At 37.4% G+C, this 72,089-nt stretch overlaps 1 protein-coding gene across 1 annotated transcript; it reads left to right on the top strand.

Moving 5' to 3' along the window:
• The first annotated feature begins 25,807 nt into the window (after positions 1–25,807).
• On the top strand, positions 25,808–71,734 carry FRMD1 (FERM domain containing 1). The gene is made up of 13 exons (XM_051998136.1): positions 25,808–26,000; positions 40,896–40,986; positions 50,140–50,219; positions 51,342–51,418; positions 54,932–55,118; positions 56,004–56,159; positions 59,176–59,241; positions 59,473–59,541; positions 60,637–60,811; positions 63,780–64,106; positions 64,246–64,353; positions 65,427–65,506; positions 68,207–71,734. The coding sequence occupies exons 1-13, from the start codon at positions 25,887–25,889 to the stop codon at positions 68,492–68,494; spliced, it is 1,818 nt and encodes a 605-aa protein (XP_051854096.1). The 5' UTR covers positions 25,808–25,886; the 3' UTR covers positions 68,495–71,734.
• The last annotated feature ends 355 nt before the right edge of the window (positions 71,735–72,089 follow it).

Here is a 72,089-nt window from a genome sequence, read left to right as displayed (position 1 = left end):
TCCCAAGGGTCTTTCTTCTCTTGTGAAATAGACAAAAAAGAATAGCTTCTGTAAGGATTGTCTAGTTCTCAGTATAAACATTTCAATAACAATGAAGGGCTATTTGTGCAATAGGAAGAGTTCTGGATTTGAAGTCTAGGGACTTTTGGTTTCAAATCTTAGCCCTGCTTGCTTACTTGGTATCTTGGTGAATTTGGGTAAGATACTTACCTCTTTGGGCTCAATTTCCTTCCTTGTAAAATTAGGAGATTGAACTAAATGTCTTTTTTTCCTCAAGTCTTTTAGCTTCAAATCTGGTATCCTTTTCATCAGTGGTTGCCAATTTTTTATGTTACTTGAACCTCTTTCAGCAACAACAAAAAAAATTCAAATTCCCTGAGTAATTTAGTATAGTACTCATAATGTTCAATAAGTGCTTATAATAACTAATATGAAAATTTGCACCCAAATCTTCAAATTAAAATTTATATTAGTCTACAATTCTATTTTATGAATATAAAACAATGGCTATTATATGTGGGACATTTAAAAAAGAATAACAATCTCATGTTTATTAATTTGTAAAACAATATAAAAATTTCTCTTAAAATTTTATAAATCATGAACAAGATTTTAATGAATTAAGTTGCACTTGGAAGATATTTTAAGCACCTAACTGGTGAAAAATGAGTAATTTTAAAATTTTTAAGTTTTAAATTTTTAAAAAATATTTACAGTTTTAAATATTTAAACTTTTAAATTTTTACAGTTTTAAAATATTTACATTTCTTCTGGCTAATAAGTATTAATATTAAATGATCAGTGTACTTAAACTTTAATTGCATATGTTGCTCTGTTTTATATAATTTTTATACGTAAACTAACCTTTGTAAAGAAAAAAATCTTAAGATAGGGTTTTCTGCACTTCTAAAGCTAGCATACTAACTGCATTCTCACAGAAATTATTCTTGACTGACCAGTGTTGCCAACTACCACAGTTAGAATTTTGACAGATATGAAAAGAATAACAAAAGTGGAGAGAGGATAAGTTAGAAAATAGCTTTAATACTGCAGTGAAAGGGAGTATTAGGACTGCTGTCTGCAGAGCAAATTATGTTCTTCAGAAAGAAATGGTTTATTTCTGCAGATCTGTGATGGTTTCAAGATGTTTGATGGCTGGGCACGCCCAGCAATCATGTTTTTCAAACAGCCTAACATTTGTATGTAACATTTTGATTATATGATTGCACAGCTGATGTGGTACCATTATAGGGTAACAGAAGGGAATAAGGGAGCTACTATGATGCCATGTATAAAACACAAAAGAGGTATGGAAATGTATCTGACCATCTGTTGGGTTTTGTGCTGGAACATCCAGACCCTTCTGGTGGTTTGGAAACAATTTGATAGGTTTAGAAACTTGAAGGACATATTACATTCAGAATTTGATGTAATCACTACACAAATACTAAAAATTGTGTATACAATCACGATCATTTTGAATAACTATAGAAACAAGCCTGTATTTCTTCAAATACACATTTTGTTGCTACAGAGGGGGAAAAAAAACAAAACAAAACATTTTTAATTGAAGTGGTCATTTATTCCTTAAGACACCATTAAAGAATTATTAGCTCAAACCCTTTGAACCATCTTCACAAATCCCTTGGGAATCATTGCTGTACCATAAATATTATAGGTGTTCAGGATAATGAGAGTATTTGGAGAAGGCTTTATGAATGAGGTAAGATTGAAGCTTGCTTCCTCATTGTTGGGTAGTCCGGAGGAAAAGTAATGGTTGTTAGAAGAAGGTTCTTCAGTCAAGGTTACTTAGTACTTAATCAAAGGCTTAAATTGAGTCTCAATCATAGGTTGTTGAGATTAAGATATGCTTGGATAGAACAGAAGTTTCATGTAAGGCATAGTATGATGATGAGCTTGGCTGGTTAGGATGGAAGAGCTTAAAAGTCAGGTTAACCTTAAGGTTTAACCTTAAGCCTATGGGGAATGGGACTTTCAGAGAAAAAGGGTGGCAAGAAGTAATATTTGAAAATATTGGTGATAATTTAGTCCTGTCTTACAAAGATCTTCCTATTGAGAGTTAGAATCAAGATTTGTTCTCTATTCAAGATAATGATATGTTTATTTATAGAGCACCTTCTCAGAGCTTAAGGAGTTCAAAGATTGAAGAAACTCATTCATTTCCAGACATACTGGAGAGAGATGGCAGAGCATTTCAAAGCAACTTCTTCTAGTAGGAATTTGTCTGGCTGGCCAAATGTCTCTTTAGCAAAAAGTGTCTGGGATCTAGAGGCAAAATATTATAGGAACAAAAAGAATGGAACTAGAATTTAGAGTACTTGAGTATGCCACAAAGGAACTGTGACTGTGACTGAATTACTCAAATTCTCCATCAGAACTGCTTCCAAAGGCACAAAGGGCTCTCCAAACATACTAGGAAAAAAAGCCATTTAAAAAAAAAATGTATAGCAATTCTTTTTGTAGTAGCCCCAAATTGGAAACCAACTGAAATGTCTATATAATCAGGAATAGCTACAAGAAATGATGAAATGGGTGGTTTCAGAGGAAATTGAAAATGCCTGTGAAATGATGAAGCATTAAGTGAGTGTGACTGGGAGAACAATTTATATAAGATATGGAGAAAAACAGTTTTGAAAAACTTTTTATTCTGATCACTGCAATGTAAACTTAGATATCAGAAAACCAAAACATTGTACCCACTTCTTGCCAGAAAAATTAGGGCTTAAAATGCAGAATGAGATGCACATTTTTGGACGTGAGCATTGTCTGGGAGTTTGTTTTACTAGACTCTACATATAGTTTTTCTTTGTTCAATTGAGGTTGAGGATGGAAAGCAGAGATATTAAGTACTTGTGTGGGGTGGGGGGAGGAGAAAGGGAAGGGAAGAGAGAATGAACAACACAGAAATCTGGGAGCAGTGTCTCAACTGTCTCAACTTCATCCTTTGAGGCTTCTCACCAGCTTGGGGGAATGGCAGAAAATTTCATAAGAGCTGCCCCCAGGAGACTATTCGAGATAACAAAAGTAAATAAAGGAGACTGCAAACTTAGTGATGCCTTCTAAAAGTTATTGGGACAAAAAAAAAAAATATTTCCCTTAGAATCAAAATGGATCAGATGGACAATATCACATATACAGTGTTTGGGTCAGACTGGACTATGTGCCATTCTCTTCCTGGCATAAACAGCACTTAGAAAACCAGGAAGGCCCCAGCGTCTGACTGCTGCTCATGGCCTAGGCATCCGAGACAGTAACATAAACCAAACCATGTGGTATTGCCAGTTTGTATTTGGCGAGGCAAGTGACACTAATGAGCTTTATGAGAATAAGCATACTTATTAGGGTAGCTTCTTCCTGACGGGGAGTTACTTTAGTAGGCTGGAACAGCCCTGTAGAATTGGAATGTCATGGGAATTAGGGAATTGGTTCATGTTTTATTTTTTTAGAACACCATTCCCTCCCCAGAGAGTGGTATTTTGATACAGCAGAAGCCTCACACTGAGCATTTGAGGATGAAACTTAAAACTGAATTCAATGTGTTATCCATGCTTTAGTAGTTCTTAGAACATACTGACTAGCTTGAATCTCTTTAAGACATTTTTAATTTCTAGTCAACCAATCCATAGAATAGAGAACACTTCCTAATCTTTTTCCCCTTTAGTCATTAAATGGTTGGGGTGTGTGTGTGTTTTCTCTAATTGAAAAGGTGCATTTGTTTAAGTATTAAAATATATTTTATATGTTAAAATATATTAAATATTTTGAATGTTGAATATAAAACATAGGCATACCTTATATAAACATTGCCTCCTTAAGATAATTCCAAATTTATATATTAAATGTAAAATTTTCTATCATTTCCACCCTTTTTATAACCAAAACATCCTTTTTATATCCCATTTAAAACATTGTCCTATTTAAGGAGTATGGCTAAATGTAAATCATCTCATCGGTTGGCATTAAAAAGTTCTTAAGAATTACCAATTTAGGGGCATAAACATGCTAATTACACATCATACTTAGGTATTCATTAAAGCTGGTCCTCTAGGGGACTACATTATTCTTTATTAAGTTAGTCTAGTTTGAAGTACCATGTATGTATCATTTTGGTTTGGATCAGGAACTATGATCCTGGTGTGGGGATTACCCCACCTTTTATAACAGAGGTATCATGCTCTCTTCCCATAGGCCTCTCCTGGCCACCAAAATGCCAACTGTGGGCTTGAACTAGATTAAATATAATTGGAAAACGTTTAACAAAATAGACAAAAATATAATGCAACATAGGTAACAGTAATCCATGGTTTTCTGTTGGAATCTTTACAAACTGCTAACTCATTAGAGTTGATAGATTAGTGATCTGATCTTACAAGAAGATGTTTTGGGCAGAACCTGAAACAAGGTACTAAGTAGAACTAATTGTACAATGCTTGTGTTCACACCTTTACTCATCGGAGTTCACAAGTATGCTAGCTTCACAAAGTAAACTTTGTAACTTGGTGAATTCACACCTCCCTTGAAGCTCTTAGGCCAAAGAGCACTATGGGAGAAAACCCATAATCCTTCTCTCTCGTATCCCACAATTCCTCCCTCTTGTATAAAAGAAACAGACAGAGGCTCTTAGGCAGATTTCAGCTGAATTACGCCAGAAGCCCTCTCTCCGAGGCAAGAGAGAGTCACTAGAATATTTTTCCACTTGGCTGGCTGGTGGAGGAAGAAGCTACGAGTGGAGAGTTCAGCGGACAACCAGATTTATCTTCATCTCACACCACTGTGGTAGGTGGCTGGGCTCCTGCATGCCCCCCACTGAGACCAAGCTGGTCTGAAAGACTCACCAGAAAGCTAGCCGAGCTCCAAGAGAAGGAAACAAGAGATTCATTCCATCTTTGTGCTGGCTGGAGGCTGAAGAAAGCAGAGGCAGAGGCTGAAGGACAAAACCTTTGGATTTGGAGACATTCGGAGGGTTCTAAGCTAACCGGGCTATATTAGAGATAATAAAAGATCTGAACTTTTATCACCTGGCTGCATTTGGGAAGAAGATCACCACATTTTGGCGCCCTGAACGTGGGACTAACAGACCCCTCAGTGGATTTCAGTGGAAAAGCTACGATCCTGATCCAGTGGAAAAGACTCTTCTACCCAGAAATTAGGGTGAGTGCAACAAAGAAATTTTGTTAGAAGAGTTAAAAGTAGAATTTCAGCTAAGATGGGACAGATATTTAGAAAACAGCCTGTTTCTGTTCAAGGAAAATGTTTAGAGAGCATTGTCAAAATTATGGAAAGCCAAGGTTTAATTATAATTTTGGAGCAGATCACTGAACTTTTAGAAATCGTTAAGTACATATGTCCTTGGTTTTCTACAGAAAAGGAATTAGATTTAGACGAGTGGAAATTAATAGGAGAAAAACTGGGTGAACACTACAGATCTAATTCAAACTCAATGCAGTGGACATTAGAAAGAGAAGATCTTTTTTATAATAGAAATGGACCTGACTCAATTTCCAAAGACATAATTAATACATATAATTTAATACAATTGGCGATAAGAAGTTATTTAAGTGTTAGAATGAAGAAAAGGAAAGTGCAGGAGGAAGAAGTGCCAACTTTACTAGGTGAAAAGAAGGATGAGTCAGATGAGAATGGAGTTAAGTACAATTCTGAGTATGGTACTTCACAGCAGGAGGAATTAGGTGATTCCACATCTCATGACCCTCCCCCCTCAATTAACCCTTCATGGGTAGAGGAAGAAAGGGGGGAGAAGAGAGGCAGAAACACAGTCAGCTTCTCCTGTAAAGCAGAATTTGACAAGATTAGAAAAAGCATTAATTAAGGCAAAAAATGAAGGAGAAGATATATCTGATTTTATAAATGCATATCCTGTGATTGAAGAGTTCAACTCCTCAGGTTAAAAAGGGAGAAGATACACTCCTTTTAATTTGGAAAAAATTAAAGATTTGAAAAAGGGTTGCACTCTTTATGGGGCTACATCATCTTATGTGAAGATGTTACTGGATAATTTGTCTTATGAAATCTTAACCCCGAATGACTGGAAATCCATAGCCAGAACATGTCTAGAACCTGGATAAAATTTATTGTGGCTTTCAGAGTTTCATGAATTATGTAGGATTCAAGCCCAACGCAACAGACAAACAGGAGCTATTGGACAAATCACTTTTGACCAACTAGCTGGTCAAGGTCAGTATGCAGAGAGTTCAGAACAGATTTTTTATCCCATAACAATGTATGAGCAAATTTCTAAAGCGGCAATAGTTTTCTAAGACAGTATGAGGCCCACAGAAATCCATTATTATATATGTTTGATGCTATATGATCGTTTTAGTGGCAGAAAAAAACCATGTAAACAACTGTGCGATTTATTTTGTGTCTCTGTATATATACACACACATACATATACAGGACAAATCTGAAATAATCGACAGAGGAATGGCCCTAGGATTAAGGATGACAAAGCTTTAGGGGGACATTTATGTTTGGTAGATGTTAGACTTGGGTGAAGATCCATTCTCAGTCTGTAGAGAGGTCAAGAAGGATGAAACTGAAGAAAAGTCCATAAGATTGGGCAGTTAAGCAATCAGTTGAATGATTAAGGTTGAAATCCAGAGTGGAGAGACTTTAAAAGAAAGTGAAAGAGAGGAAGTAGAGTCACTGCATGAATTGCTTTCTTGAAGAATTTGTCCAAGTAAAGAAGGAGACATATTAAGGGATGGGCATCTCATGGGACTTCATGGAGCAATTGGCATGTACGTAAGGTCCTATGGAAAATGTAAGGAAGTGGTCTCCTCCTTTCACAGAATTTGAGAGTTAGAAAGTTCCTCAGAAGCCATCTAATCCAACCCATTCATGAAAGAAATTCCCATCGTAAAATACTTGACAAGAGGTCAACCATTTGGTCTCTACTTGAAGACCTCCAAGAGGGGGACTCCCATCCCCTTTAGGCAGTTTTTCCTGACATCAAGGCTAACTTGATTTCTTTAATACCCACTATTCCTCTGCCCTCTGGGGACAGACAGAACAAGTTTAATCCCTCCACATGCCAACCCTTCGTATCCTTAAAGACAGTTATTATATCTTCCTGAGTTTTTTTTCCCTCTAGGATAAACCTATAGCTGATCCCTTCTGTCATCAATTCAAGGTCCTCCCTATACTATCATAGTTGATCTCCTGGATACTCTTTAGTTTATTAATCCTCTTTAAGCCATGGTACCACACTCCTACAGAGGTTTGATGAGGGTGTAAGATAGTGAAACAGTCCTCCCTATACTCCCTACTTGATATTTTAGACCAAAATCACACAAGTTTTGGGGGAGCTCATTGCTGACTTATTCAAGTCTATTCCACTAAAATCCCCAGATACTTATTTTCCAAATAACTGTCTAATCATGTCTCCCCCATCTTATACTTGTAAAGATAATTTTTAGGAACTAAGTACAAGATTTTATAAATGTAATCATTGAATTTTATCTTATTTAATCTAGTGAGTCAATCCTTTAAGATCCTCATTCTGTTTTCCACTGAGTTAACTCTTCCAGTGTTAGAATCCCTTTCATCTGTAAATTTCGTTTGTGCCTTTTTTCAAATCACTGAGACAAATGTGAATCTGATTTTAAAACTCTCAATTCATCTCTATCTTCTCTACAAGAGATGTGTAAGATCACATGATGTATCAAATCTTAATTAAGAGTTTGGAGCTTAATCTGGTTGGGGTCGGTATATTGAGTATATGAAATGGTAACTAATAGAACAAGACAATTTATGTGGTACACAATGTGCTGGATAAGCAAGAAATGCCAAAGAAGTATAGAGGATGGAAGAATTACGGTGGGTAGGAGTTTTCTGAGAAGACCCAGTGATGGAACAAGTAGATTGTTGGAAAATGAGTAGATTTAGAATATTTTGGGGGAAAAGAAAGGAATGTATATAGCTCCCAGTGTGTGCATGTCATTGTGCTTAAAACACTTTACAAATAGTATCTCTTTTGGTTCTCTAAATAGCCCTGCTAGGTAATGGCTGTTGTCAATTTTATAGACGAGAAAAGAAGCAAATGGAAGATAGTTATATTTGACCTCAGGTCTTCATGACTGCAGGCTTATTTCCTCAAAAGGCAGCAAAGAGTATGATGGAAAGAGTGTCAACTTTGGTTTAGGGTTCTGATATCAGTTCTGATATTGCCCTTCATCCTTTTTGTCTCTTTAACTTCTTTGGGTCTCAGTTTCCTTAATTCTAAAATGAGGGGATTGAAGTAGGGGAACTAAGGTCCTTTGTACCTTTCAGTCTTATGAGAGGAAAATACTGTTTCTTTAGGGTAGAATAAGCCTTGGGAATATAAGGAGCCAAGGCATAAAGAAGTCATAAGCAAGTGCTGTCTTGGGAAGACTACTTGAGTCTGCCTTAGAATGGAAGAGTTGAGTAGAGGGAATAAAGCACATGTGAAGCTGCAGTTATTTTATTTTATTTTATTTTATTTTTTTAATTTTTATTTAATGATTACTTTATATTGACAACATTATCCCTTGCACTCGTTTCTTTTCTGATTTTTTTTCCCCTCCCTCCCTCCACCCCCTCCCCTAGATGGCAAGCAGTCCTTTATATGTTGGATATGTTGCAGTATATCCTAGATACAATATATGTTTGCAGAACCGAACAGTTCTCTTATTGCACAGGGAGAATTGGATTCAGAAGGTAAAAATAACCCGGGAAGAAAAACAAAAATGCAGATAGTTCATATTTGTTTCCCAGTGTTCTTTCTTTGGGTGTAGCTGCTTTTGTCCATCATTTATCAATTGAAACTGAGTTAGGTCTCTTTGTCAAAGAAATCCACTTCCATCAAAATATGTCCTCATACAATATCGTTGTCGAAGTGTATAATGATCTCCTGGTTCTGCTCATTTCACTTAGCATCAGTTCATGTAAGTCTCTCCAGTCCTCTCTGTATTCATCCTGCTGGTCATTTCTTACAGAACAATAATATTCCATAACATTCATATACCACAATTTACCCAGCCATTCTCCAATTGATGGGCATCCATTCATTTTCCAGCTTCTAGCCACTACAAATAGGGCTGCTACAAACATTTTGGCACATACAGGTCCCTTTCCCTTCTTTAGTATTTCTTTGGGATATAAGCCTAATAGAAACACTGCTGGATCAAAGGGTATGCACAATTTGATAATTTTTTGGGCATAATTCCAGATTGCTCTCCAGAATGGTTGGATTCATTCACAACTCCACCAACAATGCATTAGTGTCCCAGTTTTCCCACATCCCCTCCAACATTCATCATTTTTTCCTGTCATCTTAGCCAATCTGACAGGTGTGTAGTGGTATCTCAGAGTTATCTTAATTTGCATTTCTCTGATCAATAATGATTTGGAACACTCTTTCATATGAATAGTAATAGCTTCAATTTCATCCTCTGAAAATTGTCTGTTCATATCCTTTGACCATTTATCAATTGGAGAATGGCTTGATTTCTTATAAATTTGAGTCAGTTCTCTATATATTTTAGAAATGAGGCCTTTATCAGAACCTTTAACTGTGAAAATGTTTTCCCAGTTTGTTGCTTCCCTTCTAATCTTGTTTGCATTAGTTTTGTTTGTATAAAGGCATTTTAATTTGATGTAATCAAAATTTTCTATTTTGTGATCAGTAATGGTCTCTAGTTCATCTTTGGTCACAAATTTCTTTCTCCTCCACAAGTCTGAGAGATAAACTATCCTATGTTCCTCTAATTTATTTATAATCTCGTTCTTTATGCCTAGGTCATGGACTCGTTTTGATCTTATCTTGGTATATGGTGTTAAGTGTGGGTCCATGCCTAATTTCTAGCTGCAGTTATTTTACAGAAAAACACAAATCATTGAAGGGTCTCTGGGAAAGAGATGGTCCACATGGGTAACCAGTCCCATCAAGGAACCTAGAGCATTAGCAATATCTGTGGGCTTGAACTTAGAAGAGTTTGGATCAAGTCCTTGTTTTTAACTTTTACTAACTTTTGTGATTTGGCACAATTTAACTCTTGTGTACTTCATTGCCTCGGTTTTCTCATCTGTAAAAAAAATGTGTTTGGTAATTTTTAGTACTAAACAATCTTTACAGATTTGTGAAGAATGTGCCTTGTAAAAGGTGTAAAATGCTATAAAAATGGGAGCTACTATTAGGTTCTCTAGCCACAAATGGCCTTTGTGCCATTAATTATCTCCTTCCCACCTCCCTTTCCCCCATCAAAAACTTCACTGCTCATTAACTTACGTGCAAAACATGCTTGGGTCTCTATCTTTAAAAACAAACCCTTTCCCTTGATTCTGCCAACTACTTGACCTATATCCTTTTCTTTTTATTGCCAATCTTCTCAAGTACTCTGCTCTTATTGCCTCACTGTCCTCCTTAACTCTTACTCACAAAATCTAAGCTTCTAAGGGTCTCAGAGGCACCTTGTCTAAACAAGAATCCCCAATGTTTCAAATCCAAGTATCACCCAACCTTTGCTTGAAGACCTTTAGGGAGAGAGAAGCTCACTCAGCCCATTCCAAGGTTGGAAAACTAATTATCAGAAAGATAATCTTTCTGTCATATCTAAAACTGTCTCTTTACAACTCTCCTTCATTGTTCTTGGTTCTGTTCACCAAGGTCTAGGACAACTAGGAATACTTCCTGTTGCATGTTATATCCCCTTGCATGAATCTTGCAGATGGTCACCAATGATCTCATGAAGTCACCAAATTCAGTTGGTTTTAGCTCTGGTCATTGGCCTCCAGCATCTGATGCTGTCAACCACACCATAGCTACTCCTTTAGCTTATGATTCAAGCTTTTTGAGGGTGAGGAACTGGTTCTTTTTTTTTTTTTTTTTTTTTTGGCAGTACTTTACATATATAGTAAGTGCTTAACAAATATATTGATTAGTTCCACAAAACTTTGATCACTTCCCATTTTTAGAAAATTGCCACAGCCATATGCCTAAACTTGCTGTTTCTAGAGCTGCAGTTCATAATTTTGCTTACTGTTATCTTTGTTCATGTTTTCTTCCTGCCTGACCCACAATTTTCACCTACTGAAAATTTTCCCTTCCTTTTAGGGTCCTGCCTGAAGTCTATCTTTGATTACCCCAGGGGGAATAATTGATTTCTCATCTATACTTCTGAGTTTTCTTTGTATCTTGTTTCTCATAGGGTCTTTATTTGGTTGTCTTGTAAATTTTTTGTAAAAGGACTCCTCCCTACTGATCCTGTTGGTTGATTAAACAACTTGCTATGTCCCCTGTAGTACCTAACACTAACATATACTCTATTCAAGAGGCCCTTAGGAATATTGGTTATTTCAGCAAAAGAAAATCAGTCTGAAGGTACTGATAGCGCCATCAATATTTTACCATGTCTTACTTTCTCCCTTTTCTTCCTTCCTTATCATGGAAGGAAAAGGCAGGCTTGTATATTAACCACCTCAAAAACAAGCGGGAATTAATTAATTGTAATGCACTTTTTAAGCCTATTGAAGACCTATCTAGTAAGACAGAACTCTATCTCCCAAATAAAGGCAAGAAGAATTTAGCATTTCTGACTACCTCTGCAGATTGCCTAGAATTTTGGCATTTATCCTGAGGCATGAAATGAAACCCTAATCCTCCTGTACTTCCGTATCTATCCTGGTCTCATTGCAAGCCTTCTCACAAAGTCCCAATGAATGAAGATGACTCTCAGCTTTCTTCTCATGTGCTTCCTTATTTCCAAAGGTTAGGAAGTGACTGTAGTCTTTCTGTCTATGTTTTAATAACCATGTGGTTCTAGTATCTGATTATGAAAATAACTCACTGTTGGGTTTCAATCTATAGTGTGGATAGGGAGCCTGGAGGCCTTGTCTCTCGGTAATAATAGTAGTAATAATAAATAATAATATAGTGTTTCCTACTTTAAAAGTACCTTTCATCTAAAGATCTCAAAACACTTTATAGGCGTGAGCTCATTTGTTCTTATAACACCCTGATGATATAGGAAGGTGGTATTATCTATCTTTCTTATTCTCCCAGGGGAAACTGAAGTATGGGATTAAGGAAAGAGGATCTGATGCTTTAATACTTGTGATTTCGTTCCCTGATCAGCTTCATACCCATGACTCTATACAATTAAATATTGGAAGGACTGTCCTTAAAACTGGCCATTTTCTTGGTTCTAAAGAGCAATGAGTTAATGATTTCTTGTAAGATAAGGAACTACCTTGTCCTAGTGTCCAGTCATATGCCCCACAGAATCACACCATCTAGTCCAACTCAAATTTGAACAAGAATCTCCTCATTCCCTAACATACTAAGAAGTAGTCATCCAACTTTACTTGAAGACTTCTGTGTAAAGGGCATTCCTTTTTTTCCTAAGACAGCCCCTTCGGCTTTTTTAGGTAATACTAATGTCAAGGGATATTTACATAATGCTTTGTTTTGCAAAACACTTTATAAATGCTGTCAGTTGATGCTCACAGCAGTACTGGGAGATATACCTGCTGTGGTTGTCCCTATTCTACAGATGGAGAATATAAGAGAAGTGTCTAAATGTCTCAGATTGGGTTTGAACTTGGGTCTTCCTTACTTGAGGTTCTGCACTCTTTTTTCTGTATTCCTCAACTGCCTTCCAATCAAGTCCCTCTTTGCAGATTCCACTCATTGTCCCTGTTTCTGCTTTTCTGGATCCAAGAACACATTATCTCATTTTCCCTAAGCATCCAGATTTTTTCAATTTATCTCACATGGCATAAGCTCAGTGCCATATTGATTGACCAACATTCTTGCTCAAGTATGGTATACATACTTTGAGCATGGTGTTCTTAACATGCAACCTAATTAGAATACAGTGCTTTTCTCTCTCCTTAGTTTTGGACATGAACTCTCATCAAAGCCCCTGGATCAGCTTTCTTGACCACAATGTAGCCCCACTTTTCACATTGAGTTTGTGGTCTGCTAAAACTCCCTATACCAGCCATAGGTGCAAGGAGCCCTTTTTGATTCTGTGTGTTTTATACCCATGGTGCCTTGCATATAGGCAAATTTAATACATGCTCCTTAAATTGAATTTTCTATTTCCTATGAGTTGTTCTTAGAAGAACAAGGGAGTAAAAGATGCAGGTAAAGTTCTTTGTAGAAGAAAGGATTTAAATATTAAATCAAAATCAGAGCTCTCGGTGAATGAATTCTGAAAAGGATTGATTTTTCTTTTAATCTGAGCAGTCCAAATAAGCACTGTTCTGTTTTGGAGATGAAGCTGGGAACTTCTGTGGAATATCAATGGGCATTTGTTTTGGGGTGGCTCAGGCAACCAAGGGGAAAGCTGGCCATTGTAGGGGACAAAAATTGTGTCTCCAAATCTTCCATTTGAGCTGGAGAAGGACTTTGCTGTGGGAATGCTCTTGGATATAAGGTTGGTTGGTTTTTTTTTTAACTTATATTTTCTGTTGCATTTAAATGAATTTTAGACCTGAGTGACACTCTCTCCTTTTGGGAGGAAATACTATCTTCCCTCTCCTTCTAATATGTATCAATATATTCCTGTAGTGTTTGGTCTCCTGATTTCCTCTCCCCAAAAATTCCTTTAAAGCTCATTTCTAAACATTTCCTTGTTGACCTTCCCCTTATTAACCTCACATAGTCCTTGGTTTTGTATCTCCCTGATGCATTTATCTATTGTGTATGATAGTTGGGCCAAATCTCTCTACTAGACTGTGAGTTCTAAGTGGAGAGTATCTACCTACCTAGCTAATTTGTGTTCACTACAATATCTAGCACAGTTTACAGATTTTAAATTTTTTTTGTTAAATTGATTTTGATGTGCACCAAAACGTTAATTAAGCCCATGGTTTTGGGATGATAGATTTGCAAGATTATTAGTTAAAACAATCAACCCTCTCAGGAACAGCTAGATGATGCAGTAACACAGTAAGTTACTGAGTGATCTTGGGCAAGGAACTTCATCGTGTTTGGCTGAAACAACTGAAAACATGGTGGCAAGAACCTGGAAACTGAGTGGATGTCCATCAGTTGGAGAATGGCTGAATAAATTGTGGTATATGAATAGTATGGAATATTATTGTTCGGTAAGAAACAACCAGTAGGATGATTTTAGAGAGGCCTGGAGAGACTTAAATGAACTGATGCTGAGTGAAATGAGCAGGACCAGAAGATATTGTACACAGCAACATTATATGATGATCAATTCTGATGAATGTGACTCTTTCCAACAATGAGGTGATTCAGACTAGTTTCAGTGATCTTGTGATGAAGAGAGTCATCTACATCCAGAGAAAGGATTGTGGGAACTGAGTGTGGATCACAACATAACATTCTCACTCTTTTTGTTCTCTTGCATTTCATTTTCTTTCTCGTTTACTTTCTTTTTTTTTAATCTGATTTCTCTTGTGCAGCAAGAGAATTGTATAAATATGTTTATACATATTGGATTTAACATATGTTAACATGTTTAACATGTACTGAATTACTTGCTATCCAGGGAAGGGGGTCAGGGGAAGGAGAGGAAAATTTGGAACACAAGGCTATGCAAGGGTCAATGTTGTAAAATTATCCATGCATGTGTTTTGAAAATTTTAAAAAAATTTTTTTTAATCTGAAACAATTCAATAACAGTCCTTGTGGAGCATAACATCTGGTTGAAGCTCATTGACCAGTAGATGATAAATGGATATAAGTATAAAGAACACCAGTGCTTTCTTTATGTCCAAAGAAACTTTCCTTTTCCAAATCCACTGGGAGGGTTATTGGAGGGCACAGAGCTTTTGTAAGCAAAGTAAATATGACTTAAAATAGAAATGTAACAGTAATGTTTACATAGTACCTGAGTGTTTTATAGGTGTTTGTTTCCCTCTGTTCTTTGGAAATCTAATCTTATAAACATATGTGTGTTGATTTAGTTGGTTATGGGGGTGGAATATTTCTTCTGTGGTGAGGAATTTGAGCGATCAGAGGTTTACCTTAGGACATATTATAATTAGGTAAGTGTGGGCAATTAAAAATGAAAACCTAATATGTATCCAATTTTGAAGTTCTCATGGACTTTTGGAAGGTTCTTTGTCAGCCAAATAGTATATCAATCATTTTTGTTAGCCAGTAGTCTTTAACCACAAATGGGGTCACTGATTCCCAAGTAGTCAGCGTGGTGGGATGAGATGCTCTGAGTATGGTGCTTGGAAAGTCTGCCACTTTGAAATGTCCTGGACATCTGGAAGTTGCCAATCTTACATCACTTAAAAAAACATTTTGTTGGTGCCATTTGCTTTTACATTACAGTCATTTTTTGAAATAACACCTCTATCCCATTTTAGTCCTCTTGTAATTAAAAAAAATATAGTTAAAACTAACCAACATATAAGCCACAATCGACAGTGTATATAATATTCCACACCATTAGTACTTCACCTTTCCAAAAGAAGAGAGGTGCTTTTCCTCAAATCACCTCAAGGACCAAGATTGTTCAAAAACAGTAATTTAGTTTCAGGTTTGTTTTATTCTTTTGCATTGTAGTCATAATGTATATTATTTTTCTGCCAATCTTTACATTGTTCAGACACACATCTTCTCTTTCTCCAGTTAGTGAACTTGTTCCCTTGAAACTATATTATGAATTTAGCGATTACTAATGCTCATGCCCCTTATAGAATGTAAGTTTCTCAGCTTTATGTTTATTAAAGATCTACTATGTCTTGTACATAGTAGATGCTTAATAACTATTTGAACTGAGGTCTATATCTCTTCCCAAATATGTTCTTCCCTCTACCAGTGTCTACCCTATGTATTTAACACTTAGCAAGATAGATATACAAGGATAAGTAAGACATAATTCTTGCTTTTTTGAAATGTACTTTTTAAAGTTTTTTTAATTAAAGCTTTTTTAATTTTCAAAAGATACATGGATAATTTTTCAACAGTAGCCCTTGCAAAACCCTGTGTTCCAATTCCCCCCTTCCTTCTCCCCTAAAGAGCAAGTAATGCAATGTATGTTAAATGTGGTAAAAATATTAAGTCCAATATATGCATACGTATTTATACAATTATCTTGTTGCACAAGAAAAATCAAATCAAAAAGGAAAAAATGAGAAAGAAAATAAATGCAAGCAAACAACAAAAAGAGTAGGAATGCTAGGTGAAACATACATTCTTATGATTGTTTAGTCATTTCAATTGTCTCCTAATCTTCTTAACCACATTTGGGGTTTTCTTGGCATCTAGCTCCAGCTTATTACTGAGGCAAGTAAAGTTAAGTGATTTGCTCAGGTTCACTCAGCTGATAAGTATCTAAGGCTAAATTTGGACTCAGGAAGATGAGTGTGCTCCAGACCTGGCACTTTGTACCCTCACCTAGCTACATTCTAGTAGAGGGATTTAGAGACATACACACATACACACTATTTCTCTGCACACTTTAATTTTTCGGATACATAAAATAGTTTAGGACAGGTTGAAAGGCTAAGTGTTGAAGCTGGCAGAGAGAAGACTTGAAGGATTCGTATCTTGCCTCTGATACTTAATCTATATGATATTATTAATTTTTTAAACTAAGTTTCAGTTGGCTCAACTAAATGAGGGTTTTGGATTGGGTAGTTTCTAATATCCGGTCCATCTCTAAATGAATGGTTTCTAAGCTATTAGAAAGTAAAAAAAGTATTGTGTAAGGTATGTAAATAAATCGTAATCTGGTTATAGATAAATCCATTTGTACTACAAAGTCAGCAAGGAAAAAACAATGGATTCTCAGCATTTCTAAGCTTGTTCCAAATAGATTCTGACCACCTGGTACCTGATCAAGAGCTCTAGAGAATGCTTTTGTTTCATAATTATTCTCCAGATTTATAGTTATAAGAAGTATCTTATCACTGTCACTAATTTTTTTAAGTATGGTGTTTTCATAGTTTCACACTAATTATTCTTTGATATACAGTTTTTTTTTTTTTAATAACTTTTTATTGACAGAATCCATGCCAGGGTAATTTTTTACAGCATTATCCCTTGCACTCACTTCTGTTCCTATTTCCCCTCCCCCAGATGGCAAGCAGTCCTTTACATGTTGAATAGGTTATAGTATGATAGTTTTTAAAAGGGACATGTACATTTTTAAGTTTAATTTTTCCTTTTGATGGTTTAATTTACCCCACCTCACCTCAGTTCTTCTATCTCATTTCTCTCCCTTTTGAATCACCCTTTCAACCCTGAAAGGCAGGTTTAAAATGTTGTACAAAACAATCCTTAATTTTACAGATGAGAAAAACCAAGATCCAACAAAAGCAATTTATCTAAGGTCACATATCTAGTTAAGAGAGGAACCGAATCCTAGAATTAGGCTTCTGATTACCTTCTAACCTTAGGACTTCCCTTTTCTGTCTGTTGCTGATATTTACCCCTTTTCATAGGATCATAGATTTAGAGCTAAACTAGGGAATTCACAGGTAATCTAGCCTAATTCCCCCATTTTACAGATGACAAAATAGTGGCAACCTACCCATATTTAACCAACTAGTGGAAAAGTGGCATTTAAATCCAGATTGTCCTGATAATCACTCACTGTGCACGTAACCATATTATATTACTGGACCTGAACCTGGACCCTTCTTGTATAAAATATTTAGTATTCCTTCCATTCCCCCACACTGATTGTTCTGAGGTGCTCTTGCCCAAATGCACAAAGTGGTGATTCCTCATCCCCATACTGCATTACCCTGAGGCAATCCAAAAACAGATGCATGTTTATATTCTGAGAAGGATCACAGATACATTTCTAAAACAGACCCAGTCAGTTTAGTAAAACACACTACCTTGGGAATCTCTCACTCTTGCTCTCTGTTTCTATTTTATTTTTCCAAATACATGTAAAGATCATTTTCCATTTTTGTCATATCCTTCCTTTTTTTTTTTCTTTATTTCTTTCTTCCTTTTTTATTCTATCATTATTTTTGTTTCGTAGTTTCCATTCATGATTTCTTGAAATACAGCTCTGGTAAACTATGTTTTGATAAAGCCCATTGGGATTCAAATGGAGCTACTTGAATATGTACTGATTGGCCAGTAATAAGTTCCAGTCCCAGCCTCACTAGATCATTATTTGAGTTTTATTGGCTGTGAGCGTGAATAGCAAGTGTTTCTTTTCTGACTAGGAAGCTTGAGGATCTCTCCTTCTCAAAATGATTCTTTTTAGAAGGCAAACTAGGCTGTCTTTTTGCCTTAATTCCTGGGACAAACTGAGACCTGGGAAAGACTGTAGCTTTAAAAGGTCGAGGAATTCCCCAACATCCAGGGCTAGCACCTGTTGTACTATTCTATGCTTTGCCAGTGGACGCAGATGGTTCTACAGGAAAAGAGTAAGGCTGATGATTTTGCAGTCCTCTCTCCCTTAAATCCAGTTCACCTACAATTTTTTTTTTTTTTTTTTTGTGTCAGAGATCCCATGTGGTTTAATATCAGTAGGTCTATGGGATGGGGAGCAGGACAATATCAAGAGTAACACTTTTACCAAGTGGGTGTAAGAATGAAACAGGATCCAAACATGATTCTTTACACTGACAATTACATTGAAATTTTCAAAATTCAAGCAGCAGTTTGAATTAAATCTCTCAAAAAAAAAAAAAGACAAAAAACATTAATTAAAAAAAGAGAGAAAACGAAACAGTGCCCCAGCCACGATCCACAGAGGGGATGGTGCTAGCAGCCAAGTACAGGCTCAGAACCAGCCTCCAAGGAGGCCCCCCTGCCAGAGGAAAAACAAAGGGGGCCCCTGTGGGGGAGGTGGTATCACCTACAATTTTTAAGACATCATCCTTCTGTTAGCACGGGTCCTCTTTCAGAATGAAAGCTGAACCACAATTTTGGTCAATCATATTTCAAAAATCATCTGGAAAATGCTTAGAAAGAAAAGGGTCAACTGAATTAAGAATTGTCTCCTTAATTACTTGGTTTAATATTTATTTCATGCAGTTGATGGTATAAGACCAAAAGTTGATATAGTACTCAGTCAGGATGTTTAACTTTAAAGTTTTATCTCGCCTTTCCCCATATCATCTGTTGTGCATTTGGGACACCTGCCACCTGTCCTCATTTATTATTTTTTGATTAAATTAGTAGCCCAGAAACGGCATAAAATGAATTGTTCCATTAGAATGCACAAGAGCATATTTAGATTTCAATACATATTTAAAATAGAGAAATTATAATAAAACATCTAAATTTTTCTGCCCCTTTTCTAGAAGATATGGATGGACAAGCTGCTTTTTTTTTTTTTTTTTTTTTTGAGAATTTTTATTTGAGTCTTTAACTTGGAAAATTTGCATCATCATTCACTCCCAAAGCAGTCTGGACTTGAAGAGTAAAAGGCTCTCATTTACTTAAGGTCACTGACCTTATAGTCTCCCACCAGTTCTAGTCATCAAATCAGATTGGTGTGACTAAGGTTCAAAGTCTAGGACAATGAGAAGAATGTGTTTCATGGGTTGCTCTGAGGGCAGAAGTCCACCTAGAGGTTATTTAAACAGGTATATTGCTTCTGCATCATATTTTTATGGTTTTACTCTAAGCAGAAAGTTTATGTCTCTTTTTAGGAGCAACCCAGGTATGTGTGCTTATCTCTGCTTTTTTTAAGTTGTTGTGGTGTCTATGTATGTGTCTGCTTTTAACAGAAGAAATTTAGATTACCTAAGTTACCTACCTTTCACAAGACCTCCCATTTTATCCAAGATTATAAGTTTGGTTTGGAGTTTCTGACTCTGCTCCATTAAAACAAAGCAATTACTTGAACTATATGCTATTTTGGAAGCTAAAACCTTAAGTCACTTAGAGGAGGACAAAAAGTCAGCACCCCGAAGACTGATGATTGACTAGACCTTTTATTAATCCTGCTATGCTCTGTTTGTTGGGCACTTAGAGCTTTAATTGAAGCTAAAAAACTGGAACTGATGGTAAACAAAAGCATGGCATTTGGACTGGAGCTCTGTGGGTATATAATCTTGCAGAAGAACATTCCTCCTAGCTGTTTGGTTTTCTTGGCAAGCTGTCCAGGGTGCCCAATGTAAACAGACAACTGGACACTTAAGCTAATGAAGCTAATGATTTCTGTTTTGTTGTTGTTTTTTTTTTTTTTTTTTTTAGGCTCCATATCACTTTGGAGCATGGGGTTGTATTTCTCAACTTTTTTACTGTTCCATGTATATCTATCAAACATTGATTTTGCAAATTTTAGTGAGCACCTGGAGGGTTTAAAATACCAAAGGACCCCCCTCTGCTCTGTGTAAAATTACTTAACCTTATGAATATCTCAAGCAGGATCTTTGTTTCATGCCCTATCATAGGATCAAAAGTTGATTAAGGTACTCAGAAAAGATGTTTAACTTTGAAGGGTCTCCCTTCACCCCCAAGTCATCTGATATGTGTTTGGGACACTTTTTATCATCTGTCCTCATTTAGAATTTTTTTAAAAAATTGTATGAGTAATCTAGAAATCACATAAAACAAAACTTCTGTTGGAATGCATAAGAGCATATTTAGATTTTGGGATATTTAAAATCAAGTAATTATATTTTTTTTTCCCCAAATAGAACCATACCTAATGTGGAACAACTAGAACTTTATTCTAGGGCCTCCAGCATAGAGGATGTTTCTCCACATAGTATTTTTGAGAGTTCCAAGCTATCTTTTGTGCCCTGTACTTGCGGCCTCCCTTTCCACCGTACTTAAGAACCCTAAGGATAGACTGTTCTCTGGCCACACTCTTCAAAATGAATTTGTCCTGGTGGCAGAAGGTGATAGATTTCATGTTCCACTTCTCCCCAGTAATTAAATGTGACAATAAATTATCTAATGCCTCAGTGTTCTTGCCTATTTATGGGTACAGTGCTATACTCTTGTTCACTCTGTGAAGCACTTTGAGAAAATCAATAAATAACTCAGGTATTTTTTTAATATGTCATGGATCTTTTTAGAATGATATTTTAACTGTTCTGCATAAAATACAAATGAAGTTGATCAAATTAAAACACAATTAACAAAATATTTTAGAACATAAATCTATTAAGGAAACAGCTATATATTTTAAAATTTATAATTAAAACAAGCATTTCCATTTCACCGTATAATAAAAAAGATGAATGCATATGAAAATCTGTTGTGCCAATTTGCTATTCCTTCTAAATATATAATAACATTAGGTACATTTCTTTTTTTTCCTTTCCCTGAGGTGTGTGTGTATATATGCATGTATATATGTATGTAAACTTATTCTATACTTTTCATTCTTCATGTATGTATATATGTATGTATGCATGTAAACTTATTCTATACTTTTCATTCTTCTGTTGTATTAGTAATACATTCTTCTAAAAAGGGCTCCAAAGTCTTCACAATAACTTCCAAGTTCTCCACAACCAAAAAAAAAAAAAAAAAGCTAACTCCTGGTCACTACATAATGAGTTGTAAGAAGCCTGAATTTTGGCATTTGAACTGTGTTTTCATCTGAGCTCTGTTGGTTACTACCCTTGTGACTTTGGGTGAATCACTTAACTTCATTTAAGTGGAAGCTTCAGCTCAGAATCTTAAAATGGAGACAAATTCCAAGTGAGAAGTGATAACTGGATAGGGGGGAAAATGTGCCACAAGGTTGGCTAACCTTTAAAATGTCAGTTAAGCCCATTTTCTTTGGCATGAAAACTGTTCTGCCCCACCTCACCTTTTGAGCTTAAATTCTCCCACCTTACCTGTCACCAGCAAGTCGATCAACAGTTTCCTATATAGATGCCACAAAGGAGGGGCACTGATCTGGTCACACTCCTTTTAAAAGGCAACCAACAATTGATATGGCTCATCTTATTTACTAAATACTGCATATATTTAAACAAAGAGGAATGGGAGAGGGAAGAACAAAGAAAGGAAGAATGATCCATCTAGCTTCGAGGGCTGTGAGAGTACAGAATTGTCCTGATAGAAGCTTTAAATATGGTAAATATTAAGCATTTAATATCACATAGGAGCAGTTGTGACTACACTACAGCAAATTTCCCTGAAAGAAAAAAATGAATACTATAGAGATTTTGCCAAACATCGTGATAAAAATTACCATCAGGATTTGGAAAAATTTTAAACCATGCTTTTCTTACCAGGAGAATATAGGGGAAATGAGTTAAATTGTATTTCCTGCATAAGAGAATTATCTATAGATATGAAGGGAATCTTTTAGAGGTATTCAATTCACTTCAACAGACATGTTAATTGCTATGTCATTATGCTAGCTGAAAACAGGTGAAAAATGACAGTTTCTAGCCTTGAGGAGGTTGCATTTTTGGAGAAGATGGGAATTCCATATATGTAAAACTAATGGCTCATGTGGGATAGGAGAAAAGTATGATAGAAATGTTTGAGGAAGGAGATTACACGTTTAAGTAACAAGGGACTTAGAATTGGGGAAAGCTCCATAGAAGGAGAAATGGAACTTGTATTAATTGAAGCTTGAAGAAAGAGAAGAATTTTAGGTATTTTAACTTAACCCTAAACACAAATATTACTATACACAAAGATTAAAGAAGTTTATTGTATGTGAAATTATGAATCTCTGTACAACTTTTTTTTTTAGAAGTATAGTCAATTTACAATTCTTTTTTCGTGTCCTTTGATACCTTAAAAAATTATTGCCTTCTTCATGTCTCTTCATATCCTCTCATATCATAACTAACCCTCTCTTCCTCCTAATTTATCTCTCCATTAAAAAAAAAATCAGTTCAAACTAGAATTATCAAAGTTTATGATTAAGCCCCCCAGGAATTCTTTCTGTTTTTTAAGAGGAATTTGGAGAGAGGATATTTGTAATGATAGACATCTGGAATTTCTCACCATTGATAGAAATTCTGCATTTGCCAAATGACTCATAATGTAACCATTTTTAATGTGGAAATGAGACAACTTGAGTGTGAAGTGAACAAGGGACTGATTCATCTTTATCACACATCGAAGTTTCTTTAGATTTTGAATTTATTTGAAAAATTTTAAACTTTATTTTTCTTTTTTTCTACAACTCTTAAATTTAATGAATAACTTTTTTAATCAACAAAAATCGATTTTTGCTTTCTTCCATTCCTGTACCTAGAACTGGGGGAGAGAAGTGCAACTATTCTTTGTGACAAAATAGCAGAGACACTAGCAAAACAAATTGTCAAATTGGTCACTTCCAAAAACATATGTGTGTTTTATTCTGTATTCCTAAAACTATTTGGGATGGCTAAGATACTTTATCATCAATGCTTTGGAATTGCAAATGGTAATTGTATGAATCAGAAATTTTAAGTTTTTTCAAATCCTGATGGTAATTTTTATCACAATGTTTGCCAAAATTTCTATAGTATTCACTTTTTTCTTCCAGGGAGATTTGCTTTAGTATAGTCACAATTGCTCCTATGTGATATTTAATGCTTAATTAAGAAATTACATAGCATCAGATATTAAAGGTCCTTTTGTCTTTCTAGAAAAGACTAAGTCCCTGGATGCATTCCATTATTTAGTTTGGGATCCACTCTGGTGAGAAAGAGATGAATGTCCTTTACTTTTTTCCTTGCTAACCTAGTCCAGATTCAAGAAGAGTGATCAAAACTATTTAGAAAGAGAAAATGAACAAAGGATGAACTAATAAAAGGTAAAATCTAACTTGCCTATCATTCAGAAAGGAAATTACATTATCTGGGGTCGTCAAAGATTTTAAGGAGGAACCTAGGAAGTGAATTTCATAAGAATTAGTGAAGGGGAGCATAACTAAGTACACACACAGAGAAGCCCCTTTCTCTTTAACGATAATTTAAAAAAAAAAAAGATTCCTTGAAATGGATGGAAAACTATCTTTAGGGAATAATTATTATTTGCAAGAATGTTTTAAGGTTTCAAAGTATTTACCTTACAAAAAACTCTTTGAGATTAATAATAAATAATAAATATAATAGTAATAATAAAATTATTTATCCTTTTTTCAGGGTTCTGACACTTAGAATGAAATGGCTTAAATTGCTCACAAAACTAAGAAATTATGTAAAAACTTGGCTCAGGTCTCCTGATATTGTGTTGGTTGTACTCTTAACACATTTGCTTCCTCTTCCTCAGGATAAAATTAGGAGATGTTTTTCTATTTATAAAAGACCCTGAAAAAAAATCTAATAATCCAAAACCACATTTTGTTCTTCTCTCCAAGCTCCTTCAGGGCACATTCCTCTTTCATAGACATCTGTAAAGTACTGTCTTCCAAATGCCCCTTCTTCTAAATCTCAGGGGTGAAACCAACTGATTTTTCACAGAGGGGTCAGAGTTTAAGAGATTTGATTGAGTCCTAAGCAAAGTGATCTTCAGATTATACCATACTCAGGAACGCAGCCATAGTCCTAGAGAGATATCATATTCTGCTCTTGGCTAAATTTCTCTCCTGTGAAGGCTTCCTGATATTTACCCCTATAGGTAGTCAAATTAACAGGCTGCTTATTATCATTATCATCATTAGTTATATTGCATGCTGGATTCCTGTCATTTTGGACAGGATAGCTTCCTTCTTCAGTTTTCAAGGTTCAAGTAATGGAAGATATCTAATTTTTTGTCAGTTGGGGATCCTACTGAAGATTTTTGAGTTAAATGTACTTTATTATTATTCATCTTTTAAAAAAAAATTATATTGATATATTTTGCTTTTCACTTCTTAATCCCCATCCTGGTTCATTTTTCATAAAAAAGAAAAAAGGAAGAGGTAGGGTTGAATAAGGGGTAGAATGAGTAGTTCAGCAAAAATAAACAGCATATTAACTGAACCCAAAGGTATAAGGTATCCTGAAAGTTTTAGGGCTTAAGGTTTTGAAACTTAAGATCTTTGGGACACCCTGTATATTCCACATTCATAGTCTCCCTATTTCTGCAAAGAAGAAAAGAAACTACATTCTAAAATTTCTTCTTGTTCTTGGCATTTTCAATTTTTTCCTTAAATTTTACTATATTTTTGAGTTCATATAGTCAACTTTCAAGACATCTGTTCTAATTTTTTGCCACTTTTAATTTTCAGAGACCCCATTTCTCTTAAATCTCTTTTCCCAAGAAATACAAGAGTTGGCAAATACACAAAATTAAAACTCTTTGAATCACTGTATGACTCTGGAAAGGAAAACTAGAGTTAGGAAAGAAAAGGAGTGGGGGAAGTTCCTTCCGGTTTGCTATTGTTAGGTGTCTTAACTGGGTGATTCATTAGTCCCCTGTGTCTGTAGAGCATGCAAGCAAGTGCAGTCAGCTGCTACCTGCTGCCTTCTCACTCTTTTGAGCAATAAACGGCTTTGTATCTCTGGGAGTGTGATCTGTTTTTTTGCATTCTGATCTAGATTTCACATTATTAAAGCTATTTATAAAGTTGAACCTTGCCCCCTGGGAACGGGCCTGCAGTTTAACCTTGCATTTCCTTGGTGTGACTAAGCCAACAGCAAAAATAAAAAGGTAATGATTTGCAAATGAATCTTCTAGTCATGGATGAATTTTTGAGAGGTATCATTTGCCCTCCCACGTGTGGTTGGTCTAATGTACCATTTCTGCTAATCAAGGGAAAGGGCTGACTAATGCTAGAATAATTTAGCTCTAGCGATGATTTCAGTGAATGCAACCTTTGAAAGGACAGGGTTTATCTCTTTTGGAATGAGGTGAAAAACATCCTGTGTTACATACAGGCTGTCCAGCTGCTCTATAGTCCCACCCACCCTTTTCCCATTCCCATGAACTTGACACTGAAGTATTTTATCTCCTGGCAAGCAGGTGACATGGAAGGAGCCTGGCTTTACTTCTGAGGAGCGTTTTCAGTGGCGGAAGTGAGTTTGAAATGCTTGCCCCAACTCCCATGAACAAACAGTTACCTGAAGGCAAAATGACCCTGGAGTACAGAAATATCTGCGTCCTGCTGCCCAATCGAGAACAACTCAAGTTAAGCATTGGGGTGAGTCTTTCCAGTTTCTTCCAGTTGGTTTTTGAAAAGTTGAAATGTGTTTATAAAGACACGGTTTGGTTTGAATTTTGGCACTGGAAGAGAACGAGACAAAAAGGCAGAAAATCCTAATTCCCTTTGTAACATTGCAAGAAAAGTTAAGCTCCTTAGTTAATTGACAATTAGTTTTGGCAGTACCTTGGGTTTCCCTGTTGCTGGCTATCCCTGGGAGACACACAGGATTAAAGCTCTTTAATGTGTCTTCTGCACTGATTCCACTTTTGAGCAATTTTATATTCCCCTCCAGACTTAAAAGTGGTTGTCTATTAAGAATAAGGACTGTGGGGGCAGTTAGGTGGCACAGTGGATAAAGTACCAGCCCTGAAGTCAGGAAGACCTGAGTTCAAATCTGGTCTCAGACACTTAACACTTCCTAGTTGTGTGACCCTGGGCAAGTCACATAACCCCAATTACCTCGGCCAAAAAAATAAATAAATAAGGACAGTGGCCACTAGATCTGATCCTGAAATGGATGGGACAAACATGAGAAATGTGTGTGAAGTATTGTGAGAAACTTAGAGAAAAGGGGGGTACTCTGTGGTATAGAGAGCTATCCGAAAGCATGTGGTCATCAGTAAATCTTTGTCCTACCTGAGGAAGGCAAGGAGGGATTTTGGGGTCATATCTGACATAATTGCTGAGTTTGGGGAATTATGGCTATCTTCGGAATCTCAGCATTGGGAGAGAGTTTAGAGACTTCAAGACCTCCAGAAAGAGGCAGCTCTTTGTACTTTGGCATAGCTGTAATTAGTGACTAATGTTGCCCATTGCTTCTGATACTGCCCCATTTATGTCCACACCAAACGTCACAGTCTTTCACACATTATGATTGTGCTCCGCCTCCCTATTATGACTTCTGTTATCCAGGCTATAAACATCCCCAATTCCTTCATTTCATCCTTTTAGCATGTGTAGATTCTTTACCACACCTTTTAACTTCCTCTGCATCAGGAGTTTCTAATAGGAGTTCATTAACTTGCATGGCAGGGAGGGGGAAATTATGTATTTTATTTTTTTTCTATTAAAAAACATTATTTTGAGATGTTCAAAAAACTTAAGACTACCAAAAGGGTCCATGATTCAAGATATTGTTGTCTTCTCCTTTAACTTTTCCTTTTCTTCTATTTTGTATATTATGTCTTGAATTATTTCCTTCTGTTCTTTGTGCTTGTTTTGTCTAACTTATTAACCAATTTTTTTGTGTATGTGAAGCAATTGGGATTAAGCAACTTGTCCAGGGTCACATAGCTAAGAAGTGTTAAGTGTCTGAGGTCACATTTGAACTCGGGTCCTCTTGACTTCAGGGATGGTTCTGTCCCATGAGCATGTAGCTGAACTTGTTTTGTGTCTTTATAAGAGTAACACAACATTTCTGCCTTATCATTCCATAGAGATGATCTTAAAACTATAAGATCCAACTGCCAAAACTTGACATTTCCTTTTTTTTCCTCTCCATTTTTCCTGACCTCAAACCCATCAGATTTCTCTATCTCTCTAATCGAGTAATCTCTGAGTTGTGTGACCCTTATTGTGATTATTATTAGAATCTATTTATATACTTTTAGAATTTTATTTGTATTGATAATCTTTGTTTTTACATTACCTTCCTTATTACTATAGCCCTCAAGATACAGATTCATGGTTTCATGTACAGTATTTTAGTTCATTCATCTTGAGATGGTCATGTTGATGTTTTCAGTTCATAATAAAAATGAAAATTTACCACCCCCCAAAAAGTTATGTGAGATATTGCTGTATTATCTATACAACAGCATTAGATAGTTGATAAAAGAGCTGACCTCAATATCTGAATTCCAAGTCCCTTCTCCAACACATACATGTTGAATGTATGAGCAGGTCAATTAACCCCTAAGGATAATCATAGTTCCCAAAACTAAACACTTCAAAGTGTGTTCCAAGGACCTCTTGGGGTAGCAAAGACCTTTTTTTTTTTTTTTTGGCGGGGAGAGGGGGGAGGGGTCCTAAGGTCAAAATTATTTTCATAATACTTAGATGTTATTTTTTATTAAAGTACTTCTCCTTTTTCTCTATTTGCTTGGTCAGATTTTATTAATGTAATTCAACCAAAATAACATATTACAGCAGATTGAATGCAGATGTACATATGTGAATCCAGCTGACTTGCATTAATAAAGGGAGTTTCCTGACTTAATACATTTTAGATTAAAGGGATTTTTGTGGATTTACCTTGGAGGTTTTAAATTATGCATGAAATTGTTTAGTTGGGAAAATGAATTCCAATCATTTAGTCTCTCATTGGTGGTTGTCTGCATTGATAGGTTTAGTACTGGGAATTTCCTATGGTGAAATCACAAATCTCTTATTGTCCCCCTCAAAGTATCTTTTCTCTTTTTGGAGGGGGGTGTGGTTTAAGGTAATTGGGATTAAGTGACTTGCTCAGGGTCACACATTGGTGTTGTACCAAAAGGGATAGTGATATATCTCACTGATACTTATAACCACACTGATTCAATATCCAAGGTGCACGAGAATATAAAACAGTAGAGTTTCCAGTTAGCAATCAATAAGCATTTGTTGATAAAATGATCAACACAATAAAGATCACTAGCATGAAGGGCTTTTTGTAGAAATTAGAATTTTACCTGTAAATCAAAGGAAGCCAGGAAGTGGAGATAAAAAAGGGAGGGCATTTCTGATGTGGGAGATCCCCAGTAAAAGTGTCCAGAGTTGAAAATGTTTTTATTCAAAAAAGTAGCAAGGAGGCCCATGTCACTAGATCACAGAATATATGGCAGGCAGAGTAGGACCTGGTGTTAGGGTCTAAGAAGACTGGAAAGGTATAATGGGACTAGATTTTAAAGAAGTCTGCATATCAAATAGAGCCTAGCTTCTTAAAATATGGGTCATGAACCCCTTATGAGGTCTTGTAACTGATTGCAGGGATTACAAAACTATGATAAATGATTAGTAAATGATTTGTTTATCTGTTTTATATACCTAAGGTCATGTAAAAATTTCTTGGGCAAAAAAAAAGGTCACTATGAGAAAAAAAGTTTACGAAGCCCTAAAACAGAGGATTTCATCAGATAGTTTAACAGGGATTTTATTGAAGGGGGGTAGGGAGGAATATGTGCCATGGTTAGATTGTCACTGTAAAATGAGTCTTCCTAAAGTGAAGTATGTCATAAAGGGTGCAGTAAAAGCCAGCAGCTAAGTTTGCAAAAAGTAGATTTGCAGACTAAACCAATTAATAGAGTATTCTTATCTACTCTGACCCCCAAGTCCAATCCCTCACTCATTTGAAAGGATGTCAGAGGGGAAAGACAAGTATCTACCATCAGTGCATCACACATCCAGGTTTTCCTCACGTTTACCAGGATTGTTGACTGGGACAGACTACAGAAAGCAGATTCCTAGCATAATTGACCTTTAACATATTAGCTGACCGACCTCATGTTCTCTTAATGATTAAAAGCCAATACCTAACAAGATTTCAACATTATAGAGCCAGTAAAGGGCAAAAGAAAAAAAAAAAGTTCATATTAAAACATTCCTCACACAGGTTTGTGCCGGTTTCAGAAACCTCTTTCAAATAGTCCTATTGTTGGAGGGGGAAAAAAATTTGAGTTGTTTTTCAAGCAAGAGCTTCTTAATTGTCACAGAAGGAACCCTCGGTATTTACCTTAACTCTGAACAATGATTCTTTTTCTAAGAATAATAACATACCTGACCAGCTTTCCATGCATCTCTAATCCTGATATTTGAGCATCCCTAATTTAACTGAAGTTTGCCTTTTAAACTTTGCTTTTTCCATTTGTTAGAGTATTCCAGGAAAAGAGAAAATTTCCCTTTAAATTACTTGCTGTATCATTTAGGGAAGGAAGATATTCTAATTTCAGATTCAATCCTGACCTTCACAGCAACTTTGGCCAAGAAACTGTTCTTGCCTTCAGAAAAATGGGTCCAGTCAGATTTAGGAAGAGGAAAACAGGTAGTCGGCTATCTCACATATAAACTTAAGGAAGGTATGACAAGGAATGTTTTCTAATATTCCTTTAATGAATGCTCATGCTGAAAGGCTAGAGAGTGCTACTTATTTTTTCTTTTTTTTTTTTTTAAATAATAGCTTTTTATTTTCAAAACACATGCAAAGATAGTTTTCAATATTTACCCTTGCAAAACCTTGTGTTCCAAATTTTTCTACCTCCCTTACTCCTGCCCTCCCTCCTCTTAGACAGCAAATAGTCCAATATAGGTTAAACATGTGCAATTCTTCTAAGCATATTTTCACATTTATCATGTTAGAGTGCTATTTATTTCATGAGCTAAACTAATTCACACATTATAGCAAAGTTTTGTAACTTCTAATAGGTGCTATCACGGAGAGCATAATTTTCAAACCTTGCCTAAGGTGTACAAATGCCTTTTTTTGCCTCGTGATCTGGAGGAAGGTTTACTTGGTAGGAGAAAAACATGTTGGGCGAACGTGGAGAAACAATCCTAATCCCCCACAGAAAAGGAAGCTTCCTCATCATGGCTATATTTAGAGGGTTGAGTGGGCAAAGAGTCTATAAAATTATTTTGTGTAGGGAGGAAATAAATGGGGGAGAACATCTAATTGAGACAGAACAAGGTGTGGTAAGCGGACCATCCACCCTCAAAGAAACAAAAAGTAGTTTCCTCTTTACTGTCTTGGAATTTTTCCAAACAAATGACCAAAGGGTGATAGCGTTAAAAGGCTGAGGAGTTTTGAAAGATTCAGAGCAGTGTCTCCAGGGATGGGTGTTGGCATAAAATGGATCTGAATAGATAGGAGAGAATTTTGGAGCAGCTTCTTAACTTCTTATCAGTCATTAGGACTCTCCTTCAGTTTTAACAAGTGGGACTGGTTTTCCTTTGGCTGTGTGGCAAAGTATAATATGTGGAGTCAGGACTGACACCTCTAAATTCTCTCTCTGATACTTGAGTTGTGATGCCATGAGCAAATCCTTCTGAACCTCATTTTCACTATCTGTAACATGGGAATATCATTGTCATGGTATTTAACTCAATTTTGTTAGACTCAAATGAGATAGTATTTTAAAAACTATAAAGCATGATCTAAAAGTTAGCTATTATCGTTATTCAAGGGTCTGCTTAAGTGAGTAGTTTGGCAAAGTGGATAGAAAACTGTCACAGTCAAAGAGAACTGAGCTCAAGCCTTTCCTTCAAAACATACACGTGCACACACATGTACACTGTGCATGGGAGAATTAATTGAAGGGCATTTCCTTATTAATTTCCTATATGAATAAAATCACAAGTCTAAAAATAAAATAAGATTGCTTGGGTATGTTGTCTTAATTGTCTTAATGAGGAGTAAGTAATCTTTCTTACCTTCTAGAATATCCAGGGACAAATTTCCAAGATTAGGGACCTTTGAAGGTTTGGGGAAGGACAGAGCTCCTTTTAAAAAAAAAAAACAACAACTGGTGTTTCTGTATAACTACTGAAGAAGGTTTTAAAAATGGCTTGTTTGAAAAAAAAAAAAACTTAATTGACATTCCTTTAAATTGACCTATTTCCCTGCTTTCTGTTACATAGTGATAGTCTGATTTTTTTTTTTTTTTGGGGGGGGGGGGGGGGGGGGGGGGGGGAGATAAAACAAACTTAGAGCATTTGACCAGAAAAAAAAAAGGCTTGTTATTGCCATTGTTATTAACTTCACATACATGCCATATATAAGCATTTCCATATACAAAGGACAGAAAAGAGAATGGTACATGAAGTGGTGAACATCCATTACTTCAGTGTGTTATAAATTTGGTAGGTTATTTCTAAAGCTATACATTTTGTCTTTTCCTTTGAATTGCCTTTGGTTTTCCTTTTTTTTTTTTTTTTTTTTTAAATCTCTATTACTAACTTTTTTCTCACTAAAAAAATTAATAAAGCAGTCATACCTTGTGATAAATAAGCATAGCAAAGCGAAAACAAATCTACTCATTAACCATGGTTGAAGAAACATGTTATCTCTCAAATTAGATTGTAAACTCTTTGAGGACAGGAACAGTGTTTTCCATACCCAATTTTTTTTTTTGAGGGGGGGAATCTCCAATGTTTTGCACAGTGCCTGGCATCCAGTAATCCCTTAAATGTTTGTTGACCAACCCTTTGATTGACTAATGAGGTTTTTGTTTGCTACTCTACTGTACTGTTTGAAGTAATGAGAGAGGGACCTGAGAAACCAAAACCTAGAGTTTAGTTGACGAGTATGTATCTAGCAGATAATGAAAGTTTAATCAAGCTTGCTTGGGAGAGTGGAGTAGACAAACTAGGGAAGAACAAGAAATAGTGTTGATCCAGTTACAAAAGGCTGAGTCCAAAGTCTTAGAAGTCTTTTGAATGTAGTAAGTTGATATAGATAACATGGCCATCAATAACAGGGAAAATCCATTGTCTGGGAAGTCAGTAGGGATAGAGATAAGTGAGTAAAGCTGTTAAATGAATCAAGAAATTCAATTACAGTTTAGTCTCTGGCTACTACGTTCCTTACCTTCCGGAGATCAGCAAAAGCTTCCTCATAGGTAATTGGAAGCATAGTGAGGAAAAGCCCTATTGGGGGCCAGTAGATACTGATTACAGTGGATTTTTAACATCACCAGTGTTCTAGGTGCTGCTATGGATGTGACAGTATTGCTGATTAGGTAGAGATGTGTGAAGCTGCCTCATTTCAATCATGGAGTCATTAGATAAGTTTTGTACACTTAAAAATATATATATTACATATATATCCATTTTACTTTTCTGCATTTATCTGGAAGTTTTTATTGCATCAAACCTCAGCTTGCTTCTTTGTAACTTCTACCCATTTCCTAATTCTACCTCCCATGAAGCAAGCTGAACAAATTTAATCCTGCTTCCATCGGTTACTCCCTTCAAATACCTGAACATCACTATCTTGTTAGAAATATGAGACCAAAGAACTATTGCCCAATGTTCTGTCAACTGTTTTAGATGGTGCCAAAGCTATTCAAGACGGCTGCCTCTGTGGGTGAGGCAAAATAAATCTTCCTTCCACCTGACAGGACAGTATTTCAGATATTTGATGACAGTTATCATAGTCGACCCTTAGCCTTCTTTTTTTCATCAGTCTCATTTCCTTCAGCCAATGTCTATCCGACATGGACCCTATTCATAGTGCTGGATGCTATTCTTCCAAACAACACTCCATCTTTTGAATCTGAGACTTCTTTTCTGCTCCAGTACATGAAATGTTCTGCTTCCTCATATCTGCCTTTGAGCTTTCTTAGTATCTTTCATGTTTCAGCTAAAGTCCCACTTTCTGCAAGAAGCCTTTCCTAGTCCTCCTGAGACTACCCCAACACAGTTTTTCTATGTCGCCTCCAGTAGACTGAGCTTCTTGAGTAGTGACCATTTTTTTGCTTCTTATATCTTCAGAGATTAGCACATAGTGCCTGCATATAACAGGTGCTTAATAAATGCTAATGGATCAATCAGGTTTTCTGAGATTTATTAGGCATCTCTTCTATGAGTAGGCAGGGTCTGGAGTTCACATTCCCCATTGTTTCAACTCAATGTCTGACCCAGTTTTCAGGTCTCAAATCTTAGCATACAAACTTGTTTGTGAAATATGTAAAGTGTACTTTGTAAAGTACTTTATGCAAAATGGCAGGATACCTAGTTTGTATTGAAGAATTAAGATGAAAATGGCACAGTATTATTAAAACATACACACAAGATGGCATTTTTCCAGATTGAACAGAGCATCGTGAAGAAAATGTCTCTTACCTTTTGAGAGGATCCTTTTAGCAGAGACTATTGTCTACATTCTAATAATGAATTAACAGTCTTGTTAATAATTAATTAACTGAGGAGGCTGGGATAGGTCTGCATATTAAGCATTAGAGGATATGATCCTTACCCTAAAAAAGGATGTGTGTGTGTGTGTGTGTGTGTGTGTGTGTGTGTGTGTGTGTATGTATTATATATACTCTTTATCTTTCAGAGATACTATGTTTTCTTAGATGATAAATTCTATCTCTCTGTTATTAAAGAGACAGAAGGGGAGGACAGACTTATTGTGAGAAACCATGTAGCATTTGACTTTTTCTGTCTTGGGTTTTTTCCTGTCCTTTACCTTTCTTGCGATTGTTTACCAAATTCAATTTTCTCCCACAATTATTTCATCACCTTGTCACCTCTTCTCTTCTAACTTTTTACTGCCAGTTTCAAACTTCTTTAATAGTCTTAATAGGTCTTCATGTCTTCTTCCTGTTGTACACCATTCTTTAGGGGCTCATACTGTATCAGAAAGCAGTAATCATGATACTATCATTGGTCAGAAAATGGAAGAATAGTTTAGTGGAACAGACTACATAATCAAGAAGCAGAAGCATTTGAAAACAGCAGCATAATTTTGATAAATCCAAGAACATAAATTATTATTAGAAAGATTGAGTACCCCTTTTATCAAGAACTGCTCAAAAAAAAAAAAAAACCTGGAGAGGCAGAAATTTGTATCAGACTAATATTTTGCAACATATAACACAAAAGAAAATTGATACACATCCTACCTGAATATAAATTACAAAGAGAGGATGTTCCTTTTATAACTATAGCTAGGAGACAATTCCAATCTGTCCATACCACTGTTGAGCTAACATTCTTGTTTCTTTGCTCCTGCTCATCAGTCATGGTTGTTGTCTACTCAGTAATATTCATATCACTTTGGGGGGGAGAGGGAGGAATGTAAAGTTTCAATAGACTGGCAGCATTTAGCTTTTTCTCCCTTATCTCCTATTGCTTTCCTCAGTACTATAACTTAACTTCCTGTTAACTGTGCTTTGTTCACAATCCATTTTTCTCCCTTTATTTTATTATATCTTTTGACATTGAAAATAATGTCCTTCCTGTCTGTTGAATTTCTTTCTTTTTTTTTAAAGTACAACTCAGAGGCTATCTCTTCAATGAAGAGTTGGCCCTATCACTCTTGGTAGTGACCCACATGTTTTTTACCTTTGTATATAAGATAATGTTCTAAACATTTGTATATTTCTCATAACCTCTTAGGTAAGCAGAAAACAGATGGGGATCTCAGAACATCTAGTCCAACACATGTGTGAATAGGAATTTGCTATCTAATATTACTGACAAGTAGTCCTCAATTAAAAAAAAAAAAAACCTTCACTGTCCCTCATACTGCCTTTTGACTATTTCAGGTGTCTAAATGTGCTTCCCTGAAACTTTTGCCACCTATTCCAAGTTCTTTTGTCTAATCTCTACTTCACATGATAACCCATGAAGTCCTTAACATGGTTATCATGCTTTCTCTGAGTCTTCTCATTTCCTGATTAATCATCCCCAATTGTGTGCTCTCTAGTCCTCTCACCTTCTAGGTCACTTCCATCAATGTGCTCTAAGTTTTCTATGTACTCCCCAAAATGTGTCCAGAATCAAGCCCAGTAATCTAGAGTCTGATCAGAGCAAACCCTCTACCTTTCCTATCCATTCCACCTTAATGTTGTGGTGGAGGGGGAAGGGTATTGTTCTATGTCACAGTACTGATTCATTGACTCATAGTTCAGTAAGATTGCTAGGTTTGTTTTTATTCAAACTGCTGGTTAGCTATGCCTCCCATATCTTAAAATTGAGTTCAAAAAATAAGTTTCACAATTTTACATTTATCCCCAACCAGTCTGTTGCTAAACCCTGTTGATTTTACCTTTGAAATATCCCTCATATGTCCTCTTCTCTCCAGTGACACTGCTGCCATCTTGGTACAGTTCCTGATCACCTCATTCCTGGATTATTGTAATAGCTTTCTGGTTGGTCTGCCTATTAACAAGTTTCTTCCCACTCCATTCCATCTTCCATTCAGCTGTTAAAGTGATTTCCCTGGAGCACAGGTTTGACCATGTCACCTCCATATTGTCAACCCCCGTGTCTCCATGTTGCTTTGAGAATCAAATAAAAAATTCTTTGTTTAGGATTCAATGTCCTTTATAACCTCCACCCCTACCCACACACACCTTTCCAGTCTACTTAAGAGTTTACACATTCTCTTCCTCATATTCCCTGATCAGTGATACTGACCTCCTTGCTGTACCTTACACATAACCTTCGATATCCTGACTGAACACTTTTATCTGCTATGCCCCAAAGCTGGGATGCTTCTCTTCATCTCCACTTCCTGGCATCCTTAGTTTTTCTTCAAGTCCTAGATAAAATCTAATTTCTGTATGAGATCTTGCCTGAACCTCTTTAATTCTAGTTTCTTCCCTTTTTTGATTATTTCCAATGTATCCTAATTATACCTTGTTTGTACGTAGCTATATGCATGTTGTCTCCCCCATCAGACTGGGAGATCATGATCTTTTACCTTTCTTTGTATCCCCCAGTGTTTAACACAACGCTGGGTACATAGTACTATCTACTATTAAGTTTCGTCTTATTCCCTTTGACCATTATTCTAGATGCTGAGATCTTTTGGGATTCCAACTCTCATTCTATATAATGTGTCAGTTCCTTTTCCCAGCTTTGTGTTAACTACTACTTAGATAAAGATGCCTTCCATGTGTTGATCAAAAACATTGTTGATCAAAAAGCATTTTTATGTATAATAACAGATACCTGGAATAGTGTACTCAAGATTTACTCCTAGAACTTAGTCTTACAAAAATGAATGTTGAAAACTGTCTTTACATGTAATTGAAAAAATAAACTATTGGGGAGGGTGGAATTAAAATGGAGATGGGAACAAGGCAAACAAGCATTTTCATTTTACAGATGAGGAAGCCAAGGCAAATAAAGTTAAATAACTTGCTCAGCGTCACACAGCTAGTAAGTAGTAAATTTGAACTCAGATCCTCCTAATTCCAGGGACACTATGGCACCTAGCTATTCCCCCTTTTCCCCCGCCTCAAATAAACTGGAGTGGTTTGAGTTTTCCTTTTCTACTTTATTTTATAAATGAGAAAACTGAGGGCACGTGATTAGCACAGGGTCACACAGCTATAAGTATCTGTCTGAAGTTGGGTAAGAATTCAGGTCTTTCTGACTCTAGAGTTGGTACTGTGTCCACTAAGCCACATACTTGGTTTTCCCATTCTACCCCACTTTACTGATGAGTAAACTGAGCTTCATTGAGGTTAAGTGACTTTCTGGATCACTCAATACAACTAATAAGCAAACACCAGAAAATAGATTTAATCCTGAATTCCAAGTCTGATGCTTTTTTTCTGAAATGAAACAATTCTTTAATTGTTAAGTTAAAGATGATACTTAGTGTATATACTCCCAACTCAAAAAAAAAAGAAAAACAAAAACTTTTTGTTGTGAAATTCATGATTAACACAACATAAGCATTCCAAATTATAAAAAAGAACACATTAACTTTGTGATTGCTGATTTTGGGCCACTGTCTCTGTGTGAGTCTCTGTCTCATTAGCTAGTTTGTTGTTTTAAAAAAAAAAAAAAAAAAAAGCCAAGCTCTTCTAAAAATTCTCAACATCATCTGTTATTTAGTGACCAAAGAGAGTACTCTCTATGATTCACAAAAGTATGGTCCATAACTGTGCCTTCCAAGGTTATAGAATTGTTTGGTTAGAATTATAAGTGTGATTAAGAGTATTTTTACTTTAACCTAACTCCATTTTTTGGTGATGAAGAAGACTGATAAACAGAATTTGCTAGATTTTCATTACCTTGTTTGACAGACCTAGTTCCTTTTTTCTGTATTCTATAGCATCATAATTCTTTTACTCTACGGGGGGAGTCACAGAATGAGAGTGTTGCTTGCCTGGGACTCGTTGTTGGGTGAAATTCCGGTGAAGCTGTTAATAACTGTGAGAAAGAAGTCTACTGTGTCAACAACACCTGTCTGGCTACTTAGAAATGTTTGGTGATGAATGGGGGAGGGGGAAATAGTTGTTGTTGGCTAGTTGGTTTTTAATGGAAATAGCAGTTGTTTGATGTGTTTAGATAGGAATGACCCTCACTGAGTGGGGGTCTCATTCCAAAAACAATTCTGCTCTCATTTTAATTCACTGCCTTTTTCTCTTTCTATCCATCCTAATATAGTGAGGGAATTTAGAGGAGTTAAAAAAAGTAGAAAATGATCTGAGTGATGACACCTTAAAGATGGTATTTTCATTTAAAGAGGAGAGAAAAATTGGGTGAAAGTGATAATTAAGCTAGTAAATGGAGATTTACTCAGCACAATAGCTTTTGGAATAGATGGCTTATCATATTACCTTTTGGACAGGGTTGAATAGCCACTTGACATCAAATACAACTTGCTAGATACTTAAAATCCTTTGGGAATTCCCTTATCTGCAAAAAGATACCTTTCTATGTTTAAAGGTCTATATTTTTGCTAGCAGCATGTGCTATATGATGACTTAGGCGTGTTTTAGTGTTAAATTTTGAGGGGTATAATATTTCTAACCTGCTTCATCTTAAAGTTGACCAAGTGAACTAGACAATTTCAAGTCTGAGGTGCTATCCAAGAATGTTCATTCTTTTAATTTGGTTCCCATCTCACTGGTTGTATCATGGTAGAGGTGTAGTTCTATATTTTTTATCTATCATCTAATCAGCAACAATAGGAACTAATAGTTCTTACATCACTGCCTCTGGTTTTATAAGGCAAGGTGAGAAAGCTATACTGAGGACTTGATTTTGAGCCTATCATGGCTATCCACAATATAGTGGGAATAAATTTTCCCATTAAATAACCAAAATCTGGAGTAATGGAGTAATTTGGGGTTTCTTGTATATAGAGGTCCTCCAGAAAATTCTGCCTTCTGGTAGTCCTTAGATAATAATAATGGAACAGTTCAAAAATGTATGGATATCTGTGGTTCTGATGAATGAACCCAGTGGAGATAATCTGGGGTGAAAGAATATAAAGATTGATTTTCCAGATAGAGAATTAGTATAGTGTTCTACTTTGGACTGGCACCCATTCAAAAATGTCTAGAGCTTGACAATTGACAATGGCTGGTAGAAAAGGGAAGTAGGGGAAAAAAAAACAGATATTTTAAAGAATAAATTTGGAGTATGAAAGAAAGACAATAAATATATGGGTTCTTGCCGCAAGTGTTTCTTTAGTGGAGAAAGATAACCACAATTTTGGAGTTAAATAGCATAGTCTGGGGTAGGGATAATGGTGGTGTCTATAATCTGTCACAAGCAGATCTTAGCAAGATGGATCACTAAATGTCAGAAGTAATCTTCAGAGATCTCTAACCATTTCTTGCCCCCAAGCTGCCATAACCCATTTTCTAAACTGCTTATTCTCTGTCTATCCTACGTGGACTTTAGTGACCTCTCTCTTCCCTTGATCTCTGGGAAGCTGCCAGAATGTAGTTTTGGTGCATTGCTCTCTTGCTTCAGAGCAGCATCTTCTTCCAGCCCACTTGTCAGGCTCCCTGGGAAAAGGCAGCAGCAGCACATTCTCACACTTTTTCAGCTAAGACTTTTCAACCTTGATCTGACAGGACAGCTCCTGTTTAAAAAACAAAAAAAAAAAAGAAAACATTTCTGACATTTCATTCTTATTTATTGATGTTCAAAATTCTCCCATTTATTTATTTCCTTTCAAAAAAATCAGTTCCAAATTCTCTTCGTCAAGCTCCTTCTTCATCCATTGAGAAAGCAAACTATACGGTCAGTTATTTATGTAAAGTCATGCAAAACCTAATTCCACATTTGGCCATATGTGGCCAAATTCCTATGATAAAAACAAGAAAAATTAAGTGGAAATAAAATGTGCCATATTTCATCCTTCAGACTTTTTTCTCTCTAAGCTGAATTCAGGATTTTGCTCTATCCCTTGGACTTCTCACTTTGGAAGTACACTCTATCCCTGTGTCCTTTCCCTCTGAGTGGCTTGTTCCTTCCAGAACTTCCATTTTAAAGAGCTGTGGCCAGCTATGTCTTTATTCTTGTCCATGCTAGTCCTGATTCTTCAGGACTTTCTCTACCATGCCCTCTGTCCTCATACCCCATCACCATTTTAGCTTCCTTTTATGTATTGTCTTCCCCCTCTGTGTTAACTCTGTGAGGGCAGGGACTGTCTTTTATTTCTCTTTGTATTTGTATTCCTATCACTTAGTCCAGTGCCTGATATATAGCAGATGATTAATTTATGCTTTTTGATTTGAGTCATTTCAGTTCTGCAGAGTTTACAATAGTTCAAGATATGGGTGGTTTTCAAGTTTTCCCTTGGAGTTTAGTGAGGGGAGATGTTAAGGAATTTTGCTGCAGACTTCAGAAAGATCTATATATGTATGTACACATTTTATCTACAATGCTACAATATGCTATGGAAGGCAATATGGTTCTAATGTCTGGGGTATAGACTTAAACTTCAGCTCAGATTATCATTGGATAAACCTAAGCCAGTCAAATGATATCTGAACCTCCTAATTGTAGTTATGAATAATACTATTCATATAGTTATATGAATTATATATGAATAATATAATGTATTCCTATATTACATGAATAATAGTTATGAATAATAATATTCATAAAAGAATGGTATTATAGTGTGTTTGTATGTGTGTATAAGTGTATATTCTCAGTAGACATGGTATAGTAATATATTTAAAATCCCACAGAATAGTTGGGAGGATCAGATAAGAAAGAAAAAAAATTCATATAAATCAGTAAGGATTTGCCAAGTGCTAGAGCCAAGTTACCATCTCATATTACAATAAAGGACATGTCCCCAGAAGGACATGGTTCATTTGCCTGTATTGACATCAGAACTTGATCATGTTTTTGTTGGGATATGTTTTTGTAGCAAGGCTTGTGATCCACAGAGCTCTCATTCTGGGATTTTTCTTTTTTCTTATGTAGGTAAAAGCCACAGGAAGAGAGCTTTTCCAGCAGGTGTGTGATTTGTTGAGCATTAAAGAACCCCACTTCTTTGGCCTGAGTGTTGTTCGAAGTAAGTATTGACTCATGCATGAAAGGCAGGGCTCCTTTCCTCCCCCTCCAGCATTTATACAGCTGTGTTCCCCCTGGGCCCTTTACATGCCTGTACAGTCCTACAGTGGCCCCTGCTTAATGCCTGAAAGCAGTAAGAAAGAGTACATTCTGGGGTCCCTGTTTCTGGCCACCTCCCTTAAATGGCTATATCTTCAACTATCACAATACAGCTTGGTGACAGACCTTCGCCATCTGGGTGCTTTTTCCTTCTGAGTAAACAAAAAGCAAGAATTTCTGTCTTAGTTGAACTAAGATTCTCTGAGCTCTCATAATGTAAGACTGTCACGAAACTATGCTAGACTAGTCTGATTTAGTATTACTTCCTCTCTACCATTCTAATTCCCACTTTTGTGCCTCTGTCATGTCCCACAATATTCTCCAACCTCACCTGCTTCTTAGAGACTCCATTTATCAGTCATGGTGCCCCACCCTATAATCACTTTTCATTGATTTTTAAAAAATCTAACCTGTCTTAACTTATCTGTTCTTATGGGGCTCCCTTTATAAATAATATAAATTCTATGAGGGTAGGTGCTGTTTCTGTTTTGTATTTGTATCCCAGCACCTGGTATGGTGACTGGCATATAGTAAATATTTTTGACTTTGAAAGACCATTGATATGACTGTGTATTCTCCCATGTCAAGTCCCAACCCATTAAGAGTTGCTTGACCAAATTACACATCATTTGGCATTCAGCTGCCACAGCATGATTCTTTCTTCCCATCTAGGCTAGTCCTCCATTGACTCAACAATCTATTGTCAAGTACATGCTTATAGTTTTTCCTGCTTGGTAAGATGGATTTGTCTTCCCCTGGTAGAACTTTTGACCCAGGGCAAACTCTTAGAGGCAAGGTGAGGTGTTTAGTCATTCTTAGTGCAGGTGAAAGTACTTCTGTAATTTAACCATTTGAAAGCATCTTGTGCATCTCTCAAGTAGATTCAGTTATCCCCATGTTTATGGAAGACTGGGAAATCACAGAATTTGAGAGCTAAAGGGTCATCAGTGGGGGCTGTATCCATCCTCTATAACAGGACGCATGATTATCCAATCTCTGCCTGAGAAGGGATATCTCTCTCTTTTTCAGGGGATTCACATTTAAACATCTCCGAATGTTGGGCAATAACTTTGTTGAGGGGTTGTGACAGTTAAGTAGACCACAGTTGGGCTTTAGTCTAAAATAGTGTCTATTTCTTTGTGTAGAATGGGCCTAAAGAATATTGGCTCAGTTAATTGTATAAATATGTATACATATATTGGATTTATATATAGCCATCTAGGGGAGAGGGTGGAAGGAAGGAGGGGGAAATTTGGAACACAAGGTTTTTCAAGGGTCAATGTTGAAAAATTATCCATGCATGTTTTGAAAATAAAAGGCTATAATAAATAAAAATATTTGCTTTACATATCTCATGGGGTGATTGTGAGGAAAGATCTTTACAAGCATTAAAGTACTTACTATATTACATGTGAGTACTGACCTTGCCTATCTGTCTGATCTTTTCCTATGTTGTATTAGAAGAGCAGTAAGAAGAAAAATCTCAATGTGTTTTGATATTAAGAGCATGAGACAAGGAGGCTAAACCTGTCTCTGTTATGAATTAGCTATATGGCCTTTATCCACTCTGGGGCTCAGATTTTCTCCTCTGTAAGATGATCAAAATTAATTATCTATTCTTTGAGTCATCTTAGGGTGGAATTTCATTAATTTTTAGGCCATTAGTGGTCATCTTTTCTAGGTGATCCCCTGCTGCTTTGTCCTTAAGATTTTTATATTTAGAACTGGAAGGGACCTTGGGAGCTCTAATCTAGTCCAATTCCCTCATCATTCTTTAAGAAGTTGGAAGCTGTTCTATGTTACAATTTTATTATTTTCTCTCTGAGTATAAAATGTGTAACTTATTTGAAGGTGCGATAGTGGGGAAGGGATAACAGTTTAAAAAAAAAAAAAAAAAGAAACGACTCAAATCTTGATAACTAATTCATTTGAGTTACTCATGTATGGCCTTTCTCTGCATAGCTGGGTATTGAAGCATGTAAGCTAAAACCTATACTGGTTCTAGGTAGAGTTTGGAATCTTACTGATCAAAGAGATATCTGGGGTTTTTTGGGGGGAGGGGTGCCCCATAGTCTCTTTCAAACTAATTATAAAGGCAGAAACTTCCCCAACAAATCCCCACTCTTTCTTTCCATCCTTTTTGGTTTCCATTAACTTGCCTCCCTTATCTCATTGCCCATAAATCTTTGCTACCCACCATATTCCATTCATTTTACTGATTTGTGACCTGACTTGGCTACCTTGTATTTGTTAAGAGTTGAACAGTAGTGGCCCCCAAAGGGTGTACGGGATGTGTGACTTCTGAAAGACCTATAAAAGGAATGACAAGAATAGACTAATCGCTGGAGACTGTGAGGGAGCAGTTATCGTCAAAGATTAACCATTCACATGTATTGGTGGTGGTCTCTTTTTTATCCTAATCTCAGACACAAAAAATGAAGAAATACCAGAAAGTTCTTTCAGAGACATTCTTTGCTGGAATGAGTGGCTAGTGAACTATTCTTTGCAGATGGTCTATGGGTTTAGCCCTTGTTCTTCAAGATCCTTTCTTTTAATGGAAATTGAGTCATATTAGGAGGGGAGAAAGGTTGCCACATTCTTGTTATACCTGTTCTCTAGATAAACAGAATTCTTCAGGGTCTTTATGATTTTTAATAAGTATATAATTCACCAAATGAGTTTTTGCTCTGGGAATTTGTTTTTGACCTTTGCAGTGATGACATTCACAACAAAGCCAGTGTGAGCCGGTGACAAATTTGGGAAAAACAAATTCTGGAGGAAAAAAGCAAGTTAAGCTGCATCTTTTGACAGGTCATGGAATACAAACTCGTGCCACCACTTTCTTTTGACACTTGATTTGGGAATGTAGTGTTTGCCTTAAAACTTTTTTTTAAATAGGAATAGACTTAAAAATCCTACATGCCTTTGTATTTCAGGTCAATAGAGTCTTAGTGAATGTAGACTGCATGTATGAGTATGGCTGTTTTCCTGAGAGATTTGTGTTGTGTAACAACTGCATTAATTAATCACATTTATTGAGCACTTGATGCAACTTAGCATACTAGCATCTTTGAGTATGTACTGAAAAATTCAAGATGTAGCCTTTGTTCAGAGGATTTTTTTTTTTTATTTAGAGCTGGAAGGGTCATTAAAGTCCAGCTCTCTCGTTATACAGAAGATGAAATCAGAGCACAGAGAAATTAAATAACTAGCCCAAAGTCATTCTAGGATGTTCTCAAGGAGCCCACAGTATCGTTGTACAGATACATATCCATACCTGAAAAGGCTGCAGTGTTGTGGAAATGGCAATGTACTTAAAATATCTGAGTAGATATTTCCTCGGTATATGATCACTAGTAAGTCACTGAATCTCTCTGAACTTCAGTTATATAAAATAGGGATAATAATACACTATTTGGCTCACAAAGTAGTTGTAAGAAAAATGCTTTAAAAAATTGAAAAGAACTTTTCAGAAGAGGTTTCCAGAAGAAACTATGGTCATAAACTGTTAGAGGAGGTGGATTCTAAATCCTTTATGAGGAAAAACTCTTTGATTTCTTTGAGTTCCTGAGCACACGGGATGAGGTTGAAGCACTGGGTAGTGGAGAACCATCTTTGAGCTCCGTGGAAAGGAATTGGTCCTTTGAAAGTGGCCATGGAATTCAGGCTTAATCTCTAGGAACTCTTCTCTGATTTCCCCTTCATGATTTCTCCGTGATCAGCTCTAGCCTTGTACCTTTGTACAAATTATATTTCTACCCCCATGCCACATCCAGGAGAGACTGGCTGTAGTTTTGTATATTCGGTACCTAACAGTCTCCTCCTTTGCATATGGTAGTGGAGAACTTTTAATTAAAGTTTCCCAGAAAGTAGATGACTTTGCAGTTTCAAAGAACTGAGGGAGGAAAGCAATAGACATTCATCCAGCACTTTCTGTGTCCCAGGGACTATGTTAAGCTCAAAAACAAGAGTGGGAACTTACAGGGAAAGTCTCTGCATTTGGGATAATTAGTTTAAAGGGGGCCAGGGGAGGTGAGGAAGAGAAGGTAACAAAAAAAAAGTCTGATATATCTGACAAAAATAATCCTTTCCAAGATCCAACTTAAGTTTCAATTTGTGAGCTCAATAACCAGCTTTGCAGAAAGGGAAGAAAACATGCATTTATGTAAGCATATACTGAGTATATGCAAAATGCATTCAAGGGGATTTTTCAAGGGAAAGCAAAGCAGCACCTGGGGAAATCAGGAATGGTTTTGTCTAGGAGATGATGCTTGAGCTGCTTCTTAGAGAAGCCAGAGCTTCCCAAGAGATGGAGAGGAGAGGAGAGCATTCTAGGCATGGGACTCAGCGATTACAAAGATAACCTCGGGTGAGAAGGAGGGATGAACCGAAGGGATGGAGGGAGTGCTTGCTTCAGACTGTGATATCTTTGTAAAAGTAGCTGTTGAATTTGTTCTGGGCTGAAATCAGGCAAACATACCTGACAATGTTAGGAGGGGTGGGAGTTGGGCCAGGAGAGAACACAAAGGGGGATTGTTAGGTTTATCAGCAGCTGATATTTTCTTAAAGAAGGTGTGTTTGCTCTGCAAAGGAAGTTCCCAGGTGGGAGGATTTTCTCGTTAGTGCCAGCCACTCAGTTAATGCCTCCTCCTCCTACACCAAGGACATCTGAGATTCCATGAAGTGCTTCCCAGCCCTCTGAGCTCCCTGAACAATGAGGGAAAGCAGGTTGTTCTTCTTCAGGAAAAAGTAGCCTGGCTACCCGCCTACATCTGTCTAGGGCTACCTCTCCCTCAAAAAGAAGAGGCTAAATTGTCTATTGGATATGGATATGCTGTTGTTATCCCCATTTTACAGATGAGGAAACTGAGGCAGATAGAGATTAAATGATTTGACCGTTTGGCTAATAAGGAATGAATCCCTTGTCTTATATTTTAGTCTTCAGCAAGTTTTTGAGAAGAATGAGAGGTAATGGGATATAAGATGTTAGAAGCTACATTATTACATTACTATTATTACATTACTCTACTCTGCTGAACCTTTTTTGACTCATCTGTAAGACTGAGGGGATTAGAAATGGATTAGATGGTCCTTAAGTCATCTCTAATTCTAAAATTCTATAACTGTGACTGAACTGGCCTTCTACAACTTGGAAAAGGAAACAGCAAATGGTTGAGGGATAAAACTAATCATTGTCTATAAAGAACAGTCCTATAAGGGAAGAATTGAAAAAAATTATATTCATTTCACGGTTCTGATATCTTCTATCCCATTACCTCTCATTCTTCTCAAAAGAAAACTAAAATATAAATCTCTGAAAACTAAAATATAAATCATGGTGACATGAAATGTCTTTCCCTATATATGTATCAAAACCAGTATTCAGATCCAGGTCATAGGAATGTAGATAAAAGAATTGGAAGGGATTTTTAAGGTCACCTGGTCTGATTCCCTTCATTTTACAAGTAAAGTAACTGACACAAATTGGTTAGATTCATCCATCTTACTGCGAGGTCTTACTTCTAAGACCAAAAATTTATCCATGCTTCTCCTCAGCCACATCCAAGGATTCTTAACTTGGAGTCTGAATTTTTTAAACATATTTTTGATAGTTATTGAAATATCGTTGGTTTCCTTTGAGTATTGGGTACTTTATACATTTGAAAACTTTCTGAGGAGTATAGTTTTAAGCTTCATTAGACTTCCAGAGTAGTTCATGACCCCCAGAAAGTTAGGAACCTTGAATTTTATAAAAGATTAGCATCCCTTTCCCATTTATCCCTTTATTGTTTCCTCTATGAGGAGACCATTCATAGGGACCATCTACAGCCACATATAATAATCATTTCAGCTTTCCTTGGGTCTATATCTTGGCGTGTGAGGTATTGACCCCTTTTGTCCAGTCCCTATAATCAATGATGGCTGTAGGCACTGGGCCTAGACAGGGATGTAGGCTGGGCAATGGGCATCCTAGAGTTCACTGACTCTACTTCTTGAGCTATGAAGAAGTACAGCTACTTGATTCAGTTTATAGGTTACTTTGACTGATCATTTAACAGATATATTATGCTTTTGAAGCAAGACATTCTTTCTAACTCTAGGAAGAATAATAAGTCCACTTGCCTTTCCGCCTCATCACTTTTATTAAAATGAGTCCAGAATTCACCTGAGGTAAGGGAACTACCTGAAATCCCTGAGCTTCCCAGCAAAAAATACCTGGGGGGTGAAGGGGTAAATAGGATACTTTATTTTTATAGGCTTGAGGGATTTCACAGCAGGCTGGCATTCCAATAATATTAATTTCATTAAAGCTGGAATGTGGGGTTACATTCCTCCCCTGAGAAGCTTGGGGCGTGGGTGGGTGGGTAGATTGATGCAGGAAAGCTCCTTGCCCAGAAGTTGCACTGAAAATGGGAAGGTTGGAGCTTATGTTGCTGGTTAAAGGGGAAAAAAAAAAGCATTTGGACATTCTCTGAACAACTAAGGGAAGTTAGTCCTATCTAATTTTCCAGAGGCCTTAAAACTGGAGGAAGTCTACTTGAGGTTGCTCAGTCAGTTTTGTTTTGACCCCTATTCTCCATTAAAGTAGAGAAAAAACATCAGAGATAATGACTTGAATTTATATTTTCACTTTTTCAAGGTTGTTTCTTTGGGCCTGCCTTCTTAGAATGCTTATTTCTGCCTCTCTTCTTAAGTCTCCCTATTCCCTCTAACTTTGATTCTGTTTATTCCCTCTTTCACAAGGAAAGAATAGACAGGAAAACAGTGTGTGATTTCCTAGGGGCTAATTTTAGAATTACAGATAATTCTGTACTACTGAGATCAGAAACTGTTCTTGGGCACTCTTTCTGAAGAATTTGGAAAGTAAACTTCAAAACACTCATGGTTAACTGAATTACAAGTTTCTTTCTTTTCATGTGACTTAAAATCATAGATTTTTAGAGTCATAAAAAGCTGTAGAGATCATTATAGATGACCCAGAGAATGGCCAGCCTAAAAAGTCACATATTTAATGCCTTGGGCTGATTACTAGAAGTTGTGGTGTTTCATCAATAATTTTTATGAATTCATCCTTCTAGAAGAAAGGGGGGGGGGAAAGAGTTGGAGAAATGTAGAGGTTATAGGGAAAACAGAGAATGGGGAGAAGAGAAGAAATCATTCCTTATGTGCCTGCTTTTGTTAAAAAAGAATAGGGCAGAGGAAAATGGTCATTGGCAGCAGTCAGATTTGCTACTGAGATAGCTCTCCTAAATAGTCCCCTATGGATAGAAGGACTGTACATTATTAGATCCTGATTTCAGTTTGGTGTAGCTAACATCAATAACACCCTCTAGATGCTAGTCTATGCTAGGTGCTAGAGATGTAAAAGAAAAAAAAAAAGAATTTCCTGTCCTTAAAGGGCTTATATTCTTCTTAGAGGGGAAAAAAAATCACAAGTCAGTATTTAAAAATAGAACTGGAATGGAGTGGGGCCTAATAAAACATATGGGGGAGGTAGTTAGGAGGGAATTTGTATAGGAGATGACACTTTGAAGAAAAGTGGGGCTCCTTGGAGGGATGGCTGAGGCAAGAGCACCTTGGAGGTCTGAGAACAGTCCCCTAGAATGGAATATTCTGTTTAAGAAATAACAAGTATACTGATTTGGTTGGAATTTGTGAAAAATTTTGATTAATATGTTTAGAAAGAGACTCATCAAGGACCTTTAAGAGGTGGTACTTTTTCTCAGAAGTATCTGGAAGCTGCTCTCAGGAGCTTTTGCTTCAGTAGACAGACTTTCTGTTTATTGCCAACCATATTGGTACCAGTATTTGCATGACTATTGACTATAGAGTCTATGGCCTTGAATTAGAACTAAGTTATCCAGTCTTGGTGAAACTAAAGTTCTGTAAACACCTTTATCTCAAGGTATATTCTCCAATTATTCTGTTCATATATCACGCTCACTGATCTGAAGCCAAGTTTTGTAGGAGACCTGATTTCTCTCCCCATCCCAATTTCTGCACTTTGGAGATATGTGGCCATAGTCACCCTCTATGAGCCTCAATTTTCTCATTGTAAAGTAGGGATAATTATAAACTATCAACCTTGAAAGTGGTTAAGAGAGATTTGCCTTTACAAAATTAGAGCACTGGACAAGTAAATGTAAGGAAAACTCTTAGAATCATACAAGGGATTTTGTCTTCCTAATTATTCAGGTTAGTCCACTTAGGTGTGGTCCATCTTACATAGCATTTGTAGATAATTTGAAATGGTTCACTCTAATCCACACATGAATCAGAATTTTAGAATTGGATGGATACTTTGAACTGATACAGTCCACCCCTTTTCTGTTACAGATGAGAAACTGAGACCCAGAAGGGCCAGGTGATTTGCCAATGGTCTACATCATGACCAGTAGTCTACGTATTGGCCAGCTTTAAAACTCAAGTCATATTTCTTCTGTTAGATATAAATATTAGCCTAAGTCCCTCCAGTGATTGTCTCTCATTCTCGTGAGGTGACCAGCTCACCCCCATTTCCATTACATTTCTCTTATTGCTTCCCAGTAGATACCTTGCTATTAAAAGTTATCTCCTTTTATTTACTGGTGATGTTGTTTCTACCAAAGTTGTGACTTCCCAAAAATTGGTAAGCCAGATTGCATCAGCAAGAGAATACTGCTATAAAAAATATGGCATATGGAGCAATTTAAGATAATTGAAGGTATTGCATGGTTTTCCCAAATGCCATTCATTCTGATCTCTTGAACCTAGTTTGTTATATAGCTGCAATATTTATATATTCAGGATATGTAAATATGTAGGGGTAGGGGTAGGAATGAGGAATGTTGGTACTAATGCAGATTAGTTCCTTGGATTCTTATCCAGCTATATTACATAGTTTGGGATGTATGTGTTTCCCATTCTTTTTCTTTTTCCAATGGATAGTTAGACTTCTAACCATTTCTATAATAATCATGTTCTTGTTCAACTCTACAATTAAAGTTCCCAACCAGCCATAATATACTAAGAGGTGATTCAATAGCACTGATAACTGTTTTTGTTAAATTTGCAGACAATGAATACATATTCATGGACTTGGAGCAAAAGCTGAGCAAATACTTTCTGAAGGATTGGAAGAAAGAGATATATAAAGTAAGTTCCAGTTAACTAGAACTTGGGAGCCAAAGGGATCAACTAGAATTCTGGCATTTGGCAAAAGATTTAAGGTGGTCTTCATGAGAGAATCATCCAGTAAACATTTATTAAGCGCAATGTGTCAAGTATTCTCCTAGTTGTTTAGGGACAGAAACCAAACAACAAAGAATTTATATTCTATATTCTTATTTAGAATAAGAATGCATATTAAGAATGCATAAAATCCATGTGGGTAATTTCTGGGAGGGCCACTAGGAGCTGGGGAGCATTGGGAAAGATGTATTCAAAGAAAGGGGTTAAATTTTGGCCATTGTCACATTGTGAGTAATTAGGTGGTGCAGTTCCTGGAGTCAGGATGATTTGTTTAACTTCAAATCCAGTTTCAGACATTTTACTATTTTTGTGACCCTGAACAAGACACTTAACCCTGTTTACCTTAGTCTCCTCATCTTGAAATGAGCCAGAGGGCAGGTAGATGATGCAATAAATAATGTGCCAGACCTAGAGTCAGGGAGACTCACCTTCATGAATTCGAATCTGGCCGGAGACACTAACTGTGTGATCCTGGGCAAGTCAGTTTACCATTTGTCTCATTTGTTTTCTCATTTGAAAAATGAACTGGAGAAAAATTGGCAAACCATTCCAGTATCTTTGCCCTCTTCCCCTTCACCTCCCATCCCCCCCACCAAAAAAAAACAATTGTGATCACAAATAGATAGGATTGAAAATGACTGAATAACATCACATTGTATCAACCTAAAATTTTATTTTATTTTCCCATAGTTATATCTCAATTTAAACAATTTCACATTTCATAATTATTTCATAATCATTTAGTTTGCCATGGGTTTAAAATTTTTTTTTTTTTGGTGATTGTTTTATGGGAGTGTGTGTGTGTGATAACTTTTTTTAAAAAAAACAGCTTTAAATTTTGGTTTAAAGGGAGGAAACTAGTTGAGGCAATAATTTAGGCAAAGTATAAGGACACAAAATAATTTCACAGAAGAAAATGGAAAGAGAGGTAGGAAGAGTGTGGTTTTGGGGTGCTAATATCCACAACATGAAAGCCATTGGTAGGGGTGATTCATTTCTGTTTCTTTTCTATAAACATCTTTACAGGGAAATGAGAAATCCAACCCTCCTTTTGTTGCCTTCTTCAGAGTGCAGTACTATGTGGAAAATGGGAGAATTATAAGGTAATTATATTTATGTATTCTTTTTGTTGTTGTTGTTAACTTTTTTTAATTTTGAGTTCTAGATTCTCTTCCTCACCCATTAAAAAAATAAGTAACATAATCATTTATTTATTTTTAAAGAACCTTATATAGTCAAAATGAAAGCTGGGATTCTGTGGAGATAAACTAGAAGCTGTTTATATATCTTTAAAATCAGAGCTTACTTACTCTGTAGATGAGAAGATTTCATTTAGTTTCTAGTTTTTGGTGCCATTCAATTTCAGTTAACTGGAATTTGAAGGTCCTTGATTAAATATGTGACTAAACCCCAAGGACTGGGTAAACTTAATCTATATTTTAATTTTGTCTAGAAAAACACAACAAAATCTCAGTGTTGTTGGGAGGAAATGATTTTTTTCCCTCTCCAAAGTGGCACTGTATGTTCTCTGCATAGCTGTTTGTGACCACAGAAATTTGCCTTTGGCTCCTCTGCTGTGGAGAGTAGGGGGTTGGGAAGGCTTAGCCTAAAGGGATTATACATTTGAGTGGGTTCCATTCATTTGGAATAGGGGCAACATTCTAGCTGAACCTCTCCAGTTCTTCCTAGTGAACAAAAGGGCTTTTTTAATTATCCAGGGCAAGCATTTAGGTGAGTTTAAAACAAGCCAGACCCACCACCCCTACTCCCTTTCTTCAGTACTAGTGAAGCTAGCTGCCCTTGCTTGGTTTCTCCTCAAACTATTGTTTGAAATCTGAACTTTTTTGACCCGGAAGAGGATCTTTAAAAACAATTGTACCCTAAAAAGCTGTGATTGAAAACTTGTAAAGGTGGTTGGTATGGTTTTGACTCCTCTGCTTTTGCTGTGACAAGATGAGAACAGAACAGAGGGAAAAAAGAACTAGCATAATTCTGAGGTACCCCTCAATTCAGTGCAGCAGAACCTTTCTCAGGTGTCTGCTATGAGCTAAGCCCCTTTGCCAGGAATGCAGAAATGGACCATGATTACCCCACTCGATGGAATTTGCAGTTGAATACAAAGATTTAGATGTGTTCTCGAAAAGGTTGTAATTTGTAATGTGGTAGCTGTAGAGAAAAGGTTCGAATTAGGAGAAAATTGGAAAGGGCGGGACCACTTTCAGCTGTGGAAAAGGAAAGCCTTGTTTGCTGTAGTGAGTCTTTCCATGGACAGGAAGGATGGCATGTATCAACCCAGTTATCAAAAGTCAGAACAAGTTGAAGAGTAACTATTCTAGTTTATCTGGAGTATAGCTTTGGTTAATAAATTAGTGTGAAATGCGACAGGAAACATAGGTTCCAGCAAGATATTGTAGAGGACTTTGAATACACCGGACTTTTAGCTTCCAGCGAGGTTTGGGAAGTAGAATGGCTACTCTGCCCACTTTACGCACACATTCACAAGAGCTAAGAAAAGAATAAGGAAGAGGACAGGTAGCAGCTGACCTGAAAGTCAGTTAAAATCAGTCCACTGTAGTGCTATCTTTAGCACTAAGCTGTCACTCTCAAATCTAGAGTGCAATCACAAAGGTGCTCAAGAGGCAAAAGTCGTAAAGCATATTCTTGCCCTATCAACTTGTAGATACTTAATATTAATTACCAGAGGCTGAAGGTTAAGGCAATCAGTCATTTATTCAGTGCCTGTTGTATGCTAGTGATAGAGAGATATAGTCAGAATGCTAAGGGTCGAGAAAGCAAGGAGCATACATAATTTGGGGATTTTTTTCATTTGTTTTTGTTTGTTTTTTCACCTAGTAATTGGAAGGAGAAACCTAGATGAGATAGTCAAGGCCAGCGATTCTTTTAAGGATAGGGAAGGACTGAATCTTTTTATTGTCAACAAGTAGCTTCTAGATAGGGAAGAATTAAAGATTAGGGAAAGTAGGGTGGATGATTAGTTAAAGGAAAACTAAGACTTACCTGGTGGATAGGAAACCAACTGATCATGTGAACAAATTCCAAAGAGCATTAAAAAAAGCCACTGTTTGCAGGCTTCTCCAAAAGGGTGTTCTCTGCAGGCCCCTTGGAGGAAAGGAGGGGAAAACCTTAAACAGGGTCAAAGTGATGTGGAAAGTGAACAGATCACTGGGCTTGGGATCAAGAGGTCCAAGTCTGAATCTCAGGTCCACTGCTTAGTGATGCGACAAGACAAGAACTTTAACGTCATGTTTAAATTTTTGTTGTTATTATTAACAGTGTTGGCAGTCTCAGAATATACAAAATAAATACAAGATAATTGGGTCAGAGGAGACATAAGCACATATGAGACTGAGAAAGGCTTCGTGGGAATAATGTTTGAGCTGAATTTTGAAGGAGACTATGTAAAAGTGGGGAGGGAAAGCTACCTAAAAGTGGAGAGGAGAAAAGAACAGTACAGAGCCATTGAGGCAATAAATGGCATGGGTGAGGAACAGTACACAAAGGGGAGTAAAGTGGAATAAAGATAGTTTAAAAATTAATTTGTAAACAAACTTTAAATGCCAAAGTAAAAGGTTTTTATTTGCTTCTAGAGATAACCTAGAGCCAGAGTATGTATGACATGGTCAGTCAGACAAGGCATAAGAAAAATCAGTTGACCCTGGAAGTCCTGAGTTCAAAATGTGACCCCAAACACTTGACACTTTATTACTTGTGTGACTTTGGGCAAGTCACTTAGCTCTGATTGCCTCATGAAAGAAAGAAATCACTTGTGTAATTGTCTGGAGAAAAGAGAAACTTGTGCTAGGAAAATCAATTAGGTGACTTATAGTCATCTAAGTGAATCAAGGTATTGGCCATGTGAATAGAGAAAATGAGGAAGTATATGGAGGCAAAATGAAAGCCAATTCTATAAGAATTGGCAGCTGTGATTGCACATACAGGGTGAGGTAGGTGGCAAACCTCTGTGACTAGGAGGATAGTGATAAGAGTTATAAACATGAGCCATTATGGCTATAATTTTATGATGCTGAATATGCAGTTTGGAATAATCCAAAGTAAATATTTTAGTACAAGTATTTACAGCTGTAGGAATGACAACATGGCTGATGTTCTTGGGATCAAGAATTAGATTATAAAACTAGAAAAGAACCTCATGGACCATAAGGACCATGACATTAGGAAGCCAGTGTTCAGGATTACCAGCCGTTCTCTCTCTTCTCCTCTGGAGCGATCTGGGTCCAATGGCAAGATATAGACCAGGTTGACTGAAGATGGCCCTGGATGAATGGATAGACCCATCAGTTTCAATATATATGTATGTAATATATAAATGTGTAATATGTAATACATTACTAATCATTGTTTAATTTTAATTAATGAGTATTTGATTATTTAAAATATTTTATTATATTATTATGAAATTACAAAAGAACGTTCCTAGCGAGTGCCGGAGAAGGGCATAAACAGCCTTGGTTCCTGCTATGCCCTTTGGGGCATCCTTTGCTCACAACATGATGGCCTATGACTCAGCCTTGACTATAGGGCTGCCTTAGCACTTGGACTTCAAGTGCTATTTATGTTTTCTCTTTGTATTCTAGTGACAAGGTTGCAAGACGTCTCTACTATCATCACCTCAAGGAGCAGGTGCTGAGATCCCAGTGTACCCACAAGGAAGAAGCCTACTTCCTATTGGCTGCCTATGCCCTGCAGGCAGACTTGGGCAACTACCGGGAGACCATCCATGTGGGGAAATATTTTGAACCTCATTCCTACTTCCCTCAGTGGGTAAGATTTTCCTCTGTATTTATGATGTGGCTTAGTAAAGTCTGATGCTCAGGAGGAGACTGGAAAACAGATGAAATATCTTGAGCTTTATTGATTTTCCTTTTTTTTTTTTCCTGAGACAATTGAAGTTAAGTGACTTGCCCAGGGTCACTCAGCTAGGAAATGTTAAGTGTCTGAGGCTGTACTTGAACTCTGGTCCTCCTGACTTCAAGGCCGGTACTCTATTCACTGTACCATCTGTCTGCCCCCAAAGTTTTGTTTTGTTTTGTTTTTTATTGGGTGCTTTATCCATTTTTAAAAGAGTGCTGTTGTCAGAGGACCTGTGTTCAAATCTTATCCAGTCCTGGATGATTTTGGGCAAATGAGAGCCTGCTTGGGCTCAATTTAGTCAATTAACAGGACCTGACTCCTACAGTTGACTGGAAACTGAGTAAAGTTGATACAAACATATTTTATATGATCCTATCTCTATCCTCAAGTGACTGTCTTGTTTAGTTAGGGAATGCCAGATAGACAGTAGAAAGCAGCATGTAAGAGAAACTGCTATGTTTGACAAAGTTAATAAAAAAAAAAAAAGAAATTTTAAATGGAAAAAAAAGTCACATAGCTAATAAGTGCTGAGCTATAGAGAGATCAGTGGATTAAGAGTTGGATTCAAATTCCAGCTTTGCTTTTTATTGCTTATTCATTTTGAGGTAAGTCACTAATTTTGGCGCCAGATTTTTCATTGATAAAATGTTAGAATTAGTAGAGAGCATCTCAGAGGTCCTTTTCAATTCTAGATTCTGTCATCCTAAGTCTTAGAGGGAAGAATGGAATTAAGTGAGTCAAATGGGGGTAGGCAGAGAAGTGAAGGGAGCTGCTGACTTGATATTCTTTCTCTAGATTATCACAAAGAGAGGGAGGGACTACATCTTAAAACATGCTCCAGAGATTCACCGAGAGCAGCAGGGGATGACCACCAAAGAGGCTGTGTTGAAGTTCATCAAGGAGTCCTGTCTGCTGGAAGATGTGCCTGTTCATTTTTTCAAGTTACAAAAGGTTGGTTAGAACATGGAAGGAGCATCTTTAATCTATCTGAAAGTGAATCAGGGGTTCAACCCTAATAAACTACACTCCTTTTTAATGTCTTCCTTCTACCGAGAAGTAATTGCAATGCTTATACAAAGGATAGGGCTGCTAGATCTTTTCTGTCATTGTGAAGTCTTCCCTCTTCTTGGGGATAAAATGCTGTATAGGGAAAAAATTAAGCATTTGTTTTCCATTTGCAAATTCAATCAAACATTGATCAAATGAGATGATTCAGTGTGCTTTCTAAATCTTTAAGTAAAATAATATGTAAATATATAATTAAAATGATATTTATCATTTAATTATTAATCAGTATTATTTTTAATATTTATATTAAGTAAATAAATAAAATCTGTAGGAGTTAACTAAGTCCAAGCTCCCTGTTAAAAGAAACTAAGGTTCAGGAAGGTGACAGCACTTAATTGTTATCTGTTACCGCAAGCTTACAAGCAAGGTTACCGCAGGCTTGATTGGAAGCCTCCTAGAAAAATCATAAAAGATGGTGGGAAATTTCATTGTGATTCTTAAAGTTTTATAACAAAGAGTCCCAAAGATTTAGACCTTACGGTAGGCTTGGGAGGTAAAGTAATGTGGGGAGAGGTACCTAGAGATTCAGGACAGAGTGAGCATGAAGGCAAAAGGCTTTAAGTGATTGTGTGAGAAGGGACGTTTTGGGGCACAGTGATTAATTTCTTACCAGTAAGGGAGGTACTGCTTAGGGAAGTCTTAACCTGCACCCCGTAAGCCCTTTGGATCTAGGACAGACTCAAACTCTTAGTCACTTTTTGTTTCCTCTGTAGAGCAGTTTTCTTCTCTCACATCAGTCCCAGGGGGGACGAGAGCTGCCTGTCTGGTAGTGGCCAGAAGGTACCCAATGCTTGTTTCCTTCGTTTCCCTGAATCCCCACTCGAATCTCATTTTACTCTGATAACATTGATGAGGGGAAGATATCAAGTTCTCTGAGGGATGGTTGGGGGAAATAAATTTCACTTCTGGCTTCAAGCCGAATGTCAGTTTAACCTCTCATCTGTCACGGCTCTCATTTTCCCTCCCCCCATCTCTTCACCATCTTTTCTTCCTTATTTGACTATAGGAGTTCTTTCAAGAGGTGAGGAATACATGGCTCATGAGGAAGGAAGCCTAGGATCTATTTTCAAGAATATAGTGTAGTCTATTCAGGGAGCCTACAAGCAAGCCCAGGTTGGCTTTGGGGTGATCTAATCATAGCTTGTGTTTGCCCTGTTGGTGCACTTCTGTTTCCTGTCTGCCAAGGTCCTTCTCATCAAGCTGCCTGTGATAAAAGCAGATTTGGGGGGGTGGGAGGACACCTATGTTCCTTAAATTAGGCCGGGTGATGTAACCAGTTACAAGAGGATAGTGCCTTGGCAATTATTGTTTGGAAGAGCCGGGCATGTTGGTTGTGTGAATAGCCACAGGCACCGTACAGACTTACGAAAGCGGCTCCAGATCCACTTGTTGGTTCTTGCTTTTCCTGTGGGTGGATTTGTGGAGCTGGCCTGGGAGGCTGCCCAGATGGGTCCCTCTGTGTGGTGTTTGTTCCCAGGCCAGATGTGGCAGTTGTGTTAGTGTGTGTTGGGATGGTTGTGTCCTTACTTGATCATAGACTACAAACTAGATCATCCTATTGGGAAAATTTCCGACCATCAATCCATGGGGGCTCTATCCAGGTTGTTTAGGTTTAATGAAGCTTGGCTTGGTTTCCCTTAGGACAGGTGGAGTTCAGGAAGTTCAGCGTGGCCTAGAATTTTAGGTCAAAGGCCCTTTCTTTGTTGTACAGACTAGAAACATACCTTTTATACTAAAATAATTAGCATTGTGCTTTACAAAAAAGAAAATCTTTTTTTATTTTCTCACAATAATGGCAAGTATCAGAGGTCACTAGTTTGGAACCTAAGCTCTCTCAGGGAAAGAGACAGAACAAGAATTAAGCTAGAGGGCATGGTGCTTGAATTTTAAGCTGGTTGGGTTGAGGAAGGAAGGACATATGTGCCTACACGTATTCCCAAATTTCACCTAGACCCTGGGTATGACTTTCCCTAAAAAGGAAGAAACAAACATTGGGGATGGGGGGGGGAGAGGAGCAGAAAACAAAGGGAAGTGCATGAGACACACTTGTTCTGCAGATAGTACAATCTGCCATTTATTTCCCCCTACATATACCCTGCACTATAAAAGAGCAGTTGCACAGTATTATTCTGGATCTCTTCTTCCACCTCCAGCCCCATTGTTTCCCAATTCCAAACATAAATAAATAAAAAAGTCTTAGCTATCTCCCAGTGTGGAACCCTGCTCTCCAGTAGGATTGGGAGTAAAAAGAGAAAAGAGGAAATGCTATGTCTTTGTTCCATAGACACATCACTAAGTCCAGTTTGTGGTGTGGTCTGAGGATCTACCTACCATTGTTTCTATTAAAATCATGCTTAGATTTCTACATAATTTTTCTCCAAAGGATACCTAGCAGGAACTTGCTTTGCCCACTTTCCCACTGAAACATGTATCTTTTTGCTTTCCTTTCTTCGTGATTTCTGTCTGTAATGTGTCCAGTTGCTGATCTCTAAGTGCAGCAGAATCTCAGCAGATGAGGCAATACAGTGGGACTTTTATTGGGTTCTTTGGGAGCACTTCCTGAGTGCTCTCTCTCTGTCCTCAGAACGTGGAAAGTGGTCAGAGGTCACATTGAGACCTGGATTTTCTTTAGCAAAAAGTAGTGAGTTATGACCTTTGCTAATGACAGATAACATTATGTCAGGTAAATGACCTCAAACGTTCAGAAGTAAGAAACAGCACCCCCAAACATACACAAAAACACACACAATATCTTTCGGTGATAGACATCCACTACGTTCAAATGTCAGATAACCCTCTGGCATCCTTTTGATTTGCTGTAGGAATATAGCTTGTGTCTGTATGCATACCAAGGCAAACACACAACTCTTGACCCTATTGACTTTTTGTGTCATTATAGGATAAGAAGGAAGATCGACCTACAATTGTCCTGGGTCTGACCCTAAAAGGAATGCACATTTATCAGGTAATGAAAGAGGTTTTAGCTCCTCATCTTTGAGTTGCTAAACAGTTTTCTCTCACTCTCCCAACCCTATAAAAGTATTTTCACCTCCCTGAAGGCAAAAATACTGGCTATGTGCATTGTTAACATTCTTTTCTCTTGCCTGAAGGCAATCTAGGCCCCATCCCCCCCCACTTCTGGGCTCATCCCAGTTTCTGGCCAACCTCAAACCAGGTTCTGTTTGTTATTTTACAGGAGGTAAACCATTCCCGGCAGCTGCTCTATGACTTCCCCTGGTCACATGTTGGAAAGCTGGCATTTCTTGTGAGTATAGAGGAACGTCGGTGATTTCCATCTAAATGCAGAGCATTGATCCAGAAAATTGTGCAGATAGACCTTATCATAAAAAACACATTTATTAATAAACCGTATGTCTAGATACTGCAGGACGTTATGATCCCTGCCCTAGAGAAGCACTATATATCTAGTTAATAGATCTATCTGCAAATGTGTCTGTATATTCTCATACACACACACCCCTTTAATACTGAGGTGCTGAGAGGAATAGGGCAGTGGATCCCTAGGGAGATAGGGGCAGGGCCGCATTATGACCATCATAGACTTATAACTGAAGGGGATGGATCTCAACAGGTTATACAATCTAGCCTCCTTTTTTTTAATAGCTCAGGGAAATTGAATCCAGAGAAGCTACAGTGATTTACCCAACCTCTCCCAGACAGAGAATAGACAAGCTAAGAGTCACACTCAGATTCTCTACCTCCAAATTCAGTGCTTTTGACACTGTTCCATGTTGTATCTCTCTTTTTCCTCATGAGCGAGGTCTGGAATTTTCTATTTCTTTTAAGGGTCCTGGATCAATTCCGGACTCCAATATTGAACCACCATGGTTTTATACCTTGTATGAAAATTGCTACCTATGTATTTACCACACCCCTCTTCTCTGACCCTTGTCATAGGGAAGGGTCCTCAATCTTTTTAAATAGGGGGGTAGTTCACTGTCCCTCAGACTGTTGGAGGGCCAGACTATAGTAAAAACAAAAACTTTGTTTTTGAGGCCTTTAAATAAAGAAACTTTATAGCCCTGGGTGAGGGAGATAAACGTCCTCAGCTGCCGCATCTGGTCCTCGGGTGGTAGTTTAAGGACCCCTGTCATAGGGCCTATGGTGGCCATATACTTTATACTGTGTGTGTATGTGTATGTATATATCAGTAAATACTCTATACTGATAATTCATCTTCCATCCTGGGGTCCTTGCCCATCCAGTGACCACCAGATAATCAATGAACCTGTCAAACTCTAGATTGAAGGGAAAAGAGTAAGTAGTTCTTAGGCCTAAGAACCTTTTAGAACATCACAACCCTTTGATTCCAAGAAGAGCAACTCTTTGTTTTTCTCAGGGGAAAAAATTTGAGATCCAGCCAGATGGTTTGCCTTCTGCTCGGAAACTGGTCTACTACACGGGCTGTCCATTCCGCTCCCGGCACTTACTTCAGTTACTCAGTAACAGTCATCGGCTCTACCTACATATCCAGCCAGTGCTGAAACAGATCCGGCAGCTGGAAGAAGCAGAAGGTAGGCTGTGAACAAGAGACAATCTATAGCATTTAGGCTTTTCTGAAGGAAGCCTCTTTCTCTTTGGCTTGATGGCCTGTATGAGTTTGTGAATTAAGTAGGGGAAAAGGCCGGAAGATATGTGTGCAAAAGTTCTCTTCATTACCCCATATGGTGCCTTTAGCCAGATGATAGGAATGTGTATTACTTTCAGTAATGTGCTATTCTCCCTCTCTTCTGGGAATACTTTGTAGTTTGAGAGAGGAATGAAGGAGGAATTACTTTGTTCCTTCTCAAAGTCTTATCTCCCCCTTTTAATTGTAACAGTTTTCTAGGGATGGGTTTAGAGTGCCTTTTGAAAACAGCATTCTTTTCTTCAAATGTAAGTTTTATTAAAAAAAAAAAAAAAAAAGCTGGGGACTTGACCAATAAATCATTTCTTGTACTGCCTCAAATTCTTCCAACAATTTTAAAGATACTTTTTTTTTTTTAGTTACTTTCAGTCTTGTTTGACTCTGTTACCTCTTTTGGGGGTTTCTTGGCAAAGGTACTGGAGGGATTTGCCATTTTCTTCTATAGTTCATCTCATAGGGTAGGAAACTGAATCATTAAGGGTGACTTGCTCAGGGTCACACAACTAGTAAGTCTCAGGCCAAATTTGAACTCAGGTCTTCTACTGTGTCCACTATGTTACTTTCTAGTACATAACTGAAATTCAAATTGGTTCCCCTCCCAAATACAGTTGTTGGATTCACTTACATTGCCTATTTTCTCAGAGTCTTTCAAGGTCCTCTTCATCTTACTGCCAGCCTTACATTTATGCCTTTTGCATTACCTTGAATGGTATAGTTGAATTAAGCCCAAATGGCTCTCATTCAGTTTGTGAAGGGCCAGCATTCCTGAACTAGAGCTGTTGTCTGTGTGGGGAGGAGCAGGAACAAGGGAGATGGCTTACCAAGTGATAGATGGGCAGAGCCTCCACATTCCTTTGATCTGTAATGAATCCATTTAGCTGAGCTCTGCAATACCTCAGAAAGAGTTGCCAAGAATTCCACATGTTTCCATCCCTACTGGTCTTCCCAGCCAGCCCTGGCACTCTTGCTATAATAGAGACAAAATTATCATAGACACCCATTTTCAATTTCTCCTGAAAACTCAGGTTGAAGAAAGCATATTTATTAACCAAGGTTTGTCCTGTTTCTCTGGATCAAAAGGCAACTGGTAATAATAGTAATTAATTGTAATCAGCATTTTATGATTGGGTTCACTGAGCAGAAGAGGAAGAAGATTGGACTTAGAACTTTGTTTTGCTTCAGTCTCTCCAAAGCTTAAGTGGGGGTATTTGTTGTGTGAAAATTCTTTTCTTCCTTCCAAAGTGGGTGTGGTGGAGGGAGTGCCCTCTTTGGCAGCTTAATAGTAAACAATGATAAGGAGATGATAATTTCTCTTGAAAAGATCAGTGTGTATCCTTGTAGAGAATCATCATTTTGGATCTATGTGGTCCATCTTCTTGGACCTCAGGAAATGCTGATAGTTTTGTTCTGGTTTTGTTTTTTGTTTTTTATCCAAGATAGGGACTGGATCTATGGGGGATCTACTTTTAGTAGATTTCATTGGTTTAAGGTATTTCCAAGTGAGGAAATTCCACAAATAGAGGCTAGCACTTTCATTTTTTCCCTCATCTTAAAAAAAAAAAAAAAAGCTCATTATTTGAACTTATTAAGTACCCTATAACGTAAGCACTTCTAAGACTGAATCTGTTCATAAACAGCTTGCTTTTTTTTTTCTTAAAGCATGTAGTATATTCACCATGATATTTCCAAGCTTGTCCTGCTTGTCAGTGTTTCCTGTTTACTTTTGTTTTTTAGTTGACTCCATCACTGTTTTTCCCTCTTCCTAATTTCTTCTTCCAAAATTAAGGAAAATATAAAATCCCTGAATCAGAGAAATATTCAAGCCAAACAAATCCCCACATTGGCCGTATACAAAAATATCTTTCTTCTGCACCATAGCAGGATTTTTCACAGGTCCTGTGGAATCAATGGCATCATGGTTACCTTTAAATTGATCAGGATTTCTAAGTTCTCTCTTCTTTCAGGATATTTTAAAGATATTGAAGTTATTGTATAAATGATTTTAGTTATCTTTATTCTACTGTGTCAGTTCATGAAATCTTACCATTTCTTCTTATAGTAAGTTCTTAATGGCCCAATAATATTACCCTGACATTCAGATATCATAAGTGGTTCAATTATTTCTCATCTGATAGACACCTGTCCAGTTTCCAGCTCTTTGCCATTCCAAAACACGTACAGATACTTTTCTTCTTTCTCTTTCTCTGATTCCTAGTATTGATGTCCAGTGGCCTCCCAGAATGGCTGGAAGAGTTCACACCTCCACCATTTCAATATTTCTGTTTTTCCATAGCCCTTTGAACAATAATCATTTTCCCTTTTTTATCATCTTGGCCTACTTGTGGGTACAAGATTTGCAACCTCGGAGTTTAATTTATCTCTCTCCTATTAATAGTGATTTGGAGCCTTTTTTCATATTTTATTGTTTTCTCCATGTGAAACTGCTTTTTTTGTATACTTTATCTATTAGGGAATGTTCTTTGTTCTTAAATTTGAATTGATTCTGTATATATCTTGTTGGTGCTAAAGCTTTTAGAAAGATTTTCTCCACCAGCTAATTTCCTTTATAATTGTAACACTTTTATTTGTGCAAAAACTTTTCAGTTTTATAAAATTAGAATTATCCATTTTATATTGTGTGATCCTTTCTATCCTCTCTGAAAGTTGGAGTATTATAGTCATTTATAGCATTTAGAAGCAGGATCCAAACCCAGCATTTTCTGTTCTTTATCCATACTGCAGGACATTGTCTTTTAGGTGATCCTTACGTATTCTTTTGCTCCTCTTTCATTTACCCTTTCTTCTTGTTTACTGCTTTTTAAAAAAAAATTTTTTTTCCTTGTTTGCTTTTTTAGAAAAGAAGCGTTACCGAGAGTCATATATCAGTGACACTCTGGAGATGGACCTGGACCAGTCCGACAAACACTCTCATGGGAGTGGGAGCAGCAGGGGCAGTGGCCGGAACCACCATCACCGGCTCTCCCACCGCTCCACAGATAGCCACGGCAGCTCCCACACCTCTGGCATCGAGGCCGACTCCAGACACCGAGTGTCCGTGGAGATGTCCGTGGACGAGCCCTTTGGCATGGAGCTGGGCCATGATAAAGAGAGGTTCTGCAGCTCCACCACCAGCCACAGCAGCTCTGGCATAGATAGCAGCAGTAAAGGGAGAACTGAGGATGGTGAGTGGGTGGGGGAACCGGGGGACCAGGAATGGGGAGGTTCTGGCCTCCTTCTAAGAGAGTTTGCTTGGTCTGTGAGGAGCTTAGCTCTCTGAGATCCAGGTATCACAAATACCTTTTCTTTTGCTTCTTGCTGTAGAGGTGGAGGTGATGGTAGACGGGCCAGAAGGTGTGACAGTAGATGATCCGTTGGAAAATAACCGATTGGACCAGACACATGAAGGGGTATCTCTATATGACTGTAAAGGTGAGGACTACTCAATTTCGGAATGTTACCATGGAAAGCTTTCCCTGTTCTACATCCAGCTTAATTATGAGGCTCTGAGCCATTCATCTAGCTTCTCTGGGCATCCATTTCCTCAGAATGTTAAAAACAAAGGAATTATATTTTATTTCTAATTTATATTGTAATCTTCCTGGGGGGAGAAAGAGGAAGAAGGGAACCAAAGGCATAGCAAGGGGATAACTTCTTGTATTTCCATACTGCTTTAAATATCACAAAGTATTTCTGTGATGTGGAGAGGAAATGGTGGATTTGGAGTCTGAAGACTCTGCTTTCATGTTTCAATTTCTTCCACTTAACTCCCTGTATGACTTTGGACACAGACTTTTCAGGCCCTAATTTTCTCATCTGTAAAATGAGCATTGCACTAAAGGGCGCTGAAAATACCCTTAGTTCTAAATCTTAATATTTCATGGACTTTAAATTTCCCTGTATCGTAAAAGAGTGATGAAAGGACTATTACAGCCATTTTGTAAATGAAAAAAATGACTCATGGATGTGCCATTGATCACATAGCTAAAAATGTCTGAACTAGGATTTTGGTCAACATTACCCACTTGAAGGCAAATTCTTTTTACCATTAAACCATTGCTAGTCTTCAACTTTATCATGATAATTACATTCAAAGTAATTTTAAAATAAATATTTCCTGAAATATTGATAAATATGGAAATAATTCCTTTTTGAAATATTGAAGATATGTAAGTTGTTTTGTGAGTGGCTTTCCTCATATTTCATAAAGAAATTCCAAATTGCCTCAAACAACTCATTGTCTGATATATGCAAGCAAGGCAGGGTGGATAAAAATTACTGGAGAATGGCATCTCTCAGTGGGTCAGTCTGTATGTAGAGCTTGAGTAAAGGTTTATCTGAAGATTTCAGCTTTGTACCCTTAAACCCACTGACTGGGGCAGATTGTTGGCATGGAAGGTTGAGTTCTAAGCTGTAACAAAAGAGTGGGGGGGAGCTGTTGGCTGGGAAATGAGGGGATGAGTCTAGAAACCTGTCCGTCCTTATTGGCTTTTTTTCCCCTACAGCCTCTCACCAAGAACCTTTTGCTGTGGTACAGATAACATTGGTCAAGATGAAGGGTCAGAGTGTTGAATCCCTTAACCAGGTACCAGAGGGTGACTTGTGTGCCAGTTGAATGTCCTTGGTCTTTTTTTTTTTTTAACCTTTTTAAGTATGCCCACATAAATGTTGAACCTTATATCCTTCATCTCCAGTAGATAATAGATGTCATAGTCCAGTTTTTCTACCAACATATGTGGATTAGTACAACTGGGTATTCTTATTGCTCCCCTCCCCCCTTTTCCCTGAGAAGGTTGGCGTGTTAGCAGCCCAACTTTTTCTTCTTGACTTTACCCCAAACACTAATAATAAGCATTATTTATTATTTTATTTATTATGTTATATAATTATATATATTATATTATTATAACAACATTAATAACTATATAGTACCCACTATGTGTCGGGTACTGTATTAGATGCTTTCTTTACAAATATTCATTTGATCCTTACAACAACTCTGGGAGGTAGATGTTATTATTATCCCCATTTTACAGATAAAGAAATTGAGGAAAACTTGGGGCTGATTGGATCGGGTCTTCCTGACTCTGTGACCTTGTACTCTAACCACTTTATTACCTAAAACCCTCTCTTGGAGGATGTACCTGAGTAGGTCTCTGCTGAAGGCAGTGAGAACTTCTCTTACCCCCCACGCAGCTTGATTCGGACTCATCTTGTTTTGATACCTTTCAGTTTGGTTAGCCTTGTTCTTTGTTTTGGCCACGTGTCCTCAGGGTGTGTATGTTGGGGATGTGAGGGGCTGAATGCCAGTTACACAGAAAGAAAGCACTTCTTTTAAAAAAAAAAAAAAAAAAAAAAAAAGGATTGTGAAATCTTTCAAATCTGGTTCCACCCAACCGCCTCTAACTCAGAAGTTTTCCTTATTACCATCCTCACAAAGAATTCATTAAGCATCAAATTGCATGTGGTTCTGTGTGAGACCCTCTGAAGTAGAAGCCCCCCTTCTCTCTCCAAGAAACTCAGGAATGATGTCTTAACTGGTGTGGCCCCACCTGTCAATTCTCTGCAAATGGAAAGACAAAAGCATTCATCAGACACAAGGAGTCAGATGCAAGTTAATAGTATTGGAATTTTAGGGGTGGGCAAGGCAGAAATGGCCATTTGGGCCAATACTGAGGAGAGACGTGCCAGATTTGGGGAAAGCACATGACTTTTTTAACTGGATTATACTTTAGCCTGGTGCCTGTCATATTTTTTGAATTAATTTAACCACATGATTTTGGAAGAGACCAATTTTCAGAGGCTTTTCATTCCCCAAAGGGGCAGCGTGATACTAGATTTTTTTTGAGTCTAGACCTCCCACTCCTCTCCTTGCTCCTCATTTAAGGTTGGTTCTTGGTACACTCCATATTTACTCTGGGAATTACGAAAAAAAATCCTCACTCTCTGACCATATTGTTGATATTCTGGGCACTATGAATGTTGGTTTTTTTTTTTTTTTTTTTTTTTTTTTTTAACTTTTGTTTCCTTTTTTAGCAAATCCATCATTCAAGTTCCCATGGGCAGAGACTGTCTTATTTAAACTGTATTTTCCCTAGCACTGAATACAGTGATTGTCACAAAGTAGGTGAATTTGGAAAAACAACTGCTTGGCAGATTTGACCAAGCTCATATATAGTGTTGCTAATTTGAATGAGATCTGAAGTGTACTGTCTAATCTAACTCATATTTGAATAGTCTTTTCCCCCATATTATCTGATAAGTCAATAAATCGGTCAACTAGCATTTAGTAAGTACCAGTTATGTGCTGGCATTGCTCAGTACTGGTGATAGCAAAAAAAGCAAAAAACTATCCCTCTTCTCAAGGAGGAAGAAATCTTTTAAAATTTTTTAGAGTCCCCAAAGAACCCCCAGCACCCAAATCTGGTCCAAAGGACCCTGGAACATACATTTCTTTCTTTTGACATTTAACAAAATTTAACCACTCAAGCGGCTAGCACATGTAGAAGTAAGAGGCAGTGGGTAAGGCGGTGAATAGAGTCAGAAAAATATATCAGGCACTTAGCATTTGTGTGACCCTTAATTATTTAATCTGTATCTCAGTTTCCTCAAGTTCCTCAGGATTTTTGTGAAGGCCAAATAAGAAATCACTTGGCACTTTAAAAACACTATAAACGCTAATCATAATTACATATATTTTTTTCTTTTTTGCCCTCAACAATCTAATTGAAGAGATGGGAAAGATAGTATCTGGGAAAATGATAGTATTTCCTAGTCAGTAATCCTAGGGCAAAGATCTTGATCACAAGGATAGAATATGGTGCCAGGGAAGTCCAGTATTCCTCAGGATCTGGTTACCTTTTCATCCCTCCCCACTGGAGTTTGGAGCAGTTGTCTGAGGTCTCTCAGTTCAAAGTGGTAGGATATATCTCCCTTCCATGATGAATGTGGCCAATGGGAGGACATTTTAAGATTCAGTTTGTGTCTTCATCTTCTCTCCAAAAGAAATGGTACATTGTACTTACTCAAGTGCCATTCATCTCTTTTGGAAAGGAGAAGATGAAGCACATAAACTGAATTAAATTATACACAAATGAACATAATCATTTAACAGTGGGATTGTAGCTTTCTGATTAAGAAAATCTTTGTAGTGAATTGATAGGGAGAGCCCATCTATACTGATCATGATAACTCTTTTCATCTTTATCATTAAGTGGTTTTTGAATCTGAATAATTGACTCGTGTTTGAGGTTCTCCCCCTCATGTTTTCTTTTTCATCTCGTAGGTCAGAGAGATCAAAGCCAGGGAGTGCTCGGACCAGCACAGCCAGAGCCTGGATGATGTCCGCCTCTACCAGCAACGGCATCTGCCCCTGAACGCCAATCTTTCTTCCCCCACTTCTCAAAGCTACACTTTTGGCTGCGCCCCAGAGGATAAGCTGGCTACCTATGGCTGTGTCTACTCTACGGCTGATTATAAGACCAAGTCTGCCCTCTATGGGAAGAGATCTATGAACTGCCTCTCACTGGATCTTCTGGGGGAAGACCAAGTGCCAGAAGAATTCGTAGTTTAGACCAGGTTACTCCAGTGTGGAGGTGGTTTGTGGCGTGGTAGCCTATGAGAGAAAAATGAAGAGGTCACCTCAGGTCTTGTGGACAACTGCAGAAATGCATGCTCTCCTCACAGAGGGAGAATGCGATGTGGTGCTCACCATCACCAAGATTACTAGAGTACACATGATTCATTGAGCACATTTCTGGCGCTGCTTCCTCGCTGGCTTAGACGCTGCCCCAGAAGTTGATTTCAATCTCCTGGGCAGTCTCTGGACTGCCAGACAGAAGGAGCCAGTCATACAAAAACCTTCCATAGAATGTCAGCATTCATCATTGTCTTCCACAGGATTCCAGGAAAAGAGCAAATCTCCAGTTGGACTTTAAATGTCCTTTTTATGTGGTGTGTTAATGTTTTTCCTATAGGTCTAGAAGGTAACTGGGCAATTTAATTCAAGCAATAAGCATCTATAACACGCAAGACATTGTACCAGGCACTGGGACTAAAGACAAAAACTGAAAGAATCCTTGCCCGTAAGAAGCTTACATTCTTCTGGACCACAGAAGGTGCTTTGGATTCAGTTACAATGATGTTTTGGTTCTTCCAGATACATCATGAAACCAAACTCTAGGTTCCCACTGACAACTAAGCCTAAATGGCTTCTTTATCAATTTCTCTCTCCTCCTGCCTCATGACCAACCAAGGGGAGGACAAGGGGGAGGGGAGAAGAGAGAAGAGGTTTTTTTGGGGAAAAATAAGATCTTTCCACCTTGAGGATACCTTTGATTCACTTTTTGGAAAGTGATGGAAAAGTTGAAAAGGAGTGGCAGTAGGCAAGAAATGTGTCAACAGTAATTAGTATTTTAGGTTCAGAATGAAGAGCCCTGGAATCTCAGAGCTTCAGCTCTGTACCCCTAGCTCACCTAGGCTAGGCCAGCCACCTGGGTAGTTCTGTATCACTGTTTCCTTGTCTACAAAATTGTAAAATTTGATGACTAGAAAGTTGACTGTACTTGAATGGAAAGAGTCCCATAATTAATACATTTAAAGCATAACACAGGTTTGACTTCAGGAATGTATGAATGTGTTTGCATGGATGCTATTCTCAAGGGAGTGAGAAGGTTGGTCACTTTCCACTGGTGGGGTTCCCAAATTAAGCTTTTTTGTTGCTTGTTTTGGGGCCACTCGGGCTTGCTTTTTCCTTTTTGAATGACTTCTTTGAAATTAGCTAAGCTCATATCTCTCAGCTAATAGTCTAGCATACACTGACATCTGAAAGTTCCTAAAATCATATGTGCCAATGAAAAGACAGGCAGGCAGAGTCCCTCACCCAACGAGTACCTTCAGTTTCACCTACATCAGGTGACATTGATAGTACTCAAATCTGTTCTTTTTTCATGTATGTGGCTCTTGAGAGATTATTAGACATGAAACCAACACAACTCTAGACCGAAAGATAACCTCCTAGGCAAAAGTGGTAACAAGAATGAGATCAAAGTAGCCATTTTACTGAGTCTCCTAAACAGAATATTCTTAGAGAATGGTGTAACTTTGTTAATAATTAGCCCATCCTGTGCATTGATCCTTTAATGACTGACTTTTTTCTTTATCTACCTTCATTCTTTCCTCTCTTTCTCTCTTCCTTCCTTCCAACAAATTTCTCATGTGCTGAAAAAATAAGTTCCTTGTAAATCCCTATGCAACATCCTGACACTGAAATGGGGGCAGATCTATGGAATTTTCAGCATTGTAGTCAATGATCAATGTCTTATGAAGAAGTTAACTGGGGACTCCTGGGAAATTCACCTGCTATTCACCAATCAGTTTTGCCACAGTACCTACTTTGCGGTAATACATTGAATGAGTTCAGAGTCTTAACTCAGACTCCTCAAGCTGAGGAAGCTGGCCTTTCTGCAGCCACCATTGCTGACTCCATAAATATATGGACAAACCTGAGTAACTATCTTCCTATTGCTTTTTTCCCCCTCCAAGACCTATGTACTTCCATTTAAGCAATGTCACTTTTTTTTTCTTAATTTTAATGAGTTTATATCTTTAGGTCAAGTTGTGTTTCTGTCTCTGTCAGTGCTTTTTAGTTTTTCATGGTGATAGTTTCTTGAAAAACATTAATAATGGGGCATCCTATAAATGATGAATTTGTTGACCTTAAACTACAATCACTATCAAAGCAAACACATAGTTCATCTTCTTCATGGGCAGGAATGGGGTGAGGGACTGGAAGAAGGTAGTCATTCTTTCTACTTTGGGGTTTAATATGGAATCATCAATCATGAGGCATTATGACAGTGTGCAGGTATGCATACAGGGTCCCAAAAATTCTTTGGCTATTAATTATTGTGCTCCTTCAGCCTTCCAGTATCTTCAAAGGAATGTATTCCCTCTTCCTCCCCAGATCATGATAAATAAGAAAACATTTTCCTCTCCCCGACTCCCTTACAAGCTCTCCACTGAAAGTGAGTCAGCTTCAGTTACAGGTGGCCTTGCTCCCCATGCCATCCATCAACTTGTTGTCATTTGGGTATTTGCTGTGTAGCCTGTTAAAAGGCATGGATCATTTTAATAGACAGGCCTGTCTGCATCACCTGATGGGAAAGTGGAATCTTACATTTGTATTTTTTCCAGAATGGACACAGTGAAAGAAAGTGGTTTTTTTATATACTTATTCACTGCTCCTTCACAGGACAAGAGCTGCATGAATTCTGCTACCTGTCTTCAAAGCAGCCCCTTCTGCTTGCTTCTAAGTACAGCTCTGCTGGGGGAAATGCTGCACTTTTGAGTTGTATAGCAGGGATTTCATGCTGGTGGTCCATGTATATTTTTATTTATTTGTAATAACCATGGGCTGTTGTCCCCTCCCTACACAACCCCACTTGTACTTTGAACGAAGAAGATAGTATTCATTTTTGTTTAGGCAGAATTGATCTATATTTTGTTATTTTATATTTCTAAAGTATTAATATTGAATCACTGTGAAACCATTCTTATGCAAGATTTTTGTAACCATGGGACATTGTTATCTTTAGTACTATATTTTGTATCTTGATTATATACCTGGTTCACATTGTTCATATTAAAGCTTTTTGTGGGGGGAGGGACTGGATAGGGCAGACATTTAAGACACAGTATTCTGGATGGTTTATACTCCTGTGCTATCTTCACTGTACTGAAACGTGTTGCTTCTCCTTTCTGTGAAAGGAATCTTTGTATATACCATGCACGTGTAATAAAGAACTGAAAAATGTGTACTTGATTCTTTTTATCAGAAGGGCAGCAAGGAGGGGAAAAAGCTTGGTCTTACAGCATGAGGTGGGGCTCTAGGTGCCGTGTGAAGACTTTGGGAGAAAATCCTGCTTCTGGCTTCGTTCCAGTTGCCAGCAGGAATTACCAAGTTTGGACAAAGGTGGCTGGGAATGGTTATTCCATATGGTGGTCAAGGTTACTTAAAAAGGCAGAAATGACTGGTTAAGAGTAGGTGTCCACCAATTACTTTGCAAATTGTGATTCGTAGAGATCTATGCATCCATCCATCCCCAAGCTTTCTGACTTGTTGAAAGCATCCTTATTTCCACATACTCTAGTGAGATCTGTTAAAGATA

Source organism: Antechinus flavipes, chromosome 4 (genome assembly GCF_016432865.1).
Source record: "Antechinus flavipes isolate AdamAnt ecotype Samford, QLD, Australia chromosome 4, AdamAnt_v2, whole genome shotgun sequence".
In the NCBI taxonomy this organism is placed as follows: domain Eukaryota; kingdom Metazoa; phylum Chordata; class Mammalia; order Dasyuromorphia; family Dasyuridae; genus Antechinus; species Antechinus flavipes.
Note: the sequence above shows the minus strand (reverse complement) of the source record. Positions and strands in the feature narration are given on the sequence as shown.

What these genes read in the sequence shown, in the direction of transcription:
- FRMD1 (XM_051998136.1), top strand. Translation starts at nt 25,887, where the DNA reads ATGCTTGCCCCAACTCCCATGAACAAACAGTTACCTGAAGGCAAAATG. An exon ending in TGGCCTGAGTGTTGTTCGAA is followed by an intron (nt 40,987 to 50,139) that starts GTAAGTATTGAC and finishes TTAAATTTGCAG; the next exon opens with ACAATGAATACATATTCATG. An exon ending in GTGTTGAATCCCTTAACCAG is followed by an intron (nt 65,507 to 68,206) that starts GTACCAGAGGGT and finishes TTCATCTCGTAG; the next exon opens with GTCAGAGAGATCAAAGCCAG.